The following is a 72,089-nucleotide window of genomic DNA, read 5'->3' as shown; positions in this document are numbered from 1 at the left end:
GGACTGTCTAACTTGATTTTTATTTAATTTTTAAAAGACACATGAAATTTCTTTATTTTTTAGATATTAAATATTTTTAATTTTTTTATACGTTTTTTTAAATTATTTTAATTAATATTTTTTATAAATTATTTTTTAAATTATCAAAATACTATTTTTGGGCCTTCTAGATTTTTGTTACAAGAGAAGCCCATTTATTCAGCCTATTTTCAATTCAATAAAGCATATGATTGTATGGTATATAAAGAGGAAAAATTTTAAATAACCATGTTTAAAAAAATACAAAAAAAAAACTAGTTTTTCAGAAAATTTACCAAAGTGTCTAGGTTTGGCAGTACACCCTAGGGTATGGGCCAAACCAAATGACGCAATGGTACAAAAGTTAGGTGTATGCGCCATACCATTTGGTGCAAATGTTCATGAAGAATAGGTAAGCCATTTGGTTTGGCGCCTATGAGTTGTTGTTTACACATAGGACTCATTTGAATTGGCTCTTATGTGTTAGGTTTTTTAAAAAAAAATACCCCATTTCATTTCATTTCGCGCAAAGTTTTCGATTTCGGTCTTCGATTTTCTTTCTGAATTTTTCAATAAAGTCTGATATGCCGATTTCGTAAAATTGTCATTAACCATAATTATGTTATTTAATGTTTGTGTTGTCGATTACGCCGCTTAATAAAATAGAGTTCATTGATTAAAAACATGTTACAAAGTCGATACACAGAGTCGATACCTTAACGTAAAAATATGTTACAAAGTTGATTAAACATGCGATGAGGTTGTTCCACAACTAGGACATTTCTTTTTATTGTGCCTTAGTTGACGATAAATGCTACATTCTCTTTCCATTTTGTCATGCATGTCCATTTCGGTTTGAATACGAGTATTGTTGGAGCGACCCTTTTTCTTTTGTCGCATCGTGTCATTATGCCAAACTACTTCCCCATCATACTCAGGCCATTAATCCTCCTTCACTACCACTGGAAATACGACATTGTATACCTCGAGCAAGGTGTCAGTCTTATAAATTGGAGAAAGTGGTGATAATGCATCTCGGTGCGCATATGCACATACTGCTAGGACATGTGAGCAAGGCATACGAAATGCTTGAAACTTTCCACAGTCGCACCAATGGTCATCTAGTAGAACCCTGTATTGTTGTCTCGGTAGTCCTTCATTGTGGTCAATTGTTTCTCTAACACTGAATGTGTGGTTGAATCGATTAAAAGAAGTAACATGATGACTGTTGGCCTTTGTTAATTGTTCTTAAAAAAATTTCATGCAACTCTCGCTGAACAGTTGTCCCGATTCTATAACGGCACATTAAACGAGTCAACCATCAATGGGATGTCCAACATTGAAAGGATTTCGTGTAACACCCCATTTTTATTAGATTTTAGTTAATTAGGATTATTTGATAATTGGTATTGTTTGTGTGTTAATTTAATTATTGTTTGAGTAATAATTATTTGATTTTGTGGTAATATGTTATTTACCTAATTAATAATGGTAGAATTTTATTTGAAATTAGTTAAATGGGCTTAGTTGAGTGAGAAAGAGTATTAGGTGGGTTAAGCCCAATGAGATAATGAGAGTTAGAAGAGAATTTTATGAGATAACCTAAATTAGATAGAAAGATAGAAAGAAAAGTAGAGAAGAGAAAAGAGGCAAAAGAGTAGAAGAGAGAAGAGAAGAGGATTGTAGATTTCTTGAAGTTAGAAGGAGAAATTCAAGAGGTAAGGGTTTGAATACAAGTTCTTATAGACTATATGATTGGGTAATGTGTGTTGTTGTGATTATCTCTTCATCTTTGCAATTTCATGGAAACATAGAAAAGTTAGGGTTTAAGAACAAATGCATGAATTGATGATTTGGAATGTGTTATAATTGTGTCTATAACATGTATTCTATTGATATTCGTGGTGCTTGGTGTTTTCCAACTTGATTGGGTTAAATTTGGGGGTTTTTGGATGGGTTTCGTATGCTGTTTTCTGAGTTTGGGGTTTTCTGAAATCGCCAGTTCGCGCCGCGACCCCTTGTGCGCGCCGCGAACCTCTTGGCAGAAACTTGGGAAAACTGGATCTGCTCAGTTCGCGCCGCGACCCCTTGTTGGCGCCGCGAACTGCTTGGCAGAAAGTTGGGGATTTTTGGATTCGCTCAGTTCGCGCCGCGAACCCTGTTGGCGCCGCGAACCCTGTTTTACAGAACTTTTTCCAAACTTTGAAAGGCCATAACTTTTGATCCGTAGCTCTGTTTTATGCGCCGTTCGAAGCATTAGGAAGCTATCGTGATATTCTATATGATAGTATAGGATTTAATTGAACTTGATTGATTAATTGTGACGTTATTATATGGAATATCATGTGATTGTCTTATGTGTGTTATGTTTGTATGTGATGTATAACAATTGTTGGAACACTTTGTGTAGATGTATTCATGATGTATGTGATTGGGTATATGATGGTTGTTATGCCTTGTTGAAATTGTTAATTGTGTGTGTGAATGTTGTGTACAATTGGCGGATAATTCATAGAGTTGGATTATGGTGATATGCGGTAAGTTAAGATTGATGAGATAATCTTAATTGCATAAATTGTTGGTATTTATACATACATTCATAGCATGGTCGGCTTTATGGTGGAAGCGGTGAAACTTGGGTTCACATGGTAAGAGACGTTGATCCTTGAATGGAAATAGGCGTAGAAGACGTGATCCTTAATTGGAGATAGGCGTATTGGCTTTGATCTTGTCCGGATCGGGAGCGTGGCTTGGATTCTAAACATTGAATCGGAAAGCGGTGAAGCATTGGATTCACATTGGGTACCACATGCATTGAGTCACATTTGTTGCATTTCGAGTCACATTGTGTGTTATGTGATTGTCTTGTATACATGTGATTTGTTTTGGAGTGATGATTAGTATATGATATGTGAATTGCTTAATTGAGAAGTGTGATGAATAGTAAAATGTATGCTTGTTTATGTTTACATTTCCCATTATTATGTTTTCTATAAGAAGTTGAATTCTCACCCTTCTGTTTGAATGTTATCCTTCGTTGATAACGTGCAGGTTCCGACGAGTAGTAGCTTGTCCGAGGATTTAGCCGAGGAGCTCCTGAATTTGTTATTGGATTAGGTAGCGAGTCATATGCTCTGATCATGTAACACTTGGGGGGATTTTATTTAGACTTATGCTTATGTTTGGATATTGCTATTCTCTATGTTTTGTTGGATATTCAGATGTATTTGTTTGAGATCTCGGATATGTTGTTTAAGGCTATGTGGCCAAGATGGTGGATTTAAATGTTAATTCGAATTTGGTAGATGAATATAGTATGGGATATATTCATTGAAATTTTAATAGCAATTCAATTGTTTTTCCGCAAGCGTTTATGCATAATGAATGAAAGTATGAGATTTACATTGTGTTACAAATATGATCTTTGCATATTAAGAATGTTGGATGTTTTACTTTAGGTTTTCATTGTGATGAAAATAACATGTGACGCCCTTTTCCTTTATGCATGCTTACTCTTTTTGATTGTATGATATATTTGGGGTTAGAAAAGGGGTGTTACATTAGTGGTATCAGAGCATGGTCGACCAGTTGGTCAGAGTCGTTAATGTCTTTATTTCCGTTGTATTAGATTTGTGTATCTGACACAATCAATACTGTTTTGTCTGCTTTGGTTGTTGGTTGTCGTAGGACGATGGTTGCTGGAAGGAACGATGATGCCATTGCTGATGCATTGAGGATGTTGGCTGGATCTCTTGGTCAAATGCCTCAAGCTAATACTGGAAATCGGAATGGTGATGATGATGAGTACCGTGCTTTAGGGAAGTTCCAGAGGAACAATCCTCCTATCTTTGAGGGTGAGCATGAACCGGATAAAGCTCAAGCTTGGTTGAAGGCGATTGAGAAGATTTTTCGAGTCATGAATTGCACCGATGCTCAGAGAGTGCAGTTTGGTACTCACATGCTGGAAAAGGAAGCTGAAGATTGGTGCGGCAATATGGCTCAGAGATTTGATGAGGAGGGTACTCAAGTTACTTGGGATCTTTTCCGCGATGTGTTTTTGGAAAACTATTTTCCGGAAGATTGCCGTGGAAAGAAAGAAGTGGAATTCCTTGAGTTGAAGCAAGGAAATGGCACTGTTGCTGTATATGCTGCTAGATTTCAAGAGCTTATCAAGTATTGTCCTCACTACAATACTGTGAATGCAGAGAGATCTAAGTGTTTGAAGTTTGTGAATGGTTTGAGACATGACATTAAGAAGGCGATTGGTTACCAACAAATTACTCGTTTTACGGAGTTGGTTAACAAGAGTCGTATCTATGATGAGGATAGTAGGGAGAGTGCTTCTCACTACAAGACTATGAATGAGAAGAAAGGTCAATTTCGTGGGAAACCGTATGATGATAAGAAGAAACAATTTGGTTTTGGCAAGAAGTCAAGTGGGGGAGGAACTTCTACTCCACTTAAGTGCTTCAAATGTGGTGGTGAAGGTCATCGTGCTGTTGATTGTGGTAAGGATTCTGTGACATGCTTCAAGTGTGGCAAGATTGGTCACAAGGCAAACAAGTGTGGAGTTGGTTCTAGTGTGACTTGTTACAATTGTGGTGAACAAGGTCACATTAGCACCAAATGTGATAAGCCGAAGAAGGAACAAGCGAAAGGGAAAGTGTTTGCATTGTCTGGTGCGGAGGCTTCTACCGATGATAGGCTAATCCAAGGTATGTGCTTTATTAATGGTACACCTTTGATTGCTATTATTGATACCGGTGCGACACATTCTTTCATTTCTTTGGATTGTGCTAAGAGATTGAATCTTGTGTTAGCTACTCCACTTAAGTGCTTCATCGGATATGCGTAGGAGTATGGTTATTGATACACCTGCTATGGGTTCTGTTTCTACTTCTTTTGTGTGTTTGAATTGTCCTTTGAGTATTTTTGGTAGAGATTTTGGGATTGATTTGGTTTGTCTTCCGTTAGAGCAACTTGATGTGATTTTGGGTATGAATTGGTTAGAATTTAATCGTGTGTATATCAACTGTTTTGATAAGACTGTTATTTTTCCTGAGATTGGTGTTAAGGAAGATTTGTTTTTGTCTGCGAAGCAAGTTGGTGAATCTGTTCAAGATGGGGCTGAATTGTTTATGTTATTGGCAACCTTAGATGTGCATGAGAAGAGAACTATTAAGGAATTTCCAATAGTTTGTGATTTTGCGGAGGTATTTCCTTAAGATGTAAGTGATTTACCGCCGGAACGTGAAGTTCAGTTTTCGATTGATTTAGTTCCTGGAACTAGTCCTGTATCGATGACTCCATATAGGATGTCTGCTTCTGAGTTGAAAGAGTTGAAGAGTCAACTTGAGGATTTGTTGGAGAAGAAGTTTATTCGTCCTAGTGTATCGCCATGGGGTGCACCTGTTTTGTTGGTTAAGAAGAAGGAAGGTTCTATGAGGCTTTGTGTTGATTATAGGCAATTGAACAAAGTGACAATTAAGAACAAGTATCCACTTCCAAGGATTGATGATTTGATGGATCAGTTCGTTGGAGCTTGTGTGTTTAGCAAGATTGATTTGAGGTCTGGGTATCATCAGATTCGTGTGAAGGCGGAGGATATTCAGAAGACTGCTTTTAGGACGAGGTATGGTCATTATGAGTATTATGTTATGCCGTTTGGTGTGACTAATGCACCTGGTGTATTCATGGAGTATATGAATAGGATTTTCATGATTATCTGGATAAGTTTGTGGTTGTGTTCATTGATGATATTTTAATCTATTCCAAGAGTGAAGATGATCATGCTGAGCATTTGAGAATTGTGTTATCAGTGTTGAAAGAGAAGAAGTTGTTTGCTAAGCTTTCGAAGTGTGAATTTTGGTTAAAGGAAGTGAGTTTTCTTGGCCATGTGATCTCTAGTGGAGGTATTTCTGTTGACCCGTCGAAGATTGAGGCTATATCTCAATGGGAAGCTCCTAAGTCTGTTTCTGAGATTAGAAGTTTTCTTGGTTTAGCTGGTTATTATAGGAAGTTCATTGAAGGATTTTCCAAGTTATCTTTGCCGTTGACGTTGTTGACTAGGAAAGGACAAGCTTTCATTTGGACTTCGCAATGTGAATCGAATTTTCAAGAGCTTAAGAGAAGATTGACTTCTGCTCCTATTTTGATTTTGCCAGATCCGTTTGAACCGTTTGTGGTGTATTCTGATGCTTCATTGTTGGATTTGGGAGGCGTTTTGATGCAAAAAGGGCAAGTGGTAGCTTATGCTTCAAGGCAACTTAAAGTTCATGAGAGGAATTATCCGACACATGATTTAGAGTTGGCCACCGTTGTGTTTGTGTTGAAACTTTGGAGGCATTATTTGTTTGGGTCAAGGTTTGACGTTTTCAGTGATCACAAGAGTTTAAAGTATTTGTTTGATCAGAAAGAGTTGAATATGAGGCAACGAAGATGGTTGGAATTCTTGAAGGATTATGATTTTAGTTTGAACTACCATCCTGAAAAAGCGAATGTTGTAGCCGATACATTGAGTAGGAAATCATTACATATGTCTATGTTGATGATTCGAGAATTGGAATTGTTGGAACAATTTAGAGATTTGAGTTTGGTTTGTGAAGCGACGTCTTCGTGTGTTAAGCTTGGTATGTTGAAGCTTACTAGTGGTATTTTGGATGAGATTAGAGAAGGCCAGAAATCGGATTTAAGATTGGTTGACATTATTACATTGATTAACCAAGGTAAAGGTGGTGATTTTCGGATTGACGAGAATGGCATTGTGAGATGTCGTGATCGAGTTTGTATTCCGGATGTTATGGATTTGAGAAAGAGAATTCTTGAGGAAGGGCATAGAAGTGGTTTGAGTATTCATCCCGGTGCTACTAAAATGTATCGAGACTTGAGGAAAATGTTTTGGTGGCAAGGTATGAAGAAGGATATGGAGGAGTTCGTTTATTCGTGTTTGACTTGTCAAAAGTCAAAGATTGAACATCAAAGGCCTTCTGGTTTGATGCAACCGTTATCTATTCCCGAGTGGAAGTGGGATAGTATCTCTATGGATTTTGTTTCGGGTTTGCCAAGGACATCGAGTAATTGCGAGGCAATTTGGGTCGTTGTGGATAGATTGACGAAATGTGCTCATTTTATTCCGATGAGGATGGACTATTCGATGGAAAGACTTGCTAAGTTATACATTGAGAAGATTGTGTGTTTACATGGTATTCCGTCAAGTATCGTTTCGGATAGAGATCCAAGGTTCACTTCTAGATTTTGGGAGGGTTTGCTAAGTGCTTTGGGTACGAAGTTGCGTTTGAGTTTGGCGTATCATCCGCAAACTGATGGTCAATCGGAGAGAACTATTCAGTCGCTTGAAGATCTTTTGAGGTCTTGTGTTTTGGAACAAGTGATAAGTGCTAAAATGTTGTTATTTTGAGTATATAATTGTGGCACTTATCGATTCTATTCATTCTAATTTTGTAATAAAATACCCACTTTTATGTATATATTCAAATACTTTAGTTTTCATTTGTTTTATATAGTATTTATAAGCTTTTCTTATGTTTTTTGTAGGTTTTATGCATTGTGGGAAGTATTAGGAGGTTAAAAGGCATTTTGGAGCAAGTTTGGAGGCCAAAGGAAGAAGTTGTGTGCAGCAAGGGCCGCTCAGCGGCGTCTAAGCGCGCTTTCCAGGGGCGAACCAATTTTCCTGGCCGCTAAGCGGCATCTCTGGCCGCTAAGCGAAGGCCTGTTTACTGTTCTTGATATTTTTGTAATACGTGTAGTCCGCTCAGCGAAGTTTGGCCGCTAAGCGGCCGTAGCAGAAATTGTGTTTATATTCTTTCATTTGAACCATTTCTAGGGTATGGTTTTGGAGAGTTTTTGGTTCCAACTCCATCATTTTCATTCTTAGATTAGGATTGGCTTAGAAAACAACTTCGGAGGTTGCATAAGGATGATCGGGGGTGGATTGAGCGTTGAACGGAGCTGACAACCCGCGAGATGTTTGGTTTATCTCTTCTATTCTTTGTGTATTTCTCTTTGGTTGGGTTTGTTTGTATATTTACTTGAATCTTATGTATATTTACCGATTATAATGTTATGTTTAACTTGCTTTACAAATCTGTGTTGATATTATCCTGGATTTTTGCTCCATGCTGGGGATTTGGGGTGCTTTAGAGATAAACTTCTTGAATCCTTATCTAGGATGATAATCTGTTGGTTCTGAATTCTAGAGATAGATTTAGAGCTAGCATTCACAGTTTGTATCTGTTCTTAATGCTTTCATGTTTGAGCGGCGCGCGAGAGATCGCCGACGCGAGAATACGGATGTTCTCGCGACTTCGCGTTAGAGATAACCTTAGTTGTGAGATGATCTCGTTTGTGCTCCAGAGATGGACGCTTATGTGAGAGATATGTTATAACATAGATGAGTATCGTAGGTTGAGTATAACGGGTTGGTAAGTGTATGTTTGTGAAGAGTGAATATATTTACATTCCTGATAAGTTATTTCTCTTCTAAGAATGTGTTTATTCTTTTCTTATCTATATCTTTGTTTACTTTTGTCCATTCAAACCCAAGCTCGAAACCGTTGAAATTGTTGAATGGCATCTCTCCATCTCTGAGGACGATAATTCCCGGATCAATATTTCCAAATCTTTTTTGTTGCTTTCCCTATACTGCATTCAACAACAAGGAGGAAATTGGGATAGTTTCTTACCTTTGGTTGAGTTTACGTATAACAACAGTTTCCATTCGAGTATTGGAATGGCACCTTTTGAGGCTCTTTATGGTAGAAGGTGTAGAACTCCTTTGTGTTGGTATGAATCGGGAGAGAGTGTTGTGGTTGGACCCGAGTTAATTCAAGAGACTACGGATAAGATTAAGATGATTCAAGAGAAGATGAAGGCTTCTCAAAGTCGTCAGAAGAGTTACCATGATAAGAGGAGGAAGGCTCTTGAGTTTGAGAAGGATGATCATGTGTTTCTTCGAGTTACGCCAATAACGGGTGTTGGTAGAGCATTGAAGTCGCGTAAGTTGACGCCGCGTTTCATTGGTCCTTATCAGATTTCAGAGAGAGTAGGTGAAGTGGCATATCGGATTGCATTGCCACCGTCTCTTTCTAATCTTCACGATGTGTTCCATGTGTCTCAATTGAGGAGGTACATTCCGGATCCATCGCATGTTGTCCAATTAGATGATGTTCAAGTGAGAGATAATTTGACAGTTGATACATCACCTATGCAAATTGAAGATCGAGAAGTGAAGAAGCTTCGTGGTAAGGAGATTGCTTTGGTGAAAGTGGTATGGGGTGGAGTCGCCAATGGTAATATCACTTGGGAACTCGAGGATAAGATGAAGGAATCGTATCCGGAGTTGTTTGTTTGAGGTAATTTTCGAGGCCAAAAATCTTTTAAGTGGGGGAGAGTTGTAACACCCCATTTTTATTAGATTTTAGTTAATTAGGATTATTTGATAATTGGTATTGTTTGTTTGTTTATTTAATTATTGTTTGAGTAATAATTATTTGATTTTGTGGTAATATGTTATTTACCTAATTAATAATGGTAGAATTTTATTTGAAATTAGTTAAATGGGCTTAGTTGAGTGAGAAAGAGTATTAGGTGGGTTAAGCTTAATGAGATAATGAGAGTTAGAAGAGAATTTTATGAGATAACCTAAATTAGATAGAAAGATAGAAAGAAAAGTAGAGAAGAGAAAAGAGGCAAAAGAGTAGAAGAGAGAAGAGAAGAGGATTGTAGATTTCTTGAAGTTAGAAGGAGAAATTCAAGAGGTAAGGGTTTGAATACAAGTTCTTATAGACTATATGATTGGGTAATGTGTGTTGTTGTGATTATCTGTTCATCTTTGCAATTTCATGGAAACATAGAAAAGTTAGGGTTTATGAACAAATGCATGAATTGATGATTTGGAATGTGTTATAATTGTGTCTATAACATGTATTCTATTGATATTCGTGATGCTTGGTGTTTTCCAACTTGATTGGGTTAAGTTTGGGGGGGTTTGGATGGGTTTCGTATGCTGTTTTCTGAGTTTGGGGTTTTCTGAAATCGCCAGTTCGCGCCGCGACCCCTTGTGCGCGCCGCGAACCTCTTGGCAGAAACTTGGGAAAAATTGGATCTGCTCAGTTCGCGCCGCGACCCCTTGTTGGCGCCGCGAACTGCTTGGCAGAAATTTGGGGATTTTTGGATTCGCTCAGTTCGCGCCGCGAACCCTGTTGGCGCCGCGAACCCTGTTTTACAGAACTTTTTCCAAACTTTGAAAGGCCATAACTTTTGATCCGTAGCTCTGTTTTATGCGCCGTTCGAAGCGTTAGGAAGCTATCGTGATATTCTATATGATAGTATAGGATTTAATTGAACTTGATTGATTAATTGTGACGTTATTATATGGAATGTCATGTGATTGTCTTATGTGTGTTATGTTTGTATGTGATGTATAACAATTGTTGGAACACTTTGTGTAGATGTATTCATGATGTATGTGATTGGGTATATGATGGTTGTTATGCCTTGTTGAAATTGTCAATTGTGTGTGTGAATGTTGTGTACAATTGGCGGATAATTCATAGAGTTGGATTATGGTGATATGCGGTAAGTTAAGATTGATGAGATAATCTTAATTGCATAAATTGTTGGTATTTGTACATACATTCATAGCATGGTCGGCTTTATGGTGGAAGCGGTGAAACTTGGGTTCACATGGTAAGAGACGTTGATCCTTGAATGGAAATAGGCGTAAAAGACGTGATCCTTAATTGGAGATAGGCGTATTGGCTTTGATCTTGTCCGGATCGGGAGCGTGGCTTGGATTCTAAACATTGAATCGGAAAGCGGTGAAACATTGGATTCACATTGGGTACCACATGCATTGAGTCACATTTGTTGCATTTCGAGTCACATTGTGTGTTATGTGATTGTCTTGTATACATGTGATTTGTTTTGGAGTGATGATTAGTATATGATATGTAAATTGCTTAATTGAGAAGTGTGATGAATAGTAAAATGTATGCTTGTTTATGTTTACATTTCCCATTATTATGTTTTCTATAAGAAGTTGAATTCTCACCCTTCTGTTTGAATGTTATCCTTCGTTGATAACGTGCAGGTTCCGACGAGTAGTAGCTTGTCCGAGGATTTAGCCGAGGAGCTCCTGAATTTGTTATTGGATTAGGTAGCGAGTCATATGCTCTGATCATGTAACACTTGGGGGGATTTTATTTAGACTTATGCTTATGTTTGGATATTGCTATTCTCTATGTTTTGTTGGATATTCAGATGTATTTGTTTGAGATCTCGGATATGTTGTTTAAGGCTATGTGGCCAAGATGGTGGATTTAAATGTTAATTCGAATTTGGTAGATGAATATAGTATGGGATATATTCATTGAAATTTTAATAGCAATTCAATTGTTTTTCCGCAAGCGTTTATGCATAATGAATGAAAGTATGAGATTTACATTGTGTTACAAATATGATCTTTGCATATTAAGAATGTTGGATGTTTTACTTTAGGTTTTCATTGTGATGAAAATAACATGTGACGCCCTTTTCCTTTATGCATGCTTACTCTGTTTGATTGTATGATATATTTGGGGTTAGAAAAGGGGTGTTACATTTCGCTCCCGAATGACGGTAGATGTGGAAAAATCGTGCCCAACATGTCCTCAACTTCCTTGTAAGTGATCATGAAATGAAACCATCACCCTAATACATGAGTTGGTACATAATTGTTACCACCCCAGATTTATTTGTGGCTGACCCGTTCTACTTAATAGATCCCCTCTGTCAAAATTATATCATCCCACAACAACAACCTCAACAGCAACAATACACACAACAACAACAACAACAACAACAATACACACAACAACAACATTACCCTCAATACCAATATCACTCTGAACAACAAAACTACCGGCAGTTAAACCCGTTCCAAACTTAGTCCCAACCACTCTATCAACATGACAACCAACACCAAGGTGACAACCCATATCAACCCCATTCCCAACCACTTTTTCAACCTCGTAGTCAACCACCTCGCCAAAGCCTTAGACACCCCTCCCACTGAAGGATAGAAAAACACTTAGAAAGGGGGGTTTGAATAAGTGTAGCTTTAAAAACTTGACCGATAAAAATAAATTGCACAGTTATTTTTATCCTGGTTCGTTGTTAACTAAACTACTCCAGTCCACCCCCGCAGAGATGATTTACCTCAACTGAGGATTTAATCCATTAATCGCACGGATTACAATGGTTCTCCACTTAGTCAGCAACTAAGTCTTCCAGAGTCTTCTGATCACACACTGATCACTCCAGGAAAAACTGCTTAGATACCCTCTAAGACTTTCTAGAGTATTCTGATCCACACGATCACTCTAGTTACAACCTGCTTAGATAACCTCTAAGACTTCCTAGAGTATTCTGATCCACACGATCACTCTAGTTCCTTACAACTTAATGTAATCAATTCTAAGAGTATTACAATTGCTTCTTAAAAGCTATAATCATAAACTGTGATATTTCTCTTAACGTTTAAGCTTAATCTCACTAATATATTACAACAGCAATGTAGTGAGCTTTTATGAAGATGAAGATTCTGAGCTTTGAATAGAACAGAGTTTCAGCAAGTTAATATGAGTTGTTTTGTTCAGAATCGTTAACCTTGCTTCTCATCAGAACTTCATATTTATAGGCGTTGGAGAAGATGACCGTTGAGTGCATTTAATGCTTTGCGTGTTCCGTACAGCATCACATTTAATGTTATACGCTTTTGTCAACTACCTCGAGCCTTGTTCACGCTGTGTCTACTGACGTTGCCTTTAATAGCTTTTAACGTTCCTTTTGTCAGTCAGCGTAGCCTGCCACATGTACTTCCTTCTGATCTGATGTTTGTGAATACAACGTTTGAATATCATCAGAGTCAAACAGCTTGGTGCAAAGCATCTTATGATCTTCTGACCTTGAAGTGCTTCTGTGCGTGATACCATCAGAACTTCAGTGCTTCTGATCTCATGTTCTTCTGATGCTTCCATAGACCCATGTTCTGATTCTGCTTCGACCATCTTTTGATGTCTTGCCAGACCATGTTCTGATGTTGCATGCTGAACCCTTTGAGACAAAGCTTCTGAGCGCTGAATTATGCATACTCTTTATATATTTCCTGAAAAGGAAATTGCATTGGATTAGAGTACCATATTATCTTAAGCAAAATTCATATTATTGTTATCATCAAAACTAAGATAATTGATCAGAAGAAATCTTGTTCTAACAATCTCCCCCTTTTTGATGATGACAAAAACATATATAAATGATATGAATTTGCGATCAGAAAGAGCAGACGGCAAAAGACAAATTACACAGCTATAGCATAAGCATGTGAATATGTCTCCCCCTGAGATTAACAATCTCCCCCTGAGATAAATAATCTCCCCCTGAAATAAATACTCGAAGAACTTTAATAAAAGACTTCCCTGATTATTTCGGTAGAGACGATCACATAAGCTTCTGTCTTCAGAGAATTCATAGCTTCTGACTTCTGCTTCCATTGGACAGCTTCAGAACTTGAATTTCTTTAGATCCCTAGAACACTCATAGCTTCTGATTCCTGCTTCCATTTAGGACAGCTTCAGAACTTGAATTTCTTTGATCATCAAAACATTCACAACTTCTGATTCCTGCTTCCATCTAGGACAGCTTCAGAACTTGAATTTCTACCAACATCACTTCATGCTAGATTTGTATCAGAACATTGTTGAATGTACCAAAGCATCATCAGAGCATCTCTACATCCTGAAATGTTACAGAACAAAAACTAAACGACAAAAGTCAGCATGAACGAGTCAGAACATAAAATGTATATTAGAACACATGATATGTATCAGAGCCATATAGGCTAAAATAATGTATCAGAGCAAATAGAATTTTGTCAGAGCAAATAGACAAATATGGATCAAATTCTATTATCAGTGCTTCTGATTCTGAAGCTTGACAGCACTCAGCTTGCTTCAGTTTCCAAGAGCTATCTCTGATCATTTCTTCTTGCTTCTGATTCTGAAGCTTCATAGCACTCAGCTTGCTTCAAGAATCCAAGAACTTGATTCATCTTGTTGCTCCTCATGTTGGTCTTGAATGATTCCTGCAACAACACAACTTAAAAACATATGAAGCTTGCAGCTTCTGTTAGTAAATGTGGGGTCTTTTTACTCGGTAACTGATAATATTAATCAGATCATTTATCATTTATCTTCTCCCCCTTTTTGTCATAACATCAAAAAGAATATTTCAAAAGATTCAGATGTATAAAACGACAAATAAAATCACTGGAATGTAAAAACAAAGAAACTTTTCATTGATAATCAAAAGATATTACAAAAGGTTCTTATGTTTAACAAGATGAGAAACATTCCTAGCAAATACATAAAAAGTCATCCCAAGAGGAAATGACTACAAAAATTAAAAACAAAACCCTAGCAAGACACATTCTGTGTCAACCCATCAAGAATCCCTGTGGTCTTCTTGTCTTTCCAGACTAGAACCTCCACTGTAGGAGAGATTCAAGAGACCAAAGAGGAAGAGAGGGACAGTTCACAGACAGAGAACTGCTGTTGCAAACGGGGCTTTCTCTTAACATAGAAGTTAAGAATATCATTCTTAACCTCTTCCCATAATTCAAGAAAGTCTTCTGTCTTTGGGTGAACGTTGATAACAACATCAAAGAAGAGGTCTGACTTGAGAGGTATTAGGAGAGCCATCCCGAGATATGCATAGATCTGCCGCCTTTGAGTCATAGATCTTCAACAGGCTTAGAGCATGATTAAGAGATCCAGACAAAGGATTCAAGATGAACGCTAGGTTTGAACTAGGATTTTTTAAAGAAAGAAAAACTTTGTTTGAGCAAGAGAAAAAACAGGAGAGAGAGAGAAAACTTGATGAGGAATGCAAAGGAACGGAGGATTTAAATAGACTAAAAAAAATGAAAAAGTACAATAACGAAAATGGTGAAAAACAATTAATGTTACATGACAAGACGGGAGAGAGATTTTGACAAAAGATAAGATGCGCACAGTTACCTATGGTCGGCGTCCCTTCAACTGCACGCGCGCTTATCCATGAACAGTAAAGACAGGTTTACCATCCGAGATAAAACGTTACAGCTGTTTTGCTTTACAAGAGGTTCTGAATCAACTTAGACCATGAAACGTTAGTAATAACCGAATCATAATTTCTAAAAGATTTCAATCAGAACTTCTGATAAACAATAATCCACTTTCATTTCAGAAGATACTCATACATAAGAACTTCTCATCTTCTCATTCTGGGCATAAATCCATACTGATGTTCTTCAGAATGAACTTAAACCTATCTTCAGTCAGGGGTTTTGTAAAGATATCAGCCCATTGATGGTCTGTATCCACAAAGTTTAAAGATATAACACCCTTCTGAACATAGTCCCTTATGAAATGATGTTTAATCTCAATATGTTTAGCTTTTGAATGAAGAATAGGATTCTTAGATAAACATATAGCAGAAGTATTATCACAGAATATAGGAATGTTACTCTCATATATCTGATAATCTTCTAGCTGACTCTTCATCCAGAGCATCTGTGTACTGCAACCAGCAGCAGCGACATATTCTGCTTCTGTTGTTGATAGAGCAATAGTTGCTTGCTTCTTGCTATACCAGGAGATCAAATGACTTCCAAGAAATTGGCAACTTCCTGAAGTACTCTTTCTTTCAATTCTGTGTCCAGCATAGTCAGCATCGCAGAATCCTACTAAGTTGTATTCTTTAGATTTTCTGTAAACTAAGCCAACATTAGTAGTACCTTTCAGATACCTTAGAATTCTCTTAACAACAGTTAAATGAGATTCTCTAGGATCTGATTGGAATCTAGCACACAAACAAACACTGAACAGAATGTCAGGTCTAGAAGCATTCAAATATAGAAGAGATCCAATCATACCTCTGTATAACTTCTGATCTACCTTCTTACTTACCTCATCCTTACCTAGGATGCATGTTGGATGCATAGGAGTTTTGGCTTCTTTGCAGTCTAGAAGATTAAACTTCTTCAGAAGTTCCTTCACATACTTGGTTTGGTGAACATACGTTCCTTCTGATGTTTGATTTATTTGTATTCCAAGGAAATACTTGAGTTCTCCCATCATGCTCATTTCAAACTCAGCCTGCATAGACTCAGCAAACTCCTTTCCAAGTGTAGCATTAGATGTTCCAAAAATAATATCATCTACATATATTTGACAAATTAAAATATCCCTTTTAAAGGTTTTACAAAAGAGAGTAGTGTCCACTTTTCCTCTAGTGAAACCATTATCCAGAAGGAAAGAACTTAAGCGTTCATACCAAGCTCTGGGAGCTTGTTTCAATCCATACAACGATTTCTTTAGTTTAAAAACATGATTAGGAGACATGGAGTCTTCAAAACCAGGAGGTTGATGGACATAAACTTCTTCATCTATATAACCATTTAAGAAGGCACTTTTAACATCCATCTGATAGAGAGTGATGTTATGTTGAGTGGCAAATGAAATTAATAGACGAATAGATTCTAACCTGGCCACTGGTGCAAAGGTTTCTGTATAGTCAATCCCTTCTTGCTGACTATAACCCTGAGCCACCAGTCTGGCTTTGTTCCTTACCACTTCACCTTTCTCACTGAGCTTGTTTCTGAAGACCCATTTTGTACCGATTATATTGAATCCATCTGGTCTAGGAACAAGATCCCAAACATCATTCCTTGTAAACTGATTCAGTTCTTCTTGCATAGCAATTATCCAGTCTGGATCTTCTAGAGCATGATCAACAGAAGTTGGCTCGATCAAAGATACAAGACCTAATTGACAGTCTGCATTGTTCTTAAGGAATGCTCTTGTTCTGATTGGATCATCCTTCTTTCCAAGAATGACATCTTCTGAATGACCAGAGATGAGTCTGGATGATCTTCTGACAGATGGTTCTTCAGAAATGCTTAGATTCTCCAGAGAAGCTGATACTTGATCTTCAGATTCTTTGCTTCTGAGAAGCTCTGCTTCTGATGCGTTGCTTCTTGGCTCAACAACTTCTGATATATCAATATCACAATCTGCAAAATTATCAAACTGCTTTGGTTTTTCAGAACCAAGCTTATCATCAAACCTGATATTGATTGATTCTTCTACAATCAATGTTTCAGTATTGTATACTCTGTAGCCTTTTGAGCGTTCAGAATATCCAAGAAGGAAACATTTTTGTGCTTTGGAATCAAACTTACCAAGATGATCTTTAGTGTTCAGAATAAAGCATACACATCCAAAAGGATGGAAATATGAAATGTTGGGATTTATATTCTTCCACAATTCATAAGGAGTCTTATTTAGAATAGGTCTGATAGAGATTCTATTCTGAATATAGCATGCAGTGTTTATTGCTTCTGCCCAGAAATGCTTAGCCATATTGGTTTCATTGATCATGGTTCTGGCCATTTCTTGCAGAGTCCTATTCTTTCGTTCTACAACTCCATTTTGCTGTGGAGTTCTAGGACAAGAGAAATCATGGGCAATACCATTTTCTTTGAAGAACTCTTCAAAGAATCTGTTCTCAAATTCACCACCATGATCACTTCTAACCTTTATGATTTTACACTCTTTTTCAGATTGAATCTGAATGCAGAAATCAAAGAACACTGAATGAGACTCATCCTTGTGTTTCAAGAATTTTACCCATGTCCAGCGGCTATAATCATCTACGATGACTAATCCATATCTCTTCCCTCTGACAGATGCTGTTTTGACTGGGCCAAACAGATCAATGTGCAAGAGTTCTAATGGCCTTGAGGTAGAAACAACATTCTTGGACTTGAATGCAGGTTTGGAGAACTTGCCCTTCTGACATGCTTCACAAAGAGCATCTGATTTGAATTTCAGATTAGGGAGTCCTCTGACAAGGTCCAGTTTGTTAATCTGAGAAATCTTTCTCAAACTAGCATGACCTAATCTTCTGTGCCAGACCCACTGCTCTTCAGAAACAGACATAAGACAGGTCACCTTCTGACTCATAAGATCTTGCAGATCTGTCTTATAAATGTTGTTCTTCCTCTTGCCGGTAAATAGGATTGAGCCATCCTTCTGATTTACAGCCTTGCAAGACTTTTGATTAAAGATTATATCATAACCATTGTCACTCAATTGACTGATAGATAAGAGGTTATGTGTTAATCCTTCTACAAGAAGTACATTTGAAATGGAAGGAGAGTTACCAGACTTTATAGTTCCAGAGCCAATTATCTTGCCCTTCTGATCTCCTCCAAACTTGACTTCTCCTCCAGACTTAAGCACCAGGTCTTGGAACATAGACCTTCTTCCTGTCATGTGTCGTGAGCATCCAGAGTCCAGGTACCACGACATGTTGTGCTTTGTCCTTTTTGCAGCCAAGGATATCTGCAATAGGAATAATCTTATCCTTAGGTACCCACATTTTCTTGGGTCCTTTCTTGTTAGATTTTCTCAAGTTCTGATTGAACTTGGGTTTAACATTGTAAGCAATAGGAGGAACAGCATGATAATTCTTAATATGAGTTTCATGATATTTCCTAGGTTGTGTCACATGCTTTTTGGTGTGTGTTATGTGAAAACTTTGAGCATGTGAAGTGTGCCTAATATCATGGGAGTGGCCATACTTGAACTGATCATACAATGGCTTGTATGTGATTTTCATTTTATCAACAGGTTCAAGTTTGTATGGGGTTTCACCCTCAAAACCAATGCCAACTCTACTGTTTCCAGACACAGCATATATCATAGAAGCTAGCTGACTTCTGCCAATACTTCTAGATAAGAACTTCCTGAAACTTAAATCATATTCTTTCAGAATATGGTTTAGACTAGGAGTGGATTTTTCTGAATCAGAAGGAGATCCAACATTATTGGATAATTTTAAAAGTTTTTCTTTTAATTCAGAATTCTCCAACTCAAGCTTCTTTGTTTCAAATTCAAATAGCTTTTTCAGCTTTTTGTATTTGAGACTAATCTGAGACTTGAATTCCAGAAGTTCTGTTAGACTGGAAACTAACTCATCTCTAGTAAGTTCAGAAAATACCTCTTCAGAATCTGATTCTGATGTAGATTCTGATCCGTCATCTTCTGTCGCCATCAGCGCACAGTTAGCCTGCTCATCTTCAGAGTCTGAATCATCTTCTGACTCATCCCAGGTTGCCATAAGACCTTTCTTCTTATGAAACTTCTTCTTGGGATTTTCCTTCTGAAGTTTTGGATATTCATTCTTGAAGTGTCCAGGCTCATTGCATTCATAGCACATGACCTTCTTCTTGTCAAATCTTCTGTCATCAGAAGATTCTCCACGTTCAAATTTCTTTGAACTTCTGACGCCTCTGAACTTCCTTTGCTTGTTCTTCCAGAGTTGATTTAGCCTTCTGGAGATCAAGGACAGTTCATCTTCTTCTTCAGATTCTGATTCTTCAGGATCTTCTTCTCTAGCCTGAAAAGCGTTAGTGCATTTCTTGATATTGGATTTTAATGCAATAGACTTACCTTTCTTTTGAGGCTCGTTTGCATCCAGTTCAATTTCATGACTCCTCAGGGCACTGATCAGCTCTTCCAAAGAGACTTCATTTAGATTCTTCGCAATCTTAAATGCAGTCACCATAGGACCCCATCTTCTGGGTAAGCTTCTGATGATCTTCTTTACGTGATCAGCCTCGGTGTATCCCTTGTCAAGAACTCTCAATCCAGCAGTAAGAGTTTGAAATCTTGAAAACATCTTTTCAATGTCTTCATCATCCTCCATCTTGAAGGCTTCATATTTCTGGATTAGAGCAAGAGCTTTAGTCTCCTTGACTTGAGCATTTCCTTCATGAGTCATTTTCAAGGACTCATATATGTCATAGGCCGTTTCCCTGTTAGATATCTTCTCATACTCAACATGAGAGATAGCATTCAGCGAAACAGTTCTGCATTTATGATGATTCCTGAAAAGCTTCTTCTGATCATCGCTCATTTCTTGCCTTGTCAGCTTTACGCCACTGGCATTTACCGGATGTTTGTAACCATCCATCAGAAGATCCCATAGATCACCATCTAGACCAATAAAGTAACTTTCCAGTTTATCTTTCCAGTATTCAAAGTTTTCACCATCAAATACCGGCGGTCTAGTATAACCATTGTTACCGTTGTGTTGCTCAGCAGAGCCAGATGTAGATGTAGACTTTGCAGTTTCATCAGCCATCTTTTACTGAAGCGTTTTTCTCTTCCTGAATCTTTTCTAAACACGGTTAAGTGCTTGCACCTTAGAACCGGCGCTCTGATGCCAATTGAAGGATAGAAAAACACTTAGAAAGGGGGGGTTTGAATAAGTGTAGCTTTAAAAACTTGACCGATAAAAATAAATTACACAGTTATTTTTATCCTGGTTCGTTGTTAACTAAACTACTCCAGTCCACCCCCGCAGAGATGATTTACCTCAACTGAGGATTTAATCCACTAATCGCACGGATTACAATGGTTCTCCACTTAGTCAGCAACTAAGTCTTCCAGAGTCTTCTGATCACACACTGATCACTCCAGGAAAAACTGCTTAGATACCCTCTAAGACTTTCTAGAGTATTCTGATCCACACGATCACTCTAGTTACAACCTGCTTAGATAACCTCTAAGACTTCCTAGAGTATTCTGATCCACACGATCACTCTAGTTCCTTACAACTTAATGTAATCAATTCTAAGAGTATTACAATTGCTTCTTAAAAGCTATAATCACAAACTGTGATATTTCTCTTAACGTTTAAGCTTAATCTCACTAATATATTACAACAGCAATGTAGTGAGCTTTGATGAAGATGAAGATTTTGAGCTTTGAATAGAACAGAGTTTCAACAAGTTAATATGAGTTGTTTTGTTCAGAATCGTTAACCTTGCTTCTCATCAGAACTTCATATTTATAGGCGTTGGAGAAGATGACCGTTGAGTGCATTTAATGCTTTGCGTGTTCCGTACAGCATCGCATTTAATGTTATACGCTTTTTTCAACTACCTCGAGCCTTGTTCACGCTGTGTCTACTGACGTTGCCTTTAATAGCTTTTAACGTTCCTTTTGTCAGTCAGCGTAGCCTGCCACATGTACTTTCTTCTGATCTGATGTTTGTGAATACAACGTTTGAATATCATCAGAGTCAAACAGCTTGGTGCAAAGCATCTTCTGATCTTCTGACCTTGAAGTGCTTCTGTGCGTGATACCATCAGAACTTCAGTGCTTCTGATCTCATGTTCTTCTGATGCTTCCATAGACCCATGTTCTGATTCTGCTTCGACCATCTTTTGATGTCTTGCCAGACCATGTTCTGATGTTGCATGCTGAACCCTTTGAGACAAAGCTTCTGAGCGCTGAATTATGCATACTCTTTATATATTTCCTGAAAAGGAAATTGCATTGGATTAGAGTACCATATTATCTTAAGCAAAATTCATATTATTGTTATCATCAAAACTAAGATAATTGATCAAAACAAATCTTGTTCTAACACCCACTACCAAGAGGCGGGCTCCTCAAGGTCATTCAGCCAACACAACGAGGTGGTTCATCAAGACTCCCACTAAGTCCTAACGAGGGTCCACCTGATGAATATGACCCTCGCGACCCATTAATATCACAATCTCTCTCACCATCGTACCTCGTTTGGCTTTGCAACACCAACCAATTAATTTGGCTTTTATCAAGGTAGTTCAAGTGCCGCTGAGTGCTACCAACCGGAATTTGTATCTCAACCTACTCCCCTACCACCATTTATCACATTTGAGGGCTTGGGTAACCGACTTTATGATAGTCGACTTCCGGGACATTATGGTGGCCTTGGCGAATTCCTTGACAATGACATCCGAGACAGCACAATTTCAGGGTCATCTACACAGATACAACAAGAACCACAAAAGGGAAGGGGAGGGTGGCCTTAGGGTTCGCAGCGGCATTAAAGGTGCTAAACGTGATACACGTGCACCTAGATGCGGAACGGGAGGTCCTAATGGTGATGACAAAGGCTTACCACATGATGAAACCTTAAGATGGAATTTTCCTAAAAGTGTACATAATCATAATTGATAAAACTGAAAGGTCATACTTATCTCACATACACATTAACCTAAAACTTTATACTTACCTTTATCCCAGACTTAAGCTTAGAGCAACTCCAGTGGTTAGTTTTTTCTCAAGCTTACTGTAACATCTCAATTTTATTAGATATTTATTTAATTAGCATTATTTGAAGTTTTGATAATTATTTGTTTTATTTAATTATTGTTTGGAGAGATAATTAATTATGTGCTATTATGTTAATTTAGTTATTTGAGGAATTTGTAGAATAATAGTGAATTAGCTAAATGGGCCTAATTAATTAGAATGGGAAGTTGGGTGAGTTAAGCGTAACATAACAAAATAGAGTTAGTAAGGTTATTGAGGGAAAACCTAATTAGAAGAGACAGAAAGAAAAAGAGGCAAAAAGAGAAAGAAGAGAAGAGAAGAGAAGAGAAAAGAGGGGAATTGTAGATTCTTGAAGAGGTAGGACTAGAGATTCAAGGTAAGGGTTAGAATCCAAGTTATTATAGGTTATATAATTGGGTAATGTTGTGTGTAAAAATGCTATGTGTATAATCTTTTATTCTCTCAATTTCATAGATTTGGAAAATGTTAGAGTTTATGTAGAATTCATGAGATTGTGCTATTAATCATATTTGATGATGTTTGTATGTGAACCCATGATTAGAAACATGTTTAGGAACCTTTTATGTGTGTTAAATTGTGGTTTGGATGAGTTTTAGTTGGCAAAAATCGGATTTTAGTTGGTATTGAAAGTGCTGTAAACGCACAGAATTTTGCTGTTCTGGTGTCATCCGTCGGGCGAGCACGGGGCAAACGAGCGTGGGGAGAACGAGCGCCGGGAGAGCACGGGGCGAGCGATCGCCGGGAGAGCACGGGGAGAGCGAGCGCTCAGAGAGCACGGGGCAAGCCGCGAGCGCCAAGAGAGCATGGGGCGAGCCGCGGGCGAGTGAGCTTTTTTTGGTCAAGTTAATGCCTTGGAGCGTCGGGCGAAGGATTTCTTCCGCGGGGCGAAAATGCCTTGTTTTGTGAAAATTCAAATGATCATAACTTTTGATCCGTAACTCCGTTTTATGTGTGGTTTGAAGCATTAGGAAGCTATTATGATGTTCTAAATGATATTATAGGATTGATTTGCACTTTATTAATTAATTATGATGTTGTTCTGTGAAATAACATGTAACTGTCTTATGTGCGTTATGTTTTGGTATGTGATGAATAAAAATTGTTGGAATACTTTGTGGAGATATATTCATGATGTTTGTGATTGGATATATGATGGTTGTTATGACTTATTGCAATTGTTATTTTGTTGTGTGAATCTTGTACAATTTGTGGATAATTCAATGTGTGAATTCTTGAGGTATGCGGTATGTTAAGACTTGTGTGAATAATCTTAATTGCACATGTGTTGAGATAATTGTATATGCATTCACGGTTAGCTTTGAAATATAGTCGATGAAACTTTGAGTTCACATGTTGGCTTGGATTCTAGAGGTAGAATCGGAAGCGGTGAAACTTAAGGTTCACAAGATAGACGTTGATCCTTAATTGGAAATAGGTGTAGTGGCTTTGATTTTGTCCGGATTGGAAGTGTGGCTTGGATTCTAGATATTGAATTGGAAAGAGGTGAAACATTGGGTTCACATTGTACCACATGCATTGAGTCACATTTGTTACATTCGAGTCACATAGTGTATTATGCGATTGCCTTGTATACATGTGATTTGTTTTAGTGTGATGATTGATATATGGTATGTGAATTGCCTAATTGAGAAGTGTGATGAATTGTGAAATGTATGACTGTTTATGTTTGCATCTCCCATTATTATGTTTTCTATAATAATTTGAATTCTCACCCTTTTGTTTGAATGTTTCCCTTTGTTGGTAACGTGCAGGTTCAGACGAGTAGTTGCTTGTTCGTGGCTTAGCCGAAAAGCTCTGGGTTTCGTTATTTGATTAGGTAGTGAGTCGATGCTCTGGTCATGTAACACTAGGTTAGGATTAATGGTGTTGAACTCATGTTTTATTCGGATTTGTATCTTGATACTATCTTACGATTTCGTATGATGTTTATTGTTATTGTGAGAGGCCTTAGTGCCAAGTATTTTTGATATGATGTTACGATTCCGTCTTGGATATTAATTGTGATATGATCATGGTATGAGACATGGATCATTATGAAATTCATGAGTATTTGTTATTTCCGTTGTGTATGCATATTCTTAATGAATCATGTTAAGTAGAATGTGTTATTATAATGACCAGATGAATTGTATATTTATGGATGTATGATTGTTGGTTTTTAAAAGTTTTTAGTTTTTAAAAACATCTTTATGACGCCCCTTTTTTATATAGATGTTTACTCTGAATATTGGTTTATTATTATAATTTGGGGTATTAGAAAGGGGTGTTACACTTACCAACTAGTAATGCGTTGCAGTCTCAATTATTTCCGGTGGAGATGGCCAGCATGTCGAACGTTGCACCGTGATGCAACTATAGCATTTCATATAAGTAATAAAAGTACAGTTGTGGGACCTATGTAAATGCAGCGTTGCACTATGATGCAATCTCAAATTTATTATTTTAAGTTAAGAAAATATAATATGATTAAAATATTAATGTATAAAATGAATTTGGGGAACACAATATAAATTTTTAAAAATTGCACTATTGGAGTAAAAATTAGATGAATTGTTTAAAGATGATGTGGTTTAAAAGTCCCACAAAGAACCCAAATTTGAGTTGCACCATAGGAGATACACTCTACAAATACTCTTCCTCCTCTTACTGATCAAAACGAAGTTGATATTAGATATTAATGTATTATTTATATTAACACAACTGTAAGTTTTTTTAAACCAAACATTTTAATTAGCTTATCAACTATCAGTCTCAACCATAAACGATCAATCATCAGCCATCAGCTATAAGCTATAAGCTATGAGCTAGCTTATCAGTCAACCGCTATTTTTAACAAATAAATATAATAAAGATGAAAAGCTTGGGAAAAGAAAAGTGTTGGTTTTGCTAGGATACGTTAAACCCTACCATGCATTGCTTCTGGCGACACCAATCACCAGTAACGAGACTTCCTTTGGGTGTGCATGAACTAATACAAGATAATAGATCTTGGAGAAGGAAAAGGCCCATCGTGCTTAAACTATTTTATTGGTGATTGAAATATCTTAAGTCTTACATACTGCAATTATGTTAGAAATATCCTAAGTCCCACATTGTCTAGACATAGAGCTTGAAAATAGTTTATATAGAGTGACACTCCTCACCTTACCAACTGGTTTTGTAAGAATGAGTTAGGTCAAACTCTAATATGGTATAAGAAGCCTCATTTAAGATCTGGTGGGCCACCTATTATCAGGTTTTCGCTATCAAGTTACCCACAATTTATTTCCACGCTCCAGTTGTCTAGTCCTGGGCGTGAGGGGGTGTGTTAAGAGTCCCACATCAGACAATATATAGCCTGAACATGTGCTTATAAGTGGGGGCAATCATTATCCTACAAGCCAGTTTTGTAGGGATGAGTTAGGCTCATCCACATTTCTTAATATGGTATCAAAGTCTATCGATCGGATTATGGGCCGTCCACCGTTAATATCCACAAACCAATCCCAAAAAAGTGTTGGACGTTAGGGGGGCAAACATGATTGGAAGCCCCGAATCTAGTATCTACCTAGAAATATATTTTAAGTGATTACCTGGTTTGAAGATACCTGAGATGACATGGGAGGTGTTTGTAGAAGTTGTGTTCTCCGTGGAGTTGGGAGCCTTTTCTTGCCTTGATTGTTGAATCAAAAGGAGTAGATGCTGATAGTCTTCTTTGAAGATAGTTGGTGTTTTCTATGAAGAGGTGGAGGCCTTTGCATTAGTAGAAGAGGATAGTCGGTTGTTCTTGGAGCGGCATCCCAAAGGGAATCCGTGTTTGAAGTAGCAGTTGTCCACTGTATGATTGATCATGTGGCAATTGGTAAACATCATGTTGGATTTGAAATTGCTTGTACCTCTGCAACGACCATATGATTTAGGGTCAATGGCAAGGAGTATGTTGGATTCAATAGTTGGTATAGGAGGGGTGTGCACTTCTTGTTAAGCAATCATAAAGAATACACGGCTTATGTTAGGGAGAGGATCAAATAGCAAGATTTGGGTCTGAATGTTGTTGAAGGAATCATTGAGGCCTTTCAGGAAACATGTGATATACTTCATATGCTTATATCGTTGCACAACTTTGGTTAGGTCATAGGTGCACAATGTAATGCAAGAACAAGAAGGGGTGGGTCGAAGATCCTCGAGTTCATCCCATAGAATTTTCAGGTCACTAAAGTATTGGGATAAAGTTCTATCACCTTGTTTGATGGAGTGTAAATTGCGTAAGAGATCAGAGAATCGGAGATGGTTACCTTTGATGAAGCGTTCACGAAGGTCTTCCCAAAGACCTGCAGCGGAATCAAGATAGATCATACTTTGTGCGATGTGAGGAGACAAGGTGCGATTTATCCAATAAACTATTATACTATTTGCACAATCCCAAATTCAACTTTAGGATCGGTGGTGGAGGGTCGGATTAGGTTTTCATCGATGAAACGAACTTTGTTCTTGGAAGTTAGAGCATGGCACATCAATCAGCTCCAATTGTGATAGTTGTGATCATCGAGCGGTGGTGCAACCAAGATGGAGTCGAGGTTCTCACCGGGATGAATATAGCAAGGATTGTAAGGGTTTTGTGAGGGATCCTTGGAGGGTGTTGGTGAAATGTTATCGGAATCTTGATCGGAATCGTAATCGAAAGCCATAGGTGGAGAAGATTTTCAGAGAGAATGCAGAAAAGGGGTGGAGGCAGAGAGGAAGAATAATCTAGGGTTTTAGTCTCTTGATACCATATTAGAAGATAATGGATCTTAAAGAAGGAGAAAGACCCATTGAACTTAAACTATTTTATTGAACATTACGTGGTGCAAGTCTTACATGCTGCAATTAATATACACAGATGTGTGTATTTATAGTGTATAGTATAATGGTACAAAAAGGAAATTATGTTAACGTAACAGTACAGTTAATATGAACATGTTTTTTTTCCCGTCACGCACATCACCTCTTACTCCCGCACAGAAGATTTCATTTGCACAAGCCTTGTAAAATGCATGTGATTTCTCACTAAGTAACTTTTCCAAGTTTTATTTGAAAGGAAACCATAGAACTTCAAACCCTCTTTACTTAGAATTTTACAATGGATAACTTCCTATCCCTAAATTTTGAAGATCACTAAAGTGGAGTGTGGTTGTGCATGTATGAGCTTCTGCAGGGCATAATAATCAAATAAAAACCATGTCATTGCTATGTTCCTAAGCTATATGCTAATGAGAATATCAGAACGACATAAGAATCTCTACTTGAGCAAGAAGAAGATGCTTTGAATGAAAACTAGGTTGGGTGGAAAAGAAGATGAACAAGATCATTAAATCTAACACAGATCATTAAATCTAACACTGAAGGTTGGTCATAAAAAAAAAAAATACTAGAGTATGTGTTTCTTATAAAAACCTGGCTTACTTTTTATTGTTGAACTTATGATTTCTAACGCACACTTTTTTTAAAAGGATTATATAAAAAAGAGCATTAGAGGTAGTCAACCACGATACAAAGTCGAGAGAGGACTCATAGAGAAAGGCAAAATTATCATCCAAATGAAACTTAAACTAAATAATTCAAAGGAGCTTTACAAAACTAGTAAAAATTATATTTGCTTGTAATATCGCCTATGGAAGACCATTTTCAAACAAAATCTTGTTCCTCGATCTCCCAAGACTCCAACACAAAGAAATGTTGTGTGGTTGCAGTCTATGCGAGTTCTAATGTGCAGGGCCTCGATCTCCCAAGACTCCAAACATAAAGAAATGTTGTGTGGTTGCAGTCTATGCAAGTTCTAATGCGCAGGGAAGAAATTTGTGGTCAGAACTGGGGAAAAATCAATAAATTAACAATGGCCCTTGGTGCATGACTTTATTTGAAGTGCTACTAAACATAGACTAATGGAAGAAAAGGATTTGTGTACTAACACCGACACCTCTGAAAAAATACGTGTCCGTGTCGGTATCGGACACTTGCACCGACACTTATGATTATCAGTGTCGCTGTGTCGGTGTCAAATTCGGGGTGTCCGTGCTTCATAGTTTATGTATGCTCAAATAAGATTAGGTACAACACTGTTGAATCAGCAATTAGTAGATTCTTTGAATACTACTAACTTCTGCATTTTTCTTAAAAATAACTCATCATCACCCTTTTTTCACATCTTTGACATGGACAATATTGAAATTGCTAGCTCCTTAAATTTCCAAAATATGTGATTCTTGCAGGAATGTTCATTTTGACAATTAGACAATCATAATTGCTGGTTGTCCCATGTACATAATAATAGCATCCAAATTGAAAACTCTCAAACCATTCCTCGGAACATGGAATAAAGAAATCATTGGGAATGTGCATACCAATTTTGATAAAATTGCAGACAATATGTATAAATTGAAATCCTAGTATTCGAAATTGCGACTAAATTGCAGACGATTTAAACATCACTTAAGGTCTCATCAATGAATATGGCTTCAGAGACATACTTAATTTGGAAGAGAATATATCCTGAAGTGTAATGGATCAAGCTCTTCATGTTGTTGTGAATTGATTTTGAAGAAATAAGCGTAGAAATGGATGATTTAACAAAGAGAAAGAAGCATCAATTATTTCCAAACATGACTAAACTAAGATACTCTTATCTTAGAATCTCTAGGCTAAAAAATGAGAAGACATTGAACAACATGCATTTCACTTACATGAAGCTTTTCTTTTCTGACAACAGTATTCCTACTAACTTAAAAGACAGACGTACCCCCATATTGTTACATATGTAAATAATGATTTCTTGACATGGTGACTTCTCCCCTAGGAAATCAAAGCCATTAAAATATTTTGACAACAAATCTTTTGAAGGAAACAAGGAGATTGGAGATTGATATTTTATAACCAAAAGCTAGATTCACACTCACCTTGAAACCATCACAAATAAGGTCATAGCCAAGCTTTCCACATGGGTCGTGTCTAAATGGTTAGGTTTGAAATTCATGGTATGCTACTCTAGCTTTTACAATCTATGACTACTGACTAGTCAACAACTTTTTTCAAAAATTTTGAATGCACAAGAACATTGACACAGGGAAGTTAGCGACACTGTCTTGGGAGAAAGTTGGCACACCTATATCTGCACCTGCAACTTGGCCTCAGAAAAAATCAAGTACATTAAAAAGCAAGTTGCCTCACCCTCTCTTGGCCAAAACATGATCACATCTAACACACCATGGGCCAATATTCTAATTAATTTCATCCTATGGATTACTTGGCACTTAAGAAACCAAGTTGAGTCAACAGTACTCTAACTAACATTGACAAAACCAAATTGATCAAATCTGTCTTCACTGCCGGGCATTGATTCTTGCCTGTTCAACTTCGACCCTGTTCAAAAAAAAATACTCTTTGATTTTATTATATTTATATTCATTCAATATTTTACAATTTTCAATGACTAAAGATAATAAAATGCACCTGTAAAAACTCCAATGGCCTCTTCGAATAACTTCTAGAACAGCCATCGAAAACTCTAGCAGTCCCACTTTAGCAGGCCCAGCTTCGAAAAGTATGGTACTATGTACCCATGCCCCCCTCAAAATGATATTTAAGGCCTGCAATCAAATATCAATTTCTAATATTAAAAAACATATAATTCTTTTTATGTTTATTCACACAAAGGTAAAAAAACTTACAATTGATACAAAGTATATCCTTTTATTCTTTAAAACCAAATTATCTCTAAGCCCTCGATTTGTAGATTGAAAATTGCAAAAGTCACCGTCTTTGACGATGTCCCAATAGGTATTGTAAAACCCCGTCACGAAAGAGGTGATGACGCAAATAGCAAGCCATAGGTGGCCATGTTGTCTCTTGTATGCAACTCTAGTTCCTCCGGCCACTATTGCGGAAACATACTTTACCATATTAGCCAAATTATTGAGATCACCGTCATCGTACCACCGTCTAATACACTGGAAACAAAATTCAACAACATGTATGTTATTTGTCAATAAGTTATAAAAAAATAAAATAGCAATATAATTGTTTTATTCAAACTTAATAAGCTTACTTGAAATGCACGACACAAATATGGAAAGAATGAGATGAAATATATAATCTCCATATAAATTCTTCTTGAATTGCGGGTTTCACGAGGATGTATTTTCAAAACTTCAAGAAAAAAGTTATAACCGGTAGCTCCCAAATGCCTTATCAGTGGAATCTGTGTTATAATCGTAACATAAAATTTATTTAATGTTAATAATTAAGATGCATTATAAGAAGAAAAGATAAAAAAGAAGAAAAAAAAATTAATTACCTGGCTAGTTAGTTGATCTGCCATAAACACATCAATTAACATAACCTGTTGAAATCATAAATTAAAATGAAATTAATAACGCTAAGTTTAGCTTTCTACATGATTGTTAATATAACAAATATAATTGTTCTCATTTGTTTCTTGAGGTTGAAAGTTACCTTAAAAAATAAAGAACATATAATCTTGCAAATGGCACGGATGAAGAAGTAACGTGTAGGGCGATAGAAAATGTTAAAGGGGAAAATTAGTAGACCTATGAAAAACTGAAAAAATTCATTGTTAGCCTAAAGATCTCAAGTTTAATATAGTGGTTAATATAATAAATAACACTTATTATTTTCTAAGAAAAAATAAGCTAACTTAATTGAAGATATATATCATTATACTCACCAGAAGTACAATTCCCGGAAATATAGCACTTTTGCATATAGAGAAGCCTGCAGCACCTAAAATAAGATGTATAACCATTGCTCCAAACACAATGGTCATCAATGTAGAGCATGCCAAAAATACATCTCTATAATGAAGTGATTTTCTTGGAGAGAAATCAAAAATTAAATTGTAGTTGATTCTCGTTCTCTCCCACATGTATAAGTTACATCCATACAAAAATAGATGTAGACTTAACAATGTGAACACACTGCACAAAATCATTGAAACTATGAGTACATTATTATATAAATATTTTTAGGGTAATGCTAACGAGTGCCCCAGGGGCACTGGTTAAGAGTTTAAAATGGTATATTTTATTTATTAAACGCTTTTATTAAATGTAGTGAAAATTAAAATAATTGACTATTGCAAAAAATAAAAAGGTATGTTTTTCTTAAAAACACTTGTATTCAATGCATTGTAAGTTTAAATAATTGATTTATTTATAGAATATTTTCTATATTTGGAATCCTTAACCAGTGCCCTTGGGGCACTCGTTAGCATTACCCATATTTTTATACTAAAATTGTCAAAAATTAATTTTAAAGAAAATTATGAAATATTTATTGTTTATTAAGTGTGTTTACTAATTAGTTTTATGATTTATAATTGTAAGATTTGATCAACTAACAAAAAAAAGATAATTTGTAATAGTTTGCGAAGAGTTCAATAGAAATTTTTTACTTAATAAGTAAATATATAAATGTTGAAAATGATTTTGTACCTCAAAATAGGAAACATAATTTTCATGTAGCCTTTTTCGTTACTGTGAGAGAATACGCCATAGAAATGTGCCAAAAGTGCGTACACACAAAACAAAGTTACGAAACATCCTGCAGACAATCCTGCAAAGAAAAAGTGAGACAAAGAGAGTTAATTATAAGATATAAATGTGTGAAAGATAAACTTTATTTTGCAAATAAAATTTATAACTTAACAAAATATTTAAAATTTGACTCATTAGCTTCGCGATTCCAAAACAACTTCCAAATTTACTTTTTTTTAGTGACTGCTTGAAATTGGACACTTTAAATCAAACATATTGTCTCACTGATATGATAAAGAGATATAAGTTTATATTTATAGCACAAAATACAATATTAATGCTAATGAATCTAACTTGATAATAAACAAGGAGAGATAAAGACAGAATCAATATATTACCAACAAAAAAATTCATCATATTTGAATCTTTATTTTGCTTGGGTTTTAAAAACTTCATTGTCTTTTTCTTGTCATTGTTGGTGAAGTGCTTTGAGAATTTGGACTCCATTTCATCCATTAGCCTAACAACCTTATATATAATTATAGCAACATATTAGAATCATATATTATTAAGAATATATGAAGATTAAAATCTATGGTAGATAATTCATCCTTTTTCTAAGGCAACTTTGAAAACATGCGAATATTTGAAAGACGTACCTTATCACAACTAACAAATCGAGATTTTTGCATCGCTTTCAAATAACTTTCAGAAACTTTTTGGGAAGACACCTGTTTGATCAATGATAATTTATAACTTTTTTCATATTATCGAAAGTTATTATCATATTACTTAATTAAAAGTTAGTTTTTCTTTATTAAAATATCCGCCATAGCAGTCATGGCGGTGCAATTTGATAACAGTGTACCAATGGTAGAAAAGGCTTTGTGAATGCTCAAATAAGATTTACATAGAACAATTTTCAATCTGCAATGAGTAAAAGCTTTGAATACTTAATCAACAATGAGTAGATGCTTTGAATATTACTAACTTCTCCACTAAATCTATGTGGCCATGAGTACATGCAAAATTTTGATTTAAAATTACTACAAAATCTAACTAACATCATAGCCCCCACAGCTCTTCAAATATTATACAAACATCAAATAGGCTTCATTAGACACAGAAACTTCTCTTATGCATATGGATCACCTTAGAAGACATTAACATATTTGACAATATTTTGAAGGAAACAGGGATTTGGAGATTGGTACTAAGAAATCATTTGACAAATTAGATAGACAATTCTTAATGAGGGTCCTGCTAAAAAGTGGCTTCAATTATTAGTTTTGCAAGTTGATAACTACCATTCTTGAATCGACAAAACTATTTATTGTCATCAATTGTACCGTCTGTAATTCATGGTATGTTGCTCTATAGTTTTACAATATATGACTACTCAGCAACTTTTTTCAAAAGATTGCATAGTTGTATCAGAAAGTTTTAATGTACAGAAAACATTGGCACAACAAAGTTATTCACACTCTTGGGTGAAAGTTGGCACACCCATACCTGCACTGCACCAGTACTTGGCCTCAATAAAAATTAAGTACATAAAAATGCATGTTGTCTCACCCTTGGCCAAAACATGATCACATCTAACACATAATGGACCGATATTCTAATTAACTTCATCCTTTGAATTACTTGGCACTTAAGGAACCAAATTGACTCAACTATACTCTAATTAACATTGACAAAACCAAAGTATTAAAAATATGCGATCCATAATGCAACCACCATTTCGAAAGGTCGTGACAAAGCCAAAGTTTATAAAAATTTGATCCAAAATCCAGGGAGGTCATGTGGTTTGCTTTTTAACTTCGGTAGCCTATTTCGAATCAATGAACTTCCTGATTCGAATCATGAATCTAAAATTTTCCTAAAACCATAGTTTTTATCTTCTTAATCCTAATTAAAGAAAGTTAGTGATCTTTCGAATTAATAGGCTAATCATCCCTTAAGTGATTACCATAGTGTTAATTATAAACACTCTTTAAGAGATGGTTTGATCAAATGATGTATGATTAAGAATTGGTAATGGTTAACATACAATTGTAATTAGAACATGGCTAATAAGTTGTAATAGAAGTTGAGCATATTACCTTGTCAAATTTTTTCAGTATCTTTGAAAAAGCGGTCATATTAAGTGAGCTGTTAAATAAGAGAATTAGATTATAATTCAGTATAATCATGAAATGATTAAAGAATGAGAATAAGACATAAAACAAACTACATGTAATTTTTAAAAGCTTTGGTGTGTTTGAACTTTCTCCAAAATTACTTTTGACAAAAACAAATTCTTGTTTAGAAATTTATTTCAAAAGAGATTTCTTATATTTTTTGTTTTTAATATCATTAATAACAATAATTAGAAGAATTAAAACCTGTAAATCTTGAGTGAATCGAGGCTTTGGTAGAATTCAACAAATGCACTTCTAAGAACTTTATGGGCATTGTGAATCTCCTGATGAAAATCTCGTGTTGGATGATTCACTAAATCCTCCCTAAGCTCATTTGTAATGGAAATAAATTCTGTAATTGAAAGTACAAAATTAATAGCAGAAATAAAAATAGAGTAAATTATGTGAATCTTGAACACAAATAATTAATTGTAAATGATATTAAATAGTTTAATATGATTTGGTTGTCATAAAATTATACTCGACTAATTAATATCTTGTGTTGGAAAAAACATGTAATTGACAATCTAACCTAACGAATTAGAATCTTGTGTTTGAGGAGGAGCTTCTTGAGCAATATTTGTCAGATGTCTTCGGTCCATAATAATTTTTTTAAAATCCAACAGAATCTGAAGCAGCTTCTTTAATGTATCTTCTCTTTCCGAAAATTCGCTCTCTTTTTTGATAAAAAAAGAGTTAATTTTGTTCAGCTCGACATCAAGGCTCACAAAAAACCGAGATACCTATAAACAGAGATTAGCACATTAGTAAATTAAAACAAAAAATATACAATATTGTATTTCACATTGATATAAATTTAAAAACCTACGTTATCTTGGGAAGACAGTGACAAAACATCGGTTTTGTATTCGTAGATTCCTTCTTCACTATTCACTGTGTTTATCTTCCTTAGCTGCATGCATAAAAAAGGAAAGACTTTTACATTAAGTCTTACATTTACATTATTACATTAGGAGAGAACTTTACATATTGTATCTATAGGCATAGGCAGTTTAATCTATCTAAATATCTAAATAAGAATTTGACAATCAATATATAGTTGGAATGTCATAGCAGTAGACAATATAGTTCTTTGGCTCTATTACTAATAAAAAATTTAGCTGCCTTTTCAACTTAGAAATTTTGTCCAATGATTTAGAACTTTGTAAAAATTACCTTTTGAACATTTAATTGAAATATTTCATTTCCCTACCAGCTTTTAAATTTGTTTCTAAAACTGATTTATAAACTACTTCTAATTGTTGTTTAATATTAATCCATCTAATGTATTTGTCATGTAGGTTTTTTTCCCCAATTTCAAACACATTATGATATGAGCAAAATGCATCCAATCACTGTAGGTTTCTATCCCCAATTTCAAACTCATTGTTTAATATCTTGATGGTTTGTTTAAGATCAAACCCATTTTTTTTCTTTAAATATAGCCATTTTTTCAACTAACAATAGAAACCAAAATTATTGATCAAAGAAACAATAATAACAACACCATGAACACAAAAAATACCTGAATGATATCCTTAGTAGGCGAGAGGAAGGAGGTGAATTTCTTTCCGATGGATGAAACTGAGTTAGACATGGAGTTTCTGCAGTTTGAGCTTGAAGAAGACATTCTCTCATGTATTTTCTTTGCCATCTTCTTAACTTTCCTGTTTGAAATCTTTGACTCCTTCATCATCTTTATCAGCTTCTTCAATCCGCCATAATCCATGTACTCCTCCTTCCATTCTTGTATCATGTTGGCACTTAACTCATGTCCAAACTTCACCATCACTTAAACGATACTGGTTTGGTTTGGAGAAATGAAACGTTGAGTTGCTTGACAATGTAGAAATGAAATGGAGAGTATCTTACTATTTTTGTGGTAGTAAGATAGTTCACTAAAATTAATTATAGATAGTTTTAACCAGGGGCGGATTATAATAAAATTGATGGAAAGAAAAAAAGATTAAAAAATATTCTATTTTTCTTTATTTAGTTGGCTGTCATAAATGAAAAGAAAATAAATATTTGAGTGGAATCCACTAAAAAGAATAACCCTTTTAAATTGGATGAAAAATGAAATTCTACTTGATTTTTTTGTTAAAATGACATAAAATAGTCATTATATTTTGAAAAATTAAAACTCGATGAAATTTATATTTAGTTTGAACATTAACAAAGTATTGTTTCTTTAAAATCCATATAATTCTTTCTAAAAGTGATAAAAATGATTTTAATATATTAAATTTCATTTTTACTTAATATTTATTTATAGAATCAAATAAAAAATATTTTTTAATTTCTTAATATTTACTTTTTGTATTTTTATTTAAGGCCAATTTATTTACAAATCATTCTTTCCTCTTACTTTTTATTCATTTTCACTTCTATTCTATCAAACAATTAAACATTTTTATCTCATTCCATTTACTTCCTATTTATTTTTATTCTTTTAACATTTTTTTTCTTTAATTTCTTTCCCGCAAATAGAGAGTTAAGGAAAAATGAATGGGTTTGATTAACGCGACTTGGAGAAAGCAGAGAAAAATTTTCAAAACATGTTGTTACATCAAAAAAGATCTTTCAAAGTTTCTCTCTCCACTGCACATGTTGACTTACAAGAAAATGGGAAGTTGTAATTCTCCTCTCAAAGAGAACAATAGAGCAGGCATAGCAGACTGACTTAACAGGTTGAAATGATAAGACTCACATTCCAACCCCTTGTTCAGAGACTTAGCCGGAAAAAAAATTGAAACTCCCTACTCCCATCATGACACCAAGATACATCATCCCAACTACTACTACTTGCATTTAATTTGGAGAGATTCATATCCTGCAATGAATAGTAGTTGGAAAGTTGCAACTACTATTACACATCTTATTTTTGATATTTGAATTATTATTAATACCATTAATAATATTTATAAATTTAATGTATAAGTTTAAAGATAGTGCATAAATAATAAAAATTAATAGTATAAATATAATTAATTGGATTTTTTATACTTACTATATCATATTAGTATTTTAAAAAGATAAAAAAAAATATTTTAATTGAATACATGCCTTTTATTGGTTGAATATATGTCAATTTATATTTTTTTATTTAACATATATTATTTTTTATATAACTAGTAAGATTCTCGTACTTTCGCACTGATAAAATAATTTAATACCATATAAAATGTATTTATATGCACGTGTAAATTAGAAATAAATTATTTATTTATAATGAGTAATTATAATATAAATTTAATTATATTAAATAATCATATAAAGAATAGAAAAAAGATAAATTATGACATTTAAAAATAAGAATTTGATTTTTAAAAGAAATTGTTGGTTGAAATAAAATAAGTATTATGTTTAGTAACCTTTAAATAAAATATTTTATTATCATATTTATTTATGAGTTTATACAACCAGAATCTTAATCAAGCGATTATAAATGTTTGATATTATATACAATTAATTAATTTGATGTTATAGATATTATGAGTACTGATTTCAATTCACATAACTAATGTGTTACTCATATATTATCTAACCAAATGCTGTGAGTGAATAATATTAAAATTGTGGGTAATATAAAATTGTGCCTTAGGAGTACAAGTTAAGAATTAAATACATAAAAAAATTTAGAATAATTAATATTTTTTATTATTTTTTTCAATATGAAATTTTTATTTTTGAATTTTTTAAATATATCCTTAAGACACAAGTTAGCATTACGCTAAGACTAATCAATCAAATATAAAATCATAATAATTATACCAAATATAATAACCCAACTGTTATTATTTTAACACCTCAAATATTCATGGAGCTTATTAGAAAGAAAAAAATTCCATTTTTTTTTATAAATAATCAAGTTTTTCAAAAAAATACATAAATAATCAAAATTTCAAATTAATTATATAAATGGCCAACTTTTCACTCTTTTTACACATTGTCACCACCATACATGACGACTACACTTAAATTTAGGGCAAGTCGTCACTCCTAGTGGCGACTACATTGTTCTTTTTAGGGAAAGTCGTCACTCCTAGTGGCGACTTGCCCTAAAAAACAATGTAGCCGCCACCTATATTGGCGACTTGCCCTAAATTTAAGTGTAGTAGCCCCTTAGGGTGGCGACAATGTGTAAAAAGAGTGAAAAATTAGCCATTTATGCAATTAATTTGAAACTTTGGTTATTTGTGTAATTTTTTTGAAAATCTTAGTTATTTAAAAAAAATTAGATCTCAAAACTTTATTGTTGATGTTTTATATGCTCCTGGTCTTCATCATAATCTTTTGAGTATGAGACAACTATCAGAGAAAGATTATAACATGCAGATTCACAATGGTTTTTGCACGTTGATTGACAAAAATGACAGATTTACCACAAAGGTAAGAATGACACCGAACCGCTTATTTCCTTTGAAAATTCAACATGAAAATTTTCCTTGCTTGAGTTCTATTATTCCAAATGATGATTGGTTATGGCACATAAAATTTGGCCACTTTCAATTTTCTGGCTTGAATTACTTGTCAAGAAAATGTTTCTGGATTGGTTGTTGTGAATACTCCCAATGGACTATGTGAGACTTGCCAAATTCGAAAGAAGCATAGAGATTCATTTCAAACTAGAATATCTTGGCGAGCGAAGAAGCTGCTAGAGATAATTCATTCAGACTTGTGTTCAGTGGAAATACCAACACTAGGTGGTTGTAAGTACTTTATTATTTTTATTGATGATTTCAATAGAAAGACTTGGGTGTATTTCTTGAAACAAAAATCAGAAGCATGTGATTCCTTTAAGACATTCAAGGCATTTGTAGAAAAACAAAGTGGTTGTAGAATTAAAGCATCGAGAAAAGACAGAGGTCAAGAATACCTCGCTGCTGCAAGTTTTTTAGCAACATGGAATTGAGCATCAATTAACAACAAGATATACATCTCAAGATAATAGAGTTGTTGAAAGAAAGAATATAACAATTATAGATATGGTGAGATGCATGTTGAAGGCCAAACAAATGCTCCTGTCATAAGGTTGTATAAAATTAAACTGCTCATTTCGATATCAGCTCAATATAGTTGAAAAATACATCAAATGAGTTAAGTATGCATTTCTTAGTGGTAATCTGGAAGAAGAAGTGTACGTTGAGCAACCTGCAGGATATGTAGTCAAAAGAATAGAGGATAAAGTATATATATTGAAGAAAACATTATATGTCTTGAAGCAGGCGCCAAGAGCTTGGTGTAACAAGAATGATTCTTATTTTGTGTAGGATGGTTTCTAGGGATGTCCTCACGAGCATACGTTATATATCAAACACATTGATGCTAGAGATGTCCTTATTGTGTGTCTATATGTTGATGATTTGATTTTCATTGAAAATAATTCAAAGATGATTTCGTAATTCAGGGATGCTATGATTAGACATATTGAAATGAGGCATATAGGCTTAATATCCTATTTCTTTGGCATTGAGATCGTCCAACAAAATGATGGAATTTTCATTTTCCAAAAGAAATATGCTAGTGATATTCTGAAGAAGTTTAAGATGGAGCATTCAAAGCTAGTTTATACACCCGTTGAAGAAAAATTAAAGTTGACAAGAGAAAATGATGGAAATAGGGTAGATTCAACCTATTATAAAAGTTTGATCGGAAGCTTGAGATATCTGACTGCGCCAATAACAGATATAGTCTATGGAGTTGGATTGCTCAGCAGATTCATGGAAGAACCATGTGTTAGTTATTTGCAAGGAGCTAAGTGGATTCTTCGTTATATAAAAGATACAATGACTGATGAGATTTTTTATGCTAGTAATAGTGATGTGGAACTTATTGCATATACAAATAGTGATTGAGAAGAAAAAGCACGTCAGGGTACATATTTCATTTGAGAACAGGTGCAATTTCATGGTCTTCAAAGAAACAACCAGTAGTTGTGCTTTCTACCGCTAAAGAAAAATATATTGCAGCAACCAATTGTGCTACACAAATAGTATGGACGAGAAGAATTTTAAAAATGATACATCAGAAGCAGAATAATTATATATATATATATATATATATATATATATATATATATATATATATATATATATATATATATATATATATATATATATATATATATATATATATGAAGAACAGGTTCTAAATGAGAAAAGTGGAGACATTAAATTAAGGGAGGCAATGTTGAATTAAATCAAAAAACATCCAGAATTATTGAGAAAGTTTTGAAATTAAATAAATAGTTACTAGAATACTTTAGAAGGTAGATAAGCTTAGAGATTAAAAATGTACATTACATCACCGCCTCTAAATTCATTAAGTCTCTTAATTAGTAAGTGGAAATTTCTTTGGCCACCTCCCAACTTTCTAGCCCACCTCTGGTGAAAAACCCAAACTACCCCTGACTTCGGAAATGCATCTTCGAAATACAAGAAAAAGGTGTTTTCGGAGATGCATCTCTGAAAGCGCCTTTTTTTTTGAAAAAATTGTCTTGTTTCGGAAGATCATTTCCGAAAACAACATTTCAGAAATGAACTTCCGAAATAATGCGCGTTTTGCATATTAAGCAAAACAGCCCCCCTCCCCCAAATCATTTACCCTAATCTTCTTCCAAACTCAAACTCTCTGCAAAAATTCTGCAAAAGCAAGTGTGAAGTATCAGAGGTTGCCAAACTCTTCTTCCAAACTCAACCAAACTCATCTCAAACACTAATTGGTAAGTTTATCATTTTTTTTTCAATTTTTAGATCCATTATTCATTACTATATTAGGGTGTTTAGAAACTGAAAAAATCACATTAAGATAGGTTGGTACTGATATTAGGTTGTTTAGTAGGCATAAAAGTAGTTTTGGTTTAGGTTTTTGGGGTCTGCCATTGGAGGTTGCAGAGAAGTTTTGCGCAGGGGTGTTTCGGAAGTTCATTTCCGAAAACACCTCCATTCCCAGTTTCGGAAATGAACTTCCGAATTGTATCAGAAATGCAATTTTTTTATTTTTTTTCTTTTGTATCGCATATTAATCGATTTCAATTGTTTACAGGAACATGTCAGGCAACCAACCAACACGCATCAGACAGGGTAGGGAGACCCAGACTGCGTCGGCTAGACGCGAGCGGGCGGCGGCGCAGCTGGCGTCGACCCAGGGACGGGGGCAGGGTCGGGGAAGCCGTGTGCGAGTTCCCGTGGACGTGGGAGAGGGTACCTCTTCATCTGGATCTAGGAGTCGGCTGGCTCGGGTATCTTCTTCCCGCCAGCGAGAGGAGGAGGAGGAGGACGAGGAGGTGGCAGTTCCATACCTTGAGCCGGAGGGGGTACCGGATGTTGACCCTCCACCTGGGGAGGAGGATGAGCAGGAGGACAGCTACCCGGGAGGGCCCATTGACACTTCCGTGCTGATATCCTACTGCGACCACGTCGCTAGGCGTATCTGGGAGGGAGAGGTATTTTTTTTATTTAACCGTTTATAATTTAGACGTTTATTCGATATTTTCTTAACGGTCTATTTAACATATGCTTTTATTTGTTTTGTTTTGTAACAGGAGAGAGAGCCTTTGAAAATGGTGAACCACTCCCGGAAGATTTTTAGTCTGTTTAAACCAGCAGCTCGGTGGTTTAACGACGCGGTGCGAGGTTCAGGGCTTAGCGGGCTCTGCATGACGGGGTACACCACCATCAGCCACGGCATGCAGGGGGCATTGTGGAGCGCTGGCACGAGGAGACGTCTTCTTTCCACTTGCCGGTTGGGGAGATGACGATCACCTTGCTTGATGTGCAGTGTCTTCTCCACCTGCCCATCAGGGGGCCGCTGTTGACCCACTCCCGGATCCAGAGAGTCGAAGCCATTGAGTGGATGGTGCTCTATTTGGGCATGGAGCCCGAAGTTGCTGATTTTGAGTGCGCCACGACATCTGGGCCTCATATCCGGTTCATCACACTGAGCCGCTACTTCGAGCACCACCTGGTGGCGGCGGCCGAGGCTGAGGCTGAGGGTGACGAGCTATTTACACAGTATCACCGCGGCTGCGCTCTCCGGTGCTGGTACATGCATGTGGTAGGCGCTGCATGCTTTGTGGACAAGAGTGCAAGGTACGTCGACGTGACCTACCTCCGCTACTTCATGGACCTGGATACCATTTACCAGTGGAACTAGGGGGCAGCTACTCTGGCATACCTCTACCAGAAGCTGAATGAGGCCTCCAACTGGAGGACGAGGCAGTTGGTCGGATCCTACACACTACTCACGGTACGTTTCATTTTAATTGTTTCGTATTTATTTATGTTTCGTATTTGTGTTTCGTATTTACTTATGTTTCGTATTTATTTATGTTTCAGAGCTGGATCATCTCCTACTTCTCCCGCATCCACGGCTTCCACATCGATCCTGCGTACGTTGACCCCATGCCCAGGGCCGCCAGATACGTTCTCTAGAGGGGGAACAATGCGGTGGGACCATACCGTGGGTACCTGGACCGCACGATGCACGACGACGTCACCTGGAGGTCGTTCAGCGACTACACTCAGATTGTCCCCTTTGACGGCATATCTCTATATTCTGGGTGGTTGGCATGCGGGACTACCATCATGGTCCGGTATCTCCCTGAGCGGTGCATACGGCAGTTCGGATTCGTGCAGATGATACCCAGGTCACCCTTCGAGGCTGCTCCCGACACAGTGACCAGAGTGCAGCTCACTGCCATATGGGACGATTGGGCGCATCATGTGGTACCGGAGGAGTATCGTCGCCGGCGGGTCACCCAGGACTGGCACAGAGTGGAGGGGTACGTCACATGGTTCTATCGGGTTTCACATCCTCTGCTGACACCCGACGCTCCCGGCGCTCCTAGGCCAGCACACGAGGAGATCCTGGAGAACCAGCAGGCCGAGGATGACCACGCCATTGATCTCCTGCCGATCTGCCAGCGGATAGAGATGCTTGGGCGGGACCCGTTGGATCGAGGTGTCGTTCATCAGGACGGTCCAGAGGCAGACGCCGTGATGGAGATGATCGTCACTGATGCGGGCTGTGCAGCGGCATACAGGCGGCAAAGGAGGGCCCAGGGTGAGAGGGTTACGCACACCCAGTAGTGGTCGGGTTTATTTATTTTTTGTTTTCGGATTGTATCTTTAGCACACTATTTTTATTTGGATTTGGATCGGCTTGTATATATTACTTTTTTATCATATTAGCTTTTTCTGTTTATATGTCATTTATTTTATTTCCCGATTTCCTTTAATTAAAAATAAGAGACTGTTAAGAAAAACATTAAAAAAAATCAATTTCTGCATAATTCGGAAGTTCATTTCCAAAACCCCCCAAAATCTGAAAAAAGGTGTTTTCGGAAGTTCATCTCCGAAAACACCCTCCATGAGGTGTTTTCGGAGATGCACTTCCGAATTGTGGAATTTTTTTTTAAAGAAAAACGCTTCGGAAGTTCATTTCTGAAGCAGGGGTAATTTGGGTTTTTCGCTGGGGGTGACCCCATAGGGAGGTGGCTAAAGAAAAAACCTTAGTAAATTTCTTAGGCACTAAGTATGTCTACTACAAAGCCTACATAATAAAAACATGATTGAAAGCTTTGCAACATATCAGTTTTCAGAAATAAAGAGTAGAATTACAAATATAGTTTCGTCTTGTTCTCTCTCCTTTATAAGTGTGTGTGTGTGTGTGTTTGAATTTTATACAAATCCCAATTGATATCATAAGGTGTGTATTAGAGCACGCAAAAATGATTAAATTTGTGTATGTGTACACAAATACTTCTTTTGATTAATGATATAATAGTTTGAAATTTAATATTAGTGAAGATTTATGTAAAATTACTTCAGATATTTAATCTATTTAATTAAAAATTAATCATCAATTTAAAAGTGCATAACCACTTTTGCCCTATTTGTGTATGCTAATTGTCAGTCCTACCTTAAAATGAAGTAAATGCTTTGCTTGTGCTGTGATGTGCTCAGTAAAATAGTACATAAATATATTTACTTGGTCAGAAACAAAAGGTATGAATAGTTGTCAAATCAGGAAAGTAAATGAGAGTAACGTGGATTTTTTTACTGTACTGCCACAAAAATGAAACAAATATACCATAATGCCACAAAGTGAAAATAAATGACCAATATGCCACACTTGTAGTTCAGGTCCGGCCACCCCTTGGACGGACGGATGAAGGAATTTTTTGCGTAGTTTGGGTCCGGCCAGGGGTGGGCCGGACGCTAACTGGATCCTTTTTTTTTATTTTTTTTTGTTTTAATTGATTTAAATGATTATTAAAAGCTATAATTGATTTTTTATTTTAATTAAAGATTAAAAAACAATAAAATTAAATAAAAAACATTAAAATATAAATTAAAAAATTTATTTGCCAATATTTATAAAAAACATTAAAATATAATAAATAACATTAAATATGAATAAAAAAATATTATTTCCAATATTTATTTTATTCAATACATAAACACGTACAAGGAAAAAAGGCCTATTTTTTTTTGGGCTTTGGTTGGACCATATGGCCCCCAGTGAGGCATTTTTTGGGTATCTTTGCTCTCTTACCCTTACCTAACGGTTGCTCAATGTTTGGTGGAGGTTGCCTTTGTGGAGAATCGTCGCTTGAAAGATCATCGTTTTGATGCGACGGACCATCATTCATAAACCTCGCCAGTTCTTGTGGAGTTATTGTCAGTAAATTTTCGAGTACTTGATCATCAGTGATGTCAATGAATGGTTGAGTAGAAGCTACAAAGGTTTGTGGCACATTTGATGACATGTCTGGATAGTAGACATTTGTGGTGTCAAAGATATGTTGTGGTTGGGAGAGTGAAAGCGGTTGAGATTGGGAGTATGATTGGTCGAAGTCGGGTTGAGGGATTGGGGTGTTATGTAGCGGTGGTCGAAGTGTTGATTGTTGATATTGTTCTTGGTGATAGTAGTAGTTTGTTTGGGGGGTTGAGGTGTAAGGGGTAGGAATTTGAGATGGGGTGGCAAAAAATGTGTGTTGTTGTGTGGTTTGAGTGTGTTGGTATGTTTGTGGAAAGGAAGAAGTTTGTTGTTGGAATTGTGTTTGTTGGAATTGTGTTTGTTGGAATTGTGTTGTTGGTTGGAATTGTGGTGTTGTTTGGAATTGTGGTGTTTGTTGGAATTGCGGTGTTTGTTGGAATTGTGGTGTTGTTTGGAATTGTGGTGTTTGTTGGAATTGTGGTGTTGTTTGGAATTGTGTGGTTGGTTGGAATGATTGTGGGATTTGTTGATGAAAGGTTGTTTGTGGGGTTGATGTAGAGGAGGTGTAATAACGAGGGTCTGCCAAATACGTTTCTTTCGACAAATATAACAATGGAATATTTCTTAACCATTGCATATATTCATCGGTGTGGCGTAGAGTAGTACTCAACTCACCTGTCATTATTAAGTTTCTTCTACCTTTCCACTCATTGTTCTCGTGAATGTTCACATCTCAATAATTACAATCCTTTACATCATTCTTCGTTACCAAGTGATGATCTCCAAGACACCTCGGGGGTTGAGGGATGTTTTGCGTAAAACCAAATTGAAGCCTAACCCTGTCGGCGTGATGCATTTCCACAATATGAAAACAGATAATATATGTAGTTGCACTCCACGCTTTAGCTTCTCGTTGAGTGCGACGAGGATATTCTTCGTAAGGCCTCCACAAAAACTGTAAGACATAAATAAATATAAGAGTCGTATTCAAGTAAATGAAAGAGTTAGTATATGGCTTGGAAAATAACTTACATCTCCTTGGACCATGTGATCCAAAATGAAACGATATCCATCAAGAAAAGCATTTGGAGATGAGTAATACTCCATACCTCGTTGTGCAAATCTTGCATATTTAAAATGTTCAATTAGGACTATGCGTTAATTTAGTGGAAAAATAAATATATAGAGTAAAGAATTTACCTAGTGGCGTATGGATAGGATGAAGCAATTTCACTCCTTGGAGCAAGTTGTGGAATGCGATAGTAAGTCCACACAGCGAGAATGAGTGAGCAGCCTGCAACACTCATGCATCCTACACGACATGCTTTGCACATCTCCCTGTAAAGGTAAGCCAAACACGCAGACCCCCAACTATATTTTCCACATTCATCAAGATCTTTGACAAATTTGAACCAAGAAGAATGCAATACACTATGAGATTTATCAGGAAATAAAACAGCAATCATACTTAAGATATATAATTTTGCATGCAGTATATTTTCCTCCTCGGTTTGTTGAGAATGGTTTTCTAATTCATTCAACTCGTCGTGTATCCATGTCAATTTTACCGAACCCTTCACCCTATCACTAAAAGGTTGTAGGCCTAAAGCATCGATACAAGCATAATCGGGACCTTCAGTATCACCTACTACAGCTCTCCCATCTACGCGGAGGCCAAACAACATATTTATATCCTCTAATGTGATTGTACATTCACCGGTCGGCAAATGAAACGTGTGTGTCTCAGGCCTCCACCTCTCATGCATCGCAATTACAAGTTTAGAATCAACACTTCTAAAGTTGATTTTGGAGACGATCCCAAACCCGGCTCTTTGTAAGTAAGGCTTGATAGCCTCACTTGGCTCCCTATCAAACATATGATTATGTAGTCTAAACCTTTTAGACTCATCCTATACAAAAAATATATAATTTGGTTAGTATACAAAAACAATAAACTGTGAAAAATACGTATAAGAATACTAGTAACAAATTTAAAATACGTACGAATGCAGCCACGTTCTCTCTTGTTCCTCGATGATTATCTCCCAAAGCAAGCAAACCAGACATGTTGTGTGATTGTGGTAGTGATAATTGTGTGTTTCAGATGAATATGTAATGTATGAAATTTGGAAGATGTTATGAGTTTGGAGTGATAATGATAGGTTGAATTTATAGTCAAAGCAAATGCATTGTAGAATCCATTGGACAGACAAGTGTAATGCATGCAATATATGGAGCATGCTATTATCCAACATATATTAGACTCTATTGCATGCTTTACTATTTGATTTGATTACACAATGGCAGATGGGACAAATGCATGCATGCATGCAGCGGAAATTGAGCCTAGTTGTCGTCCGTCCCACCCTTGGACGCACTCCAACTATCCTTGTTTGGGTCCGGCCAACCCCTGGGAGGACTCCCTTGTGGTCCGGCCAACCCCTGGGAGGACTGAAACGTGATTCGTCCTTTGCCTGGACGGATTCTCTACGTGTCCATTTTTGGTTGGCACAGTATTAATACCACTTTGACTGATAAATGTAAAGCAACACACATTCAAACACACATTCAAACACATAGAAAATTTATTTGTTCAGAGAACAAATATAGATTCATTTCAATGGCTCAGAGAAACATTATTTGTTCAGTGCATTACAATGGTGTTATCAGTAACGATCTAACCAACAGTTTTTCGTTTAGTAATACCGAAACAAAACGTTTCAAAGTGCATTGTAGAGCCGATTTTATGCATTTGAAGGAACGGATCGAAACAAAATTGCAACTTCCTGTAAGTGAAAATATTTATCGACTTCCGTTGTTTAATGGAGACAGCGGTATCATTTTTTACGTCATGAAACCAATAGAGGACGACGATGGCGTTAAAGTGATGTTCGAATGTCACAATTCGTTTGCACCTCTTGACGATATGGAGCTATATGTTCATATTGTTAGTCCTCCCATTAACCAATCGCAAGAGTCGCATTCGCATCAATACGGTTTGAGCCAACCCACTGACGAAGAGCCAACCCAAAACAACGAACCATTTATACCCGACGAACAGGTGGACGAGTACAGTGAGGATGAAATACAAGAAGTGCAATATGAAGATCTTTTTGGTGATGACAATGACCCTGATATTGTTGAGTCGTCGCAGCCTACACTTGCACGACCGATTAGCATGTACGCCCCACCGGATCACATGCGAAATATCTGTTTAGAAGAGGCACCGTCTGAATCAATTTTTGGTTCCCACATAACAAACTATAGTGATGTTGATTTATATGAGGGAATGGAGTTTGAAGACAAGGAGGAGTGTGTTGCTGCTATGCAACATTGGCATATCACCAATAATCTTGATTATTGGGTATACAAATCTGATACGAAGAGATATGTCATCAAATGCAAAAATCCAACTTGCAAATTCAAATGTAGAGCATCAGTTCGCAAGAAGAATTCTAAGTGGATGATAGGTAAGTTGAGTGGACCACATGTCTGCACAACCACTTCAATGTCGCAAGATCATAGACAACTTACATCAGATATTGTCTCTCACTGCATCAGAGATTTGGTTAACACCGACCCCTCAATTAAGGTAAAGCTCATAATTTCTCATATAACAGGAAAGTATGGTTATAATATATCTTACAGGAAAGCGTGGATTGCAAAGGTAAAGGCCATAGAATCCTTGTATGGAAACTGGGAGACATCTTACAATGACCTTCCACGATGGTTATTGGTAATGAAAACATATCTGCCTGGAATGATAATAGACTTGGAAACTTTACCTGCATTTTCAAACGAAGGAAGTCAGTTGGGTGATAAGATGATATTCCATCGTCTATTTTGGGCTTTTCAACCTTGCATCCATGGTTTTGCCTATTGCAAGCCAATTGTTCAAGTCGACGGAACATGGTTGTATGGAAGGTACAAAGGGACATTGTTGATGGCTGTGGCGCAGGATGGGAATGGTAACATTTTTCCAATTGCTTTCGCTATTGTCGAGGGTGAAACCAAGGATGCTTGGAGTTTTTTCCTTCGTAATCTAAGAATCCATGTGACACCCCAACCCAATTTATGCCTAATATCAGACAGACATCCATCGATTAAAAGTGCCTATGATGATCCTGCAAATGGATGGCAAAATCCTCCGTCATCACATGTCTATTGCATAAGGCATATCGCGCAAAATTTTATGCGTGCGATTAGAGACAAAGAACTACGTAAAAAACTCGTCAACATGGGTAATAGTCTGGTTGATCTTTATGAAGTAAATTTTTCAAATTCACTTTGTCGGTTTCTTGACATGTTTATTATTTGTAACAGGATATGCATTGACGGAGTCAACGTACAATTACTATAGAATCGAAATTCGTCAGACAAATAGAGATGCTATGGAGTGGATTGAAAATATCCCCAGGGAGAAGTGGGCAAGGGCGTTTGATAGAGGGCAACGATGGGGACACATGACGACTAACCTTGCAGAAGCAATGAACTCTGTGCTAAAGGCTACCAGAAATCTTCCAATAGCGTCTTTGTTTTCGGCCACATATTTTCGGATGGGAGCATTATTTGGTCAACGCGGACATGAATGGACAAAGAGGTTGACATCAGGCCAAACTTTTACAGACAAGTGTATCAAGGGGATGACTGAAGAAGTCAACAAAGCAAGCAGTCATAATGTTTACCAGTTTGACCGGGAGAGGTTCTATTTTATGGTGGCCGAAAGAATAAACCGCAACGATGGTCGTCCAACTGGTACTTACGGTGTTGATCTGCGAAAGCGAACATGTGATTGTGGAAAATTTCAAGCGTTCCATTTGCCTTGCTCGCATGTGATTGCAGCATGTGAAAGTATACGCCAAGACTACACCATTCACATACCCGACGTGTTCAAGATACAACATGTTTTTAAAGTCTACCAACAAAGCTTCCAGATCCTCCCACATCAAGACAATTGGCCTCAATATAGAGGGCCTACTCTTTGTCATGACGAAACTATGCGTAGGAAAAAAAGAGGCCGCCCTAACAGTACTCGGATTCGAACCGAAATGGGCGACGTGGAAAAGGAAAAGAGAATGTGTGGGATATGCCGTGAAGTAGGCCATATCCGAAGTAAATGTCCAAATGTATCAGGCCCGTCCAATAGGCCTCCTTAATGTTTACTTCAACTAGCTTTATTTAATGTTTACTAAAACTAGCTTTATGAATGTAATATAATGTTTTTTTAATTGAGTTTGCAACCATCAATAACTAAAACAACATTTCACATTGAACATAACTAAAACAACATTTCACATTACTAATACAACATTCAATGACATCGAAATAAAGACCGCCACAAATAAAACAACCACACATGAAACACTTAAAACGACATCACAGGAAACAAATAAAACATATTCTAAGAGATTACAACCATCAACACAATATCGTGTGGTCCTAGCATCATCATAAGGACACCAGCGTCATTTTTCACGGCTCTCCAAGAACGAGTTACTACTCCATTTGGGTCTTTCTCTGTGACCTGCCTTTCAATTTTCCTTATCTTTTCACCCTCAAGAATGTTTCCGTCTAACCATCCGATCAAGTGCCTCTGTAGATGCTCGAAAGTTTGAGTGTTCCATAGTTTGATCTTCAACGGAGGCTTTGTTGCTGAAAAAAATAATGTTGCATCTCTCTTCATAGGTGGAAACGTTGGAAGGGGTTCAGAAGACATCTCCAATAGTAACACTATACCTTCAATTGTAACTGATGTGATTGGAAATGTGGTTGTACAGTCTTATTTATAGGCAAAAAAATAATAATAAAATATATGCCCTCGTCCATCTATTGGCCGAACCCACACATGTTCGTCCATCTATTGGGCGAACCCAGAAATGTTCGTCCATCTATTGGCCGAACCAACACATGTTCGTCCAACCCGTGACTTACTCATAATTTTATTATATTTTAATCATTATTTTTAATAAATAAACCATTTTCATGATTAATAAATTTTTAAATTCAATTAAAATAAATATTGGCAAATGTATTTTTTTTAAATATATTTTAATGTTTTTTTGAACCTTTTATTATAAATTAATTTTAATTATATTATAATATTTTTTTATTCATATTTAATGTTATTTATTATATTTTAATGTTTTTTATAAATATTGGCAAATTAATTTTTTAATTTATATTTTAATGTTTTTTATTTAATTTTATTGTTTTTTAATCTTTAATTAAAATAAAAAATCAATTATAGCTTTTAATAATCATTTAAATCAATTAAAACAAAAAAAAATAAAAAAAAGGATCCAGTTAGCGTCCGGCCCACCCCTGGCCGGACCCAAACTACGCAAAAAATTCCTTCATCCGTCCGTCCAAGGGGTGGCCGGACCTGAACTACAAGTGTGGCATATTGGTCATTTATTTTCACTTTGTGGCATTATGATATATTTGTTTCATTTTTGTGGCAGTACAGTAAAAAAATCGAGTAATGTGAGTAGGGAAAATGGTGGAAAAATATTTGTCTTACTGAGCATGTTTGGATTGGACGTTGTAACCTCGCATTAGATTGTCACATTCAAATTTTATAAATAGTAATTTAATAAATTTTAAATAATATAATACACATATTATAATATTATTATAATATTATGAAATAAAATATCAATAGCCATAGAAAACAATAAAGTAACCCAAAAGAATTCATATTCAACTTTAGAAGTTATTTATTTTGATAATTTAATTAATACAATATAAATAATTTATCTAAAATAATTTATTAGTAAATAGTGTGTTAATTAATCTTATTAGCATCGTCATTTTAAATTTAAAATATTATATATTAACCAAAATTGGAACATTTTAAAACAAAGGTTAATTACATCAATAATGGATAAAAATGAAAAATCAAAATTATAATCAAATTTGAAACAAAAATAATAGAATAAAATTGAAAAAAGTTCATTCCAAGTCTGCAAAATATATATATATATATATAACTTCAAATATCTCATTATACTCCTTGATTCTCTTAATTACCTTACGAAATTCTAATTATGCATCTTGCTTTGATAGATATATATTCGGAAGCATTTTTAAAAAAAAAGTTGATTTATTTCGTAAGTACATTTACGAAAGCGTTAAAAACATAAAAATATAGTATTCCGTAGATATATCTATGGTACGTTATGTTATATTTTGATATTATTTTTTTAAACCCTAAACTCTAAGACAATGAAAAATAGTATAAAAAAAATAGATAGTATACATCATATAAATTGCACTATAATTTGATGTTCCATTTGTTTAAACGTTAAAACCTAAATCTTGATGCAATGGAAAATATTACACCAAAAAATACTTTGTATAAATTGCACTATAATTTGATGTTCCATTTTCTTAAACCCTAAAGGCAATGGAAAATAGTACACCAAAAGAATACATCGTGTAAATTGCACTATAATTTATGTTCCGTTTTTGTTTAAAAAATTGGAACTTATGAGGGAAATGTAGTTGATTTGAAAATATGACAGAACGTTCCATAGATATATTTTCGGAAGATTTACTAAACTAGAATAATTTGTATTTTCCCAATGTTCTTATGTTTTTAACGCTTCTGTAAATGTATCTATGAAAAAATCAATTTATTTTATAAAAAATATACTTCCAAATTTACATTAACGAAAGTAAAGAAGTATTTTTGACAACTGATCACGTGATACATACTCCTACATAAGAGATATAGGTGGCGTTAAAGTTTCTCTATAACTTTCTCTTGTTTTTATTTACACTTAGTTTTCAAAAACTAATTAATCTATGTATGTTATAATAGAATGATTCAGAATAATTAATTTATCAATCCATATCTTCAATAATCAGAAGACTTGTCCATCACTGTCAAAAGTAAATGACGAGAAAGTTGTCATTAATATTTAATACATTAATAACGAGATAGGTGTCTATCAGTGTCAAACTGTCAAAAACATTTAAAGTACTTGGTTTAAGAAATTCTTAAGTCCGAAACAATGATAGGGGCTTACATAAACAAAATATTATATAGACTTTAGCATCAGAATACTCAACAATAGCATCAGAATTAATTGAAAATACAATTGTACCCTCACGTTTCTTTGAAAATCTCAAATCTTCCCATCCTTAAAAAATGTAATGCTAGTGATTCCCATACCATTTATATATGCTACTATTTTATTTATATGACCAATTCGTACCATAAAATGTTGTTTATTATTTTACATGATTTATCTTATCAATTAATTAGTGGCTTTTATTTTTAATTTTTCCATATATTTATTTTTTGTTTAAGGTTAATTCTGCCATTTTATAAATATACATTTTTACTTTTTCACATTTTCTTTAAATTTTTAGCTTTCTTTCCTTTCACTTTCTCTCCTACCAAACAATTAAAATATCATCTCACTCTCCATACTCAATCTTTCTTTTTACTTTTCTTTTATATTCTTTCCTTCAACTTTCTTATTAACAACCAAACATACCATTAGGGCTTATTGCGGTGAGGTTTTTACTATAACCTTACCCAGTGTTTGTTTCTGTTGAAAGTTCCACGATGGAAAGTAGCATAAGAGAAAGTATCTTAAAATTTGTGCCTTCCATCATTTGGTTTATTTGTCAGAAGAAAGGAAAGAATGGTTAAAGTGGGTCCCACGTCCAAAATATTTTCCGTCCATATTTGCAAAGAAAATGAAATTAGAGTTGCTTTTAGGAGAAAAAGATAAAAATACCCTTATTGTAGAGGAAATTCAATTCATATGAACATTTTAATTCTCTAATCCCTTTTCTCATACACATTTGCTTGCTTCAGTGTATCATATATTTTCTTAATTTTGCTAGTAAGTTATATCATAAAAAAATAAAAAAATTTTGATATAGTAATATTAATATATTTACGTGTATACTTATTAAAATATAAAAGTTAATTTACACATATATAATATGGCATTTTAAAGTAAGGGTATTTTTGACATTCAATTAATATACATCTTTTCTTTCATTTCATTTTCTTTTCATTTTCATTGATTTCAAACAACTAAAAAATCATCTTATTTTTCACTAACTTCATTCAACTTTTTTTCCCTAAACATTCTTTCCTTTCACTTTCTTTCCTTTAATTTTCTTTTCTAATAACCTTAGAGTCTATAATCTTACAGTGTGTTTGGATGAAGCATTTTAATGAGGTAATGTAATGTTTTGAGAGAATTTTAAATGAATTACACAAAATTTATTGTTTGAATACAAAAATGAAAGAATTGTTAAAATGATAGAAATTTATGGAGTATTTTATTTAAGTTAAATTTAATCATTTTGAAATAACACCAAAAACCAAAGAATTTAAAATTTTAAAGGAATTTAAAATTCAAAACAATTCAAATGATTCAATTAAAATCCATTCATTTTAAATTATTTTGTTTAGATGAAGTATTAAGGTAATTCATCGTTAGGATTTTGGGGTTATTTTTATAAATTTTAAAATTTTTGAACTAAATAAAAAATCGAAAAGTAGGGACCAATGTGCAATTTTTAAAAATTTAAACGACCAAATTGTAAAATTTTAAAATTATTAAGGATTAATTTGCAATTTTTTAAATATTTTGGGGTCAATTTTGTAATTTTGGAAAATATGAGGACCAATTTGCAAAATTTGTAGAAATAATAGTAACAAATACATTTTATGGAGTATGAAGGAATTTCAAATTCTTTGGTTTTTGGCAGTGTTTTAAAAACCAGACCGGACATTAAACCGGCGAGGATACTAGGTCACTGGTTTATTGGTCGAACCACATGACTAAACCGGGTTAAACCGATAACTCGGTTGAATAGACCGGTCGTTATAACAAAATTATATACATATAAAATATGTTGAACAGAATGATTCAGTCCCTACAAAATATAACTAGTACTTAATTTTTTTTGAAAACATCATATTATAAAAAAATTCACAAGTTCATAATTTAAATTCAAATTTTACACATATGTATCACACACAATGAAATAGTACATAATTATAAAATATAAACAAAAATTTAATCGTAACATAATTTAATTGAATAATTTATAACAAAATAATTTCATTGTCTACTAAATCTAATTTCAATAAAAGAAAAATTGTTTCAATGTTGGGATATCCTTTTTCAATATCAAAATCATTTGTAATAAAATCAATCGCGTCTACAATCATTTTTTTATTTTTTATTTTAATTTTTAATTAAAATAGTCAAAATGACATTGTTTTAATTTTTTTTAAAATTAAAAAAAATTAAAAATCCATTTAAACCACCGGTTCAGAAAAACTGCTTGTTTTAGCGGTTTACACCAATTTTGACCGGTTCACACCGGTTCAATGATATTTCCGATCCAGCTATTGAACCAGACCGGTTCCCGGTTCGACCGGTCCGACCGGCCGGTCCGGTTTTTAAAACACTGGTTTTTGGTGTCATTTCAAAATGATTAACTTTAACTTAGATAAAATACTTCAAAAATTTCCATCATTTTAACAATTCTTCATTTTTGTATCCAAACAATAAATTTTGTGCAAATCATTTTAAATTCCCTCAAAACATTACATTACCTCATTAAAATGTTTCATCCAAACACACTCTGTCATACCCCAAAATTTGCCCAACATATCTATTCATATTTCAATCCATCTGACTTTCAAATGCTCAAAAATGCACAAGAAAGGAGCATGCAGTCTCTCTCCTAAACAACAGCCTCTGAATTAGGGTTTCTACTTTAATCAAGGAATCTGAACTTCTGACACCTCAAGCGGACTACATGGCCTTTCATATGAGTCAAAGTTTCCTCATGCCAAGTTTCAAGTCCCGATTCAAAAGATTGCTCACTCAATGGCCCAAATGACCGATAATCGACTAATTTGACCTAAAAGTCAACTGTGGTCAAAGTAATGTCAAAACTCCTGATTTTTTGTCAAGATCCTAATATTGAAGTATCATTCACCATTTGATCAAGAATTGATCATGGTTCATCAAGGAAAGATAAAAAATCAACAAATCAAAAAGTTTCTAAATTAGGGTTTTGTATAGAAGAAAGTCAACTGAACTTTGACCAGCCGTAACTTTCACATGGAACATCAAAAATTTTTTCATCCAAAGCTCATTTTGAAGGAAATTGAATTCTCTACAATTTGTCTCTCACATGCCAAGGCCAAAAATGCTTCGTTCGAGGGATATGAGCCAAAACATTATAGGTTCTTCTAAAGGATCGCAAAAAAGTCATTTTTTCTCGAAGCTCGTAACTTGAACATGGTAGACTCAATTGAGATGAAACCAAAAGGATATTTTAGGGGACTCTTTAAGCTTTCCAAAAAGTCCTAAAACTCTTCCATATCTTAAAAATTGGGAGAAACATGATTGGCGCAAGTTGGACAAAATTTGAGAAACGCATAAAACCCCAATTGACCAATCTTGGACTTTTAAGTTAATGGACCTAAAGTTTTGGTTTCTAAATGGGAATATGACCTAAATAAGGGCCCATAAGGGCATTCATTTATTTTTGTAACATTTATTTATTTTATTTGGATTTTTATTCATTTAAAAACCTAAATAAATTAAGTAAAATATAAAAAGATTTGAATCAATCCATGGGAAATTATTTTAATCATTCAAGGGACCCATGGATCAATTATTATCTATTGTCATGGTTTTATTTTTTTTATATTTGATTTTTATTTATTTAAAGTCAAATTAAAATCAAATAAAAGTATGATTTAATAGTGATGGATGATATTTAACTCTCCAAATATCTTTGTCAATCCAAAACAAAATTGAAAGCCAAACACTACGTGGAAAAGGGCATGGAAATAGATTGCAAGCCAAAAAAAAGAAAGATTGAATGCAAGAATAAAAAATCAAAATTTTCTTCAATCAAATATTGATTCTTTCCAAATATTTCTAAACCTAATTCACCCTCTATATATTCTCACATCATTCAGCATAAGGGGAGGAAAAAATCAAGAGGGAGGCAAGAGCACAAGGGTTCAAAACGAAAAAACAAAAACTCAAGAAACTTTGGATTTTCGTATACATGTTAGCAGCCCCATTCAAGGCCATAGGATCGTCCCAATCATCCTTCCAGGTAACAAAGGGTAAGTTTGCATCATTGGTTGAACGATATAACACCTAAAACGCTCGTACTGAGTTTTTGATATTCATGTGCATTCTTGATTTTCGTATCTCATACATTAGCGAGTTTTAATGTGGTTTGATGGTCTCTGTGAGTTTATGGCATCTATTAGGGAAGATATGAACCTTTATAATGAAGTTATGACGTCAGAACCATGGATTGCCATGGCTAGGGCAAGAACTTTGTGGCATTTCGTTCTCATGGGTGCAGACGGCTTCGGACCAAAACGACCCCTCCATTGAGTTTGTGAGGGTCTATTCATCGGATCTGGGCAGCTTTGATTTTCATCTAACGCATGTTTTTGAGTTTTCTTGTTTGCAGAAAAAACGAAGGAAAATTCCGCAGGAATTTCCACAGGAAATTCCGTTGCAGAATCCGCAGGTATCTTTGGAAGGGACGATGAATTGTAATTGAGAATTTTTGACTTGGTGGTGTGGCGTCTTCACGCTCTCTCATTGGCTGGGTCAAAATGCCCATTCTCTCTCCCCACGCGTGGAAGCGTCTCAATGGCCAGTCAAAAATTCAATGCTCTCTCTCACTCATTCATTGGCTGGCGCGTGCAGACATGGGGCCCAGCTCCTGATTCTTTGACTCTTTCCATTCACTTGACTAAATAATATTTATTTCATTTTTGCCATGTATATATTGACTAACAAACATGGCACAATTGGCAGGACATTCCATTGGCATACCACAAGACCCAGGTTCGAACCTGGTTGAAGACAATATTTTTTAGCAATTACTAACTTCGCCGATTCAGTGTTATGCCTCCGCACGCGCTCACTATGCACCATCAGTCACCTGTCATTGGATCTTCACTGTTACGTGATCAAAAGGCCCAAGCAGCGCATACACATCATAGACCACCGGAGGCATGCCGCACAGGATAAAATTCAGGTATTTTGCAAATTTTTTTTATTCTTTCTTGTACATCGCTGTTTCCCTTTTATTTTTATTATTCTCTTTTCAAAAACTTTTTTTCTAACTAAAAAAAAAACAACAAACAAAATGATAATAGTTTTAATTTTAAATAATACTAATAATTCAATTAGAATTTATTTTTAGGTTTAGGGTTAATTAATTTAATTTAGTTTTAGGTTTAATCCTAATTTAATTGTAGACTTAGTTATCAAAACTAGGATTTCTTTAGAATAATAAATTTAAATAATTTAATTTTAGTTTTTTTGTTTAGCCATTAACCAAAACCATGTGACTGTCAGTAATGTAAGGGTTGTCTATCAAACTGTAGGATTAGGTTTTTACCCTCTTTTTCAGCCATAAGGTTTTTTTTAACCCTGATTTTCCGAAACTGCATTTTGTTCGCGAATTCTTTTCTCATCCCCAAACTCCTTTGATTGACGCATGATTGTTTATTTTGTCCTTTATTTATTTTATAATTATTTATTTGTTTTCGCCATTTAAATTCTGTCTGTATTTAATCATGCCACTTATATTATTTAATTTCTGTTATTTAAATTCTAGAAAGTGTATAGGTTGCAATTTTTGTGATGTAATAGTAATTAGGATTTTATTTTCTCGCACTTTACTTTCCGCATCCCCCAAATTTTGGTTGTGTACCCTCTTAATCCCGAAGCCTTGTAATAGTTGTAGGTTTATTTTCTGTCTTTTAATTTCCGCACAATATAATTGTTATTTAATTGCGTGGTTAGTAAGATAGGGAGTGGCAAGATAATTAAATTGAACGTAACTCACTAATTCAAGATAAATTTCTGAATATAATCACGTGATTGCTACACCCACCCACCTCTAGGGTAACGCCTCTTGTTGCCTGTTGCCTTCGATTTCGATTAAATAGTCAAGTCCCTTCGAGCGTAGAGATAACTTAGCTTGCTGCCTTCGATTCAAAAATCACCATGTCCCTCCGATAAAAGATCATAGTCCCTTCGAGTTGCCTACGATAAATATGATCTCGTCCCTCGATTAAATGGTGATAGTCCCTTCGAATGCTAAGGTATCCTTACTGTTGCCTAATGACTATTATATCCTTCCCTTAGACTACCTGCCTTCTTCATGGTAGGGACAGTCTTATGGCGAACGATTATTCTCGATGACCCTTCGATGACCCGCACATCCAATTGAAAGACTTCCTGCCCTCTTATGGTGCGGATAGACCCTTTCGCCCGAAAGACTTAAAGAACAAGAAAGACAGACTTAGGGTAGGTAGTTCTTAATTGCTTGCTCACATTCAAATCAAACTTCAAAATCTTTTCCAATTCATTTTCAAATGCTTTCAAAACAAGGCTACACTTATTTACAAGCTAAAGTCCTTAACGAAATCTTTTACTATTCACACACGACATTTCAAACTTTTCAAACATTCAAACAAGTGAGCTAAGCAATTAAAAGCCCATGGATAACCATGGATGCAAAGGGTGCCTTACACCTTCCCTTTGTATAACCTACCCCCGAACTCAAAATCTTTCAAAGGTCTTTCCTGTTCTTTTTGCCTTTCCAATTGGATAAAATAAAAGTCGGTGGCGACTCTTGCTTAACCGCGACATTTCTTTAAAAGTCAGTTCACCGAGTTACAAAACTGGCGACTCTGCTGGGGATGCTTTCGATTAAAAGAGGGGTTACCTTAGAGTTTAGGATTCACTTTAATTGTTTGATTTGTCTGCTTTATATTTCAAAGGCTGTTTTAGGTATTTACTTGTGTGAAAGATCCTAACCCGGATCTGAGAACCTTAGATAAATGGCATGAGACCAAGGAGACTGCACAGCGTATACTGATGCGGTTGATCTGGTGGCCATCGTTAGTGTGACACATTTGTTTGTCCTGGTGTTCCTTGGGATCCGACTCGAGGAAACACTTGGCTGCTGCGTGGTGTCATTAAGCACTAATTTGCCCTAGAACCTTAGTTGAACTTGACTTTGACCTATTAGAAAGTAGCGAGATGGCCGACTTTGGTTCCGACTGAAGTTGGTTGATACTCGAAGCTACACTTATATGGACTGGACTTTCAGGACCTTCTCGGTTGGTGATTCGATTGCCGAACTGAGATAAGCGCCTTCGAGAAAGGTCAATGATATGAGCTCCCTAGAACCCAATCTTTATATAGGACAGGTTGAACCAACTAAACTTCAGGGGGAGGGTACATACCTTTGGACCACGTGCAAGCCTAACCATAAGGCAAAATTGTGTGACTTGTGTGACTTGCGTGACTGGTGTGACTTGTTTGTGTTTGCTACTAACCTTCATTTTCTCGCAGGTTTTGTTGAAAGGACCTGTTTGTCCTTACTATCTCATACTAAGTCTAATAAACTGCATTCACATAACATCATGGCATCATGACATCATAAGCATAACATAATTAACTAACCCTTTCAAGGATCTTAGGAATTTAGGGCGCGCAATCTCAGGTGCTCTTATCAAGGACTTAACTCTTATCAAGGGGCAAGAGGATTTATTTTCCTCTAGCCATGTACCTTCAAATTCAGAAGTCCCCGAATCAGAGGCGATGACCCACTCGATATGGTGAGCTTGGTTCTCAAAGAAAGACGTTCAAAGACAAAATTCAGAATTCTTCAGACAAAGACGCGACCTAATCATTTTCTAAATGTTGCTAACTAAATTCCTAAAGATCTTTGAAAATATTGCATTTGCACTCATAACATCGCATAACAGGTTTCTCACAACAGGTATCTCATCCTCTCTTGCTGTTTACTTCAGCAAAAATGGATTTCGAGCAATCAGTCAAACACCTTCAGGCTCAGAACATCTGATCCCAAACTTTGATTCTGAACTCAGCCAAGGGGCAAGAAGAATTGAAGGCACTCCTATTCTTGGTGTACAATTACAATGCGAGATGCGCTAATTATTCGAACAATCCTGGTTATGGTGTAAAGGATGGTAGACCGTTGAAGCGTGCGATTAAAGATTTAATCATGACACTCAAATCAGAAAAGACCACGACAATGAAGTCACGACAACTGAGTCACGACAACAAAGTCACGACAACTGAGTCACGATAACAAAGTCACGACAACTGAGTCACGATAGTGGAATCATGACAACTGAGTCACGATATTGGAATCACGACAACTGAGTCACGACAACAAAGTCACGACAACTGAGTCACGACAACAAAGTCACGACGAATGAGTCACGATAATGAAATCACGACAACTGAGTCACGATAATGGAATCACGACAACTGAGTCACGATAATGGAATCACGACAACTGAGTCACAACAATCAATTCACTCATATGATCCAAACGCTCAGGGCAATCGAGCCAACGAATTCTAACACCTACTATAAACCCAATGCGAGGTGCGCGTACCATTCCAACAGTCTTGGACATTACAATTGTTGGACCTTAAAGAATAAGATTCAAGATCTGATCAATGACGGAGAAATCAAGTCCAACCCTCCTGAAACCCCTGTGGTGATCACCGCTCCTATGCCTGGTCATGACGTGATTGATTGACGTCTCGACGGACAAACTTTTGGATCATTAGATCTACTTTCATTTGCAAGTTCTTTCCTGTTTGTTTAAACATTCGACTCATGATAGACATTAACTGTTTTAATAATCATCATCAGTGCATTGCATATATTTGTCTTGAATCAATTATTTCGCTATCACTCATTTTAAAATTATGTCTCTACTTTGCATATGTTTTGTGATATTTAACTCCTGTTTAAGCTGTATGCCTTTCGAGGGAGGATGACGAAAACGATACCGCAACCTCAGACAGTATGCTTTTGAGCGGACTATGCTGACGATGTACAGGCATTGTTTCAATTCCTAAACTGTGGAGATATAAGGATGTTAATCCCTCGTCAACCCCTTTGAGCCTAGGAAGTAGAAGTTTCTTTCTTGTACTAATTAAAACCCTTGATCATAACCTGGGGCAGGGTAGTTCTCAGTTAATTTGGTTGTGCATTCTATTTTAAGAGAATCATTCAGTACACTTTTCAACAAAGGTTTCAATCACAAGCGTTCATCCGCACACATCAAAGAAGTGTTGGAGACGTCATTAAGCAAGGCAGTCAATATCTTTCATAAACAAAAATGATGAAAAAACATATATACAAAGAAAAGCCTGCTAAGTCAAAAATCAAAAAAGAAAACTTAGGCAAAAATCAAGGCATCCCGCTGACTGTAAGCTCAAGATAGACAGTTCAGGCAAAAGTTAGGGATATCAAAAAGATGAAAAAAGAAAAGTCAATAAATTCCTGAACAACACAATGTTGTGACTACCAAAAGGAAGAAGTGACTGCCATCTTAAAAGTTCTCTTTGCTTGGGAACCATCATCATCATCAAAGGTGCAAATCCAAGAGTCTCTTGGAACCTGAATGCATAAGTTGAATTAACTGAGTTTAGGACTGAAGATCATCACGAAGATTGGGATGGGTACGAATAAATTTTGAGCCGTTATCCTTTGTTTCTTAAACCGTGAACCAAGCCACGTTACAACCCTTGAAAGTCCTAACTGAAGCATGGTTAGTTCGAAAGCATACTATCACCAAAAAGGTATCCTGACTCCTTACGGTTTTCCAGACAATGCTGAGTTGACACTTTGTTTTTACAAACATCACGTTTTTATAAACATCATGCTTTTGCATATCCAGTTTTAAGGTTTTTTCAACAAACTCAAGACAGACGTATGCATTGCATCTCATGAATTCATTATTAAACATATTCTGCTACATAATTTCAAATGTTAGCAACAGAAAGAATTTTGCACAGGGTACAACTAACGACTGAAAGTTATCCCGACAGACAAGATTACTCCAAGAAGCAATGTCTCCTACGCACACGAGGGGCATGGCACGTTTTGCCCAATCAATCTGGGGCAATCAAATCAAGATTCCAAGAATCTCTCAAAAGCCAAACAGTCAGGGACATCATCCTAAGTTTACGATTACTAGGGGCATGTCGCCTACAAAATACACTTCATAAAGTCCTCGCGAGGTGAATCTCTTCAAGTTCTTACTAGCAGGGGCAAATCTATGAAAGTCCAGTCTGACATCTTGATCAAAACTTAGTGGTGTGTCCTAATCAAATCCAGGAATGGTAGTTACTGTAATACTGGGGGCAACTTTCACCCATGTCTCCCCATAGAGCCGGATTCACAAGATCATGTCCCCACAGAGTAATCATTAAGAAGATATCTTCAAACGCTCCCGACAAAGACATGGCTCCCCAACAGAGTTTACATCTTCAACACTACCGGTTCTCCAACACTTTGCTCTTCTCCAATATGGTTTATTAATGTCTCTAATCCCCAATCAGGGAACATCAAGTTACTGATCATCCCCAAGCAGAAATCATAAACCCCCCAGCTGAGCATCTTCAAAACAAGATCAGACATCAAGATCACAAAGGTACCGACAAATGAATGAAATCTCCAACTTTCCAAGATCTAATTCAGCTACTACGAATGGTACTTACACGGTCAACGCTCGAAGATCTAATTCATTTACCACGAACGATAATGACACGATCATTTTCAAAGATCTAATTCAGCTACTACGAATGGTACTGACACAGTCAACGCTCGAAGATCTAATTAATTTACCACGAACGGTAATGACACGATCATTTTCAAAGATCTAATTCAGTTACTACGAACGGTACTGACACGGTCAACTCTCAGAGATCTAATTCTATCATCACGAACGGTGTAGACACGATCACTGACCTTCCCAGTCTAATTCAGTTACTACGAACAGTGCTGACACGACAAGAGAATCTAATTCTATCATTACGAACGATGTAGACACGATTATCTCTCCAAGATCTAATTCGGTTACTACGAACGATGCTGACACGATCGACCTTTAAAGAATCTAATTCTATCATCACGAACGGTGTAGACACGATCATATTTCCAGGATCTAATTCAGGTATTACGAACGGTGCTGACACGATCAACTCTCAGAGATCTAATTCCATCATCACGAACGGTGTGGACACGATCAACTGTTTCTAAAGTCTAATTCAGTTACTACGAACGGTGCTGACACGACAAGAGATCTAATTCCATCATCACGAACAATGTGGACACAATCAACTATTTCCTAAGTCTAATTCAGTTATTACGAACGGTACTGACACGACAAAAAGATCTAATTCTATCATCACGAACGGTGTAGACACGATCATCTTCCAAAGTCTAATTCAGTTACTACGAACGGTGCTGACACGACCAACTCTCCAAAAATCTAATTCATCTACTATACGATCAACATTCAAACAACTACTTCTCAAACACTTCAGTCTCGACATCTGGATGGCATCTTTAAGCCCATCTCCAACAAATATTCCTCAATACAAAAAATTTCAACCTAACGCACGACATTCCAGACATCTGAGGATGCAATTTGGATTAGTCTAACGCACGACTCATCCATCAACCTGACGCACAGTTTTCCAGACATCTGAGGATGCAATTTGGATTAGTCTAACGCACGACTCATCCATCGACCTAACGCACGGTTTTCCAGACATCTGAGGATGCAATTGAGAATAGTCTAACGCACGATTTATTTTTCGACCTAACGCACGGTTTTCCAGACATCTGAGGATGCAATTGAGAATAGTCTAACGCACGACTCATCCTTCGACCTAACGCACGGTTTTCCAGACATCTGCTGATGCAAACATCCTCCAGTCTAACATACGACTCATCCTAAGTATATCCTTCAGATACGGTCTAACGTACGACGTATCCTGACTCTCAATTCTATCAAAACTGGATGGCATCTTTAAGCCCATCTCCATCATACATATTTTCTAAACACCTGGATGGCATCTTCAAGCTCATCTCCGACAAAAGTCCTTACTTCAGCTGGGGCAAATTCCTGGGTATTCTAATGTTCAATCCTCTTCTACTTTCAGATATGCCAATCTACATCCTCAAGTATAAGAAGATTGAACAGGGGCAGCTGTCATACCCCAAAATTTGCCCAACATATCTATTCATATTTCAATCCATCTGACTTTCAAATGCTCAAAAATGCACAAGAAAGGAGCATGCAGTCTCTCTCCTAAACAACAGCCTCTGAATTAGGGTTTCTAATTTAATCAAGGAATCTGAACTTCTGACACCTAAAGCGGACTACATGGCCTCTCAAATGAGTCAAAGTTTCCTCATGCCAAGTTTCAAGTCCCGATTCAAAAGATTTCTCACTCAATGGCCCAAATGACCGATAATCGACTAATTTGACCTAAAAGTCAACTGTGGTCAAAGTAAAGTCAAAACTCCTGATTTTTTGTCAAGATCCTAATATTGAAGTATCATTCACCATTTGATCAAGAATTGATCATGGTTCATCAAGGAAAGATAAAAAATCAACAAATCAAAAAGTTTCTAAATTAGGGTTTTGTACAGAAGAAAGTCAACTGAACTTTGACCAGCCGTAACTTTCACATGGAACATCAAAAATTTCCCATCCAAAGCTCATTTTGAAGGAAATTGAATTCTCTACAATTTGTCTCTCACATGCCAAGGCCAAAAATGCTTCATTTGAGGGATATGAGCCAAAACATTATAGGTCCTTCTAAAGGATCGCAAAAAAGTAATTTTTTCTCGAAGCTCGTAACTTGAACATGGTAGACTCAATTGAGATGAAACCAAAAGGATATTTTAGGGGACTCTTTAAGCTTTCTAAAAAGTCCCAAAACTCTTCCATATCTTAAAAATTGGGAGAAACATGATTGGCGCAAGTTGGACAAAATTTGAGAAACGCATAAAACCCCAATTGACCAATCTTGGACTTTTAAGTTAATGGACCTAAAGTTTTGGTTTCTAAATGGGAATATGACCTAAATAAGGGCCCATAAGGTCATTCATTTATTTTTGTAACATATATTTATTTTATTTGGATTTTTATTCATTTAAAAACCTAAATAAATTAAGTAAAATATAAAAAGATTTGAATCAATCCATGGGAAATTATTTTAATCATTCAAGGGACCCATGGATCAATTATTATCTATTGTCATGGTTTTATTTTGTTTATATTTGATTTTTATTTATTTAAAGTCAAATTAAAATCAAATAAAAGTATGATTTAATAGTGATGGATGATATTTAACTCTCCAAATATCTTTTTCAATCCAAAACAAAATTGAAAGCCAAACACTACGTGGAAAAGGGCATGGAAATAGATTGCAAGCCAAAAAAAAGAAAGATTGAATGCAAGAATAAAAAATCAAAATTTTCTTCAATCAAATATTGATTCTTTCCAAATATTTCTAAACCTAATTCACCCTCTATATATTCTCACATCATTCAGCATAAGGGGAGGAAAAAATCAAGAGGGAGGCAAGAGCACAAGGGTTCAAAACGAAAAAACAAAAACTCAAGAAACTTTGGATTTTCGTATACATGTTAGCAGCCCCATTCAAGGCCATAGGATCGTCCCAATCATCCTTCCAGGTAACAAAGGGTAAGTTTGCATCATTGGTTGAACGATATAACACCTAAAACGCTCGTACTGAGTTTTTGATATTCATGTGCATTCTTGATTTTCGTATCTCATACATTAGCGAGTTTTAATGTGGTTTGATGGTCTCTGTGAGTTTATGGCATCTATTAGGGAAGATATGAACCTTTATATTGAAGCTATGACGTCAGAACCATGGATTGCCATGGCTAGGGCAAGAACTTTGTGGCGTTTCGTTCTCATGGGTGCAGACGGCTTCGGACCAAAACGACCCCTCCATTGAGTTTGTGAGGGTCTATTCATCGGATCTGGGCAGCTTTGATTTTCATCTAACGCATGTTTTTGAGTTTTCTTGTTTGCAGAAAAAACGAAGGAAAATTCCGCAGGAATTTCCACAGGAAATTCCGTTGCAGAATCCGCAGGTATCTTTGGAAGGGACGATGAATAGTAATTGAGACTTTTTGACTTGGTGGTGTGGCGTCTTCACGCTCTCTCATTGGCTGGGTCAAAATGCCCATTCTCTCTCCCCACGCGTGGAAGCGTCTCAATGGCCAGTCAAAAATTCAATGCTCTCTCTCACTCATTCATTGGGTGGCGCGTGCAGACATGGGGCCCAGCTCCTGATTCTTTGACTCTTTCCATTCACTTGACTAAATAATATTTATTTCATTTTTGCCATGTATATATTGACTAACAAACATGGCACAATTGGCAGGACATTCCATTGGCATACCACAAGACCCAGGTTCGAACCTGGTTGAAGACAATATTTTTTAGCAATTACTAATTTCGCCGATTCAGTGTTATGCCTCCGCACGCGCTCACTATGCACCATCAGTCACCTGTCATTGGATCTTCACTGTTACGTGATCAAAAGGCCCAAGCAGCGCATACACATCATAGACCACCGGAGGCATGCCGCACAGGATAAAATTCAGGTATTTTGCAAATTTTTTTTATTCTTTCTTGTACAGCGCTGTTTCCCTTTTATTTTTATTATTCTCTTTTCAAAACCTTTTTTTTCTAACTAAAAAAAAAACAACAAACAAAATGATAATAGTTTTAATTTTAAATAATACTAATAATTCAATTAGAATTTATTTTTAGGTTTAGGGTTAATTAATTTAATTTAGTTTTAGGTTTAATCCTAATTTAATTGTAGACTTAGTTATCAAAACTAGGATTTCTTTAGAATAATAAATTTAAATAATTTAATTTTAGTTTTTTTGTTTAGCCATTAACCAAAACCATGTGACTGTCAGTAATGTAAGGGTTGTCTATCAAACTGTAGGATTAGGTTTTTACCCTCTTTTTCAGCCATAAGGTTTTTTTTAACCCTGATTTTCCGAGACTGCATTTTGTTCGCGAATTCTTTTCTCATCTCCAAACTCCTTTGATTGACGCATGATTGTTTATTTTGTCCTTTATTTATTTTATAATTATTTATTTGTTTTCGCCATTTAAATTCTGTCTGTATTTAATTATGCCACTTATATTATTTAATTTCTGTTATTTAAATTCTAGAAAGTGTATAGGTTGCAATTTTTGTGATGTAATAGTAATTAGGATTTTATTTTCTCGCACTTTACTTTCCGCATCCCCCAATTTTTGGTTATGTACCCCCTTAATCCCGAAGCCTTGTAATAGTTGTAGGTTTATTTTCTGTCTTTTAATTTCTGCACAATATAATTGTTATTTAATTGCGTGGTTAGTAAGATAGGGAGTGGCAAGATAATTAAATTGAACGTAACTCACTAATTCAAGATAAATTTCTGAATACAATCACGTGATTGCTACACACACCCACCTCTAGGGTAACGCCTCTTGTTGCCTGTTACCTTCGATTTCGATTAAATAGTCAAGTCCCTTCGAGCGTAGAGATAACTTAGCTTGCTGCCTTCGATTCAAAAATCACCATGTCCCTCCGATAAAAGATCATAGTCCCTTCGAGTTGCCTACGATAAATATGATCTCGTCCCTCGATTAAATGGTGATAGTCCCTTCGAATGCTAAGGTATCCTTACTGTTGCCTAATGACTATTATATCCTTCCCTTAGACTACCTGCCTTCTTCATGGTAGGGACAGTCTTATGGCGAACAATTATTCTCGATGACCCTTCGATGACCCGCACATCCAATTGAAAGACTTCCTGCCCTCTTATGGTGCGGATAGACCCTTTCGCCCGAAAGACTTAAAGAACAAGAAAGACAAACTTAGGGTAGGTAGTTCTTAATTGCTTGCTCACATTCAAATCAAACTTCAAAATCTTTTCCAACTCATTTTCAAATGCTTTCAAAACAAGGCTACGCTTATTTACAAGCTAAAGTCCTTAATGAAATCTTTTACTATTCACACACGACATTTCAAACTTTTCAAACATTCAAACAAGTGAGCTAAGCAATTAAGAGCCCATGGATAACCATGGATGCAAAGGGTGCCTTACACCTTCCCTTTGTATAACCTACCCCCGAACTCAAAATCTTTCAAAGGTCTTTCCTGTTCTTTTTGCCTTTCCAATTGGATAAAATAAAAGTCGGTGGCGACTCTTGCTTAACCGCGACATTTCTTTAAAAGTCAGTTCACCGAGTTACACACTCGTATTGTATTGTGAAACATTTTTGTGTCATAGAACTAAAGTTTTTGCTCGTGTTACTAGAATAATATCAGTGAGTTTGGGTGCCATCTGCTGTGCGCAATAGCCATAGGTCTCTCACATGCAAGACTTTTTTTCTTTCCTTGTTTTGGTTTTAAATCACTTCACACCCAATAAATCACTCATGAATATAACTTTTTTTCACACCCAACATTTATTTCTTCACATCTTTGTTCAAAGTTTTCTTTGTCTCGTCTAAATCTTCCATGGGTAACACAACACAACCACGAAGAACCAAAGAAGCAAAGAAAGAAACGCAGCAACACAACCATGATTTCTTAGTTCTTCGTCCTTTCTCAAAGAGGCGACAACATCGTCTTTCGTGATTGTCTCTATTCATTCCCAATTCCATTTCTCACCATCCCCATTGTTCATCATTCTCAAAATTCAGCACTAATTTTTACTCCCTTGAATGCAGATTGTGGTGAAGTACAAATGGGAAGCGCCGAAACATTTTTTTTGAAAAGTCAAGTTCTACAAAGAGGACTTTGATGGTGATTCTCCACCTGTTTTTGTAGGTATTTGTTTTAGGGGTGTTCAAAAATATGATTAACTGTATACTAGAAATAAATTGCATTGCACTATATAAAAATTGATCCACTTAAATGGTTAATGAACTGAATCATTGTATTTAAACAATTCTAGTTCAGTTTAAAATTGGTTCAGAATCAATTTCTTTTTATAAACTGGTTCAATCATATAAATTAATCTTTCATTTTTTAAATAAATATTTTGTATAGAATATTTGTTTTACGTTTTGAGAAATGTAATCAATATTTCATATCTTTCATAAAACACTAGATTTTATTGTATTTTAAGAAAAACTCAATTTAACTGTATTTTCAAAAAAATAGATTTTACTTTATTTTCAAAAATCTCGAATTAACTGTATTTTCCAAAAAAAAACTCAATTTTATTATATTTTCATAAAACTTGATTTTACTGTAATTTTGGAAAAAATTAATTATAAGCACTCTTTAAGATATGATTAGATCAAATTATGCATGATTAAGAATTGGTAAAGGTTAAGATACAATTGTAATTAGAACATGAATAATAAGTTAAAATAGATGTTGAGCATTATATATTATGTTTGATTCTACATTAACATTTTGTAGTATATTAAATATCTTATTTTAGTGCAAAATTTAAATTTTACCTTGTTAAATCTCTTCAGTATTTTTTGAAAAAGAGACCATATTAAATGAGCTATTAAATAAGAGAATAATTAAAGAATGAGAATAAGACATAAAACAAACTACATGTAATTTTTAAAAGCTTTGGTGTGTTTGAAATTTCTCCATAATGACTTTTGACAAAAACAATTTCTTAGAAGAATTGAAACCTGTTAATTTTGAGTGAATCAAGGCTTTGGCAGAGCTCAACAAATGCACTTCTAAGAACTTCTTGGGCATTGTGAATCTTGTGATGAAAATCTTCTGTTGTTGAATTACTCAGTAAATCCTCCCAAAGCTCATTTGTAATAGAAATAAATTCTAAAATTGGAAGTACAAAATTAATAGCAGAAATAAAAAAAAAATTAATGTGAATCTTCAACACAAGTAATTAATTATAAATAATATTATTTAGTTTCAAATGATTTGATTGTCATAACATTATACATGACAAATTAATATCTTGTGTTGGAAAAAACATTTAATTGACCATCTAACCTAATGAATTAGAATCTTGTGTTTGAAGAGGAGCTTCGTGAGCAATATTTGTTTGCGGTCTTCGCTGATTAATAATTTGTTTTAAATCCAACAGAATTTGAAACAGCTTTTTAATGTATCTCCTCTTTACAAAAAGTATTGATCCAAGAGAAATGTCTCAGATTGTTGCTATTGTATTTCATATTGATTTAAATCAAAAAACCTACGTTATCCCTTGAGAAGATAATTGCAAAACATCGATTTTGTATTCGTAGATTCCTTCTCCAATATCCATTGTGTTTATCTTCCTTAGCTGCATGCATAAAAAAGGAAATAATTTCCATTAGGTCTTACATTTACATTATTATATTAGGGGAGAACTTTTACATAACTTCCATATAAAAAAACTGGCATTATGAAATCTAACGTTTAGACCAATTGTGACCTCTTACATTAGGTCTTAATTATCAATACAACAGTAGCATATGCTATTTAAATTAATATATTTATAATACATTACCGCCTCTTGATTTATGTTAACTTGAAAGTAAATTCATTTCGATTCTTCAATGTCTATATGTATGTGTCTCTGATGCGCCAATATGTTGTATCTATAGGCGGTTTATTCTATCTAAATATGAATTTGTCAATCAATATGCATAAATAGTTGGACTGTCATGGCAGTAGACAATATAGTTCTTTGGCTCTCTAATATTAAAAAATTGCACTTACCATTTCTCACCAAAACCATTAAAGACAAATATGATGACTATATATAAAATGATTACTCTCTCTCTCTCTCTCAACTTCAATGGTTGCTTCATCAATGGCTTCAACACCAAGTTCGCCATTTAAACCACGTGATAAATACTTTTCAAACCAATCAAAATGACAAAAAAGAGTGGGTATGTGGTGGTAATTTTGGCTATAGTTGCTTTTATAGCCTTTGAAGTTTTCATTTTCTACTTGCTTCGTCTCCGTTTGCGTTTACGTTAAAAAATTTCATAATGTGAGGAGATTGAGGAAGTTGTCCTGAGCATCGGCACTGTTCCTCGGGTTATGGACATTGGAAATGCAAATATTTCTCCATCGGTTGTGATTGAGGAGGTTGAGTTGCTCCTCTGATTATGGAAAGTGAAAATCACAATCTTGCTCCACATAATGAGATTTAGGAGGTTGAGTTTAGTACTCAAAGTGCTCCTCTGAGATTGAGGAGATTGAGTTGAGCACTACTCCTCTGGTTATGGAAAGACCTTTAAATTTTTTTTTGTAAGTGGCTTTTAGTTTATATATTTTCGTTAACATAGATGACTACCTGTATGGGAACTAGAAATTTGGAGTCCTAAAATATATTTTAAGTGACCAATTCCTTTGATTTTAAAGGTTTAATGCAGAAAGGACTTTATAAAAGTTATTACATTAATATTGTTATCCACAAGTACTAAATCATCTACGTAAATTTGCAAAGCAGTAAATGAATTTTCAGCATGTTTGATAAAAAGAG

The 72,089-nt window shown here is 35.5% G+C and overlaps 2 protein-coding genes across 2 annotated transcripts; both read right to left on the bottom strand.

The window, feature by feature from the left end:
• Positions 1 to 29,286: 29,286 nt before the first annotated feature.
• On the bottom strand, positions 29,287 to 35,752 carry LOC131619409 (phosphate transporter PHO1-like). The gene is made up of 15 exons (XM_058890508.1): positions 35,489 to 35,752; positions 34,793 to 34,876; positions 34,496 to 34,706; positions 34,168 to 34,315; positions 33,886 to 33,934; positions 32,440 to 32,511; positions 32,179 to 32,308; positions 31,739 to 31,859; positions 30,973 to 31,222; positions 30,741 to 30,845; positions 30,583 to 30,627; positions 30,334 to 30,486; positions 29,957 to 30,235; positions 29,739 to 29,875; positions 29,287 to 29,648 (listed from the first exon to the last, which is right to left on the bottom strand). The coding sequence occupies exons 1-15, from the start codon at positions 35,750 to 35,752 to the stop codon at positions 29,609 to 29,611; spliced, it is 2,088 nt and encodes a 695-aa protein (XP_058746491.1). The 3' UTR covers positions 29,287 to 29,608.
• A 9,669-nt stretch (positions 35,753 to 45,421) lies between these two features.
• LOC131619408 (serine/threonine-protein phosphatase 7 long form homolog) lies at positions 45,422 to 46,755 on the bottom strand. The gene is made up of 4 exons (XM_058890507.1): positions 46,693 to 46,755; positions 45,889 to 46,598; positions 45,721 to 45,811; positions 45,422 to 45,643 (listed from the first exon to the last, which is right to left on the bottom strand). Exons 1-4 carry the CDS (start codon positions 46,753 to 46,755, stop codon positions 45,422 to 45,424), a joined length of 1,086 nt encoding a protein of 361 aa, XP_058746490.1.
• Between the last annotated feature and the right edge of the window lie 25,334 nt (positions 46,756 to 72,089).

This window comes from Vicia villosa, linkage group LG7 (assembly GCF_029867415.1).
Source record: "Vicia villosa cultivar HV-30 ecotype Madison, WI linkage group LG7, Vvil1.0, whole genome shotgun sequence".
NCBI classification, from domain to species: Eukaryota; Viridiplantae; Streptophyta; class Magnoliopsida; order Fabales; family Fabaceae; genus Vicia; species Vicia villosa.
The sequence above is the reverse complement of the archived record's forward strand: the minus strand, read 5'-3'. Positions and strand labels throughout refer to the sequence as shown.

Coding starts and splice junctions, on each gene's coding strand:
- LOC131619409 (XM_058890508.1), bottom strand. CDS start 35,752: ATGGTGAAGTTTGGACATGAGTTAAGTGCCAACATGATACAAGAATGG. Junction 34,707..34,792: donor CACTGTCTTCCCAAGATAAC/GTAGGTTTTTAA, acceptor CTCTGTTTATAG/GTATCTCGGTTTTTTGTGAG. Junction 29,649..29,738: donor GGCCATTGGAGTTTTTACAG/GTGCATTTTATT, acceptor TTTTTTGAACAG/GGTCGAAGTTGAACAGGCAA.
- LOC131619408 (XM_058890507.1), bottom strand. CDS start 46,755: ATGTCTGGTTTGCTTGCTTTGGGAGATAATCATCGAGGAACAAGAGAG. Junction 46,599..46,692: donor GAGAGAACGTGGCTGCATTC/GTACGTATTTTA, acceptor TTTTTTGTATAG/GATGAGTCTAAAAGGTTTAG. Junction 45,812..45,888: donor TCCTATCCATACGCCACTAG/GTAAATTCTTTA, acceptor TAAATATGCAAG/ATTTGCACAACGAGGTATGG.